General features: G+C 45.7%; 4 protein-coding genes across 4 annotated transcripts; all 4 read right to left on the bottom strand.

The window, feature by feature from the left end:
• Positions 1–9650: 9650 nt before the first annotated feature.
• Positions 9651–11028, bottom strand: LOC109760894 (uncharacterized). Its single transcript, XM_020319692.4, has one exon. It carries the CDS (start codon positions 10480–10482, stop codon positions 9952–9954), a length of 531 nt encoding a protein of 176 aa, XP_020175281.1. The 5' UTR covers positions 10483–11028; the 3' UTR covers positions 9651–9951.
• Positions 11029–33463: 22435 nt separating this feature from the next.
• On the bottom strand, positions 33464–34704 carry LOC109760890 (uncharacterized). The gene has a single exon (XM_020319687.4). The coding sequence runs from the start codon at positions 34357–34359 to the stop codon at positions 33820–33822; it is 540 nt and encodes a 179-aa protein (XP_020175276.1). The 5' UTR covers positions 34360–34704; the 3' UTR covers positions 33464–33819.
• A 15246-nt stretch (positions 34705–49950) lies between these two features.
• Positions 49951–51061, bottom strand: LOC109760887 (uncharacterized). The gene has a single exon (XM_020319684.4). The coding sequence runs from the start codon at positions 50874–50876 to the stop codon at positions 50337–50339; it is 540 nt and encodes a 179-aa protein (XP_020175273.1). The 5' UTR covers positions 50877–51061; the 3' UTR covers positions 49951–50336.
• A 10393-nt stretch (positions 51062–61454) lies between these two features.
• LOC109760901 (CASP-like protein 5C1) lies at positions 61455–62887 on the bottom strand. The gene is made up of 3 exons (XM_020319700.4): positions 62355–62887; positions 61958–62090; positions 61455–61847 (listed from the first exon to the last, which is right to left on the bottom strand). The coding sequence occupies exons 1-3, from the start codon at positions 62495–62497 to the stop codon at positions 61653–61655; spliced, it is 471 nt and encodes a 156-aa protein (XP_020175289.1). The 5' UTR covers positions 62498–62887; the 3' UTR covers positions 61455–61652.
• Between the last annotated feature and the right edge of the window lie 9202 nt (positions 62888–72089).

Genomic DNA, 72089 nt, shown 5'->3' with positions numbered 1-72089 from the left:
AGAGCAGCAGCGAGAAGAGTTCGCTAAGACCGATCGGCCGATCGGTGGCAGCGCGCGTGGAGATGGAGGTGACGAACCCGTTATAGTCGGGCTCATGCATGAGGCCCTCGAGGATGTGCGAGACGATATCATCCTCCTCGAGGGGCTTTCCTACAGCAGCAAGTTCATCCGCTAACCCCTTCATCTTCGTGAAGTAAGCAGAAGCGGAGAGGTCGCCCTTGCGGGCGTTGCCGATCGCCGAGCGAAGCTGAATTTGGTGTGCTCGGGACTGCGCGGAGAAGCTCTCTACCAGGGCTTGCTAGACGCCCGCGGCCGTGGTGTGATTGGACACCTGCATCAGAACTTCACGGGACAGAGATGCGAGCGAAAAAGTGAGGACCTGTTGATCTTGAGTAACCCAGATTCCAGATTGCATGCTCTGGATTGGGCATCTCAGTGGTCTCCTTTTTCCCGTTGGTCTCCTTCTCGGTGACGATGACAGCAGCGGGCTCCTTGATCGAGCCGTCAAGGTAGCCCATCATCGCCGCGGCCCTGACGTGCGGAAGGACTTGGACCTTCCACACCAGAAAGTTGTCACGGGTGAGCTTCTCCGTGATGGTGTGGCCGAGGGAGGCGAGCGAGGGCATGGCCATGGCGTGGGAGGAGGAGGAAGATGACATGATCTAGATGTGTGGAAGAACTAGGCTCTGTATACCATGTCAAAAGAGAGGCTGGAAGCGCATGCCGGGGCAGGGGCGCATTGCGTGTTTATAAAGGCCAGAGATGCGGCGCCAAGATTACAAGGAGGTTAGGGTTAGGTTAGGTGTGGATTGATCTCCAAGCTAACTATCAAGATCTAATCACAACAACCTAACCTAGCCTAACTACAACACACACGCCACATATCTAACCAGCACGGTTTATAACACACCGTGGCATACAATGATGTTTAACATACTCACATCCACCGGCCCTGCGGGTTTGAGCATGCAAATGACAAGGACGACGCTGCATGCTGATCTAGATCTTCAAAATAGGATGTGTTCGTAAAATACACCCGTTTCAGTATGTGGTCAGCCCATGAAGCTTCGGGCATTCGTCTCTGATTGGGATCATTTGCAAATCTGTGGTGCTGACGAAATAGCCAACTCGAAGTAGTATATAAAATGCACAGGCCAGGGACACCATACGGATGAGATGCCACGAGGAAGAAATGACATGTTCCTGATTCGGTACTATGCTAAGGGCCAGTTTTTTATAGCTTTTTTCAGCTTCTGGTCAAATTAAGCTAAAAGCCCAAAAGAACTCGAACTGAGGTGTTGGGCTTAGCTTATTTCCACGGCCTCCTTCTTCACAATGAAAATAAGCTGGGGGTAGACCAGCTCCGCGCAGAAGCCACTTACAAACGAAGCGGTATACGTCATTGCCCTTGAAGTTGGCGCAAATTACTGCCAGATTGCCACCGCGCGACCTGCCAGTCTGCCACAGACGAGGAGGAGAGCTCTCCCAATAGGGTTTCCGCCGCCGCCGCCGCCACTCGAGCCGCCTGCAGCGGTCATCCGCGCCGGAGGTTCTGCCGCCGCACGTCCTCCCCCAGTTCCTCCGTCGCCGCTGCCATCGATGGGGGTAGGCGTCCCGCCGCCTCATGTCCTCCTCCAGTCCTTCCGCCGCCGCTGCCATCGACGGGGATGGGCGTCCTGCCGCCTCAGGTCCTCCGGCGCCCCCGCCATTCGTGCACCCCCACCGTTCGTGCGCTGGCCGCCGAATGCCGAGGCCGCGTCGCAGCTGGCCGGGAGCCCGAGCCCAGGCAGGAGTATCCCGTTCGATCCACCGGCGCGCGGACGCCGGCGAGCTCCGAAGCGGCGGCGCAGGTGGCCTCTGGCATGTGAGACGACTGGCAGAACCGCGGAAGGACCTCCGGCGAGCACGCCTTTCCCCTGCGTCTCCGTTTTCTGTACATTGAGATGTGAAATTGTTTGATCCATTTTGCTGTACATTGAGATCTCAAATTTGATTGATCCATTTTCTGTACATTGAGATGTGAAATTGTTTGATCCATTTTCTGTACATTCAGATCTCAAATTTGATTGATCCATTTTCTGCACATTGAGATCTCAAATTTTAGTTCAAGGGTATTATAGACAATTCACGTGACATATGAGAAAATAAGCTCAATGACAGAAACTAAAAAGAACTGGATAGCTTATTTTCATGGGCTTATTTCCACAGCAGCTTATCCTGGACTTATTTCCACAGCAGCTTATTTCCAGAGAGCTGCTCAAAAGAACTGGCCCTAACACTGCGGAAGGCTCTAGTTTATGAAAACAAAGAATCGTCTTGTCAAGCCAATCATGATTGTATTTAAACCAATACTAAACTAACTTAACCAAGTGGCCGAGGTGATATCGTCACACATTTGCATCGTCGAGTTGATTGCATTGCTCCGCCAAATTAATACAGTTTCAACAACTGCAGTTCTATATCCTGTTTTTATAGCTGTTTCTTCTTCTTTCTTGGTTACTAGGTTGGTTGGCTCCTTGGCCCGTTGTAAAGATTTTAGTCACTGCTTCAGATAGTTTAATTAGCCAGCTAGGCAGTATTTTATTACTGAGATTCCTACTAATGAACTCTTGCTCTCATAAGCTACTACTTTTTTACCATGCTGTGAACTAAACACACACACGCCTGATGCTAACAGGAAGGTACTGCTGGCAGCAGTCACACGATTGGCATATACGCACCGACGATTTTTCCAAGAACGCGTATGAACGATTGTGATTTGTGCCTGCTGTGTTTTCAATATGTTTCAGACGGGCGTTTCAGATGCATCTAGATGTCGTTGACCTCAATGAAATGCTCCATCGATTAGTTTTTGAAGGTGTACCGTGTCCTTGGTTATAAACGTTTTGCACGCCGAAACTCTAGAAATGCATGATTGCATCCGTGAACAAGCACGTCCAGCACACATCCAAATTTGCAAGTGAACAACAACCTTCGGTTGTCCATCAGCTGTCGTGTCCAATAATGTGAACGAAGAGAACACTGTGCTGGTTAACAGCAAAATCTGTTTGTAATGGAAAAAATAGTTTGTAGTGGATCTTACTATCCTTAACGTGATCCCTTTTGTCATGCGTAGGTCTCAATCATTTTTATTTTGCTAATCAAAGGAAACAGCTTAGGTGAGATGCCGAAAGCCGAATATCGTCGAGGACGCACACCAGCGGAGACCCAAATGCACGATCGCACTCGGTAGTTACGCTTCCAGCGGAATGGATTTGTGAAGCAAATCAGTTTAGTTGACACCTATTTGGCTGCATCCAGTGTCCAAGAGGGAGACAGTCCGGGGCCATGGCCCAACGGGAGCACCACTATTGCTAGCAAGGAAAAAAAGTGCATGCCAAAGGTGCAGCGCATGTGACCTAGCAAAATTTGAAAGTACAGTGCAAGTGCACGAAACCAGCATCTTTTAGGCGTGCATGAACCCAAGATCAGGTATTCAATTCTCCTTGTTGTGGTTGCAAGCTTGGGAATGCAAGTGTTAGAGATATATTTGGGTTACATGTATTTGGTAGTTTAGAATTTGTAATCTGTCTCCTACCATATCTCGAGGGAGACTTCATGCCCTCCAAGTCTTGTACTCAATATATCGCCCTCGAGGCTCAGTAATACATCAACGCATTACATCAATCCTTCTCTATCTCTTCTAACATGGTATCGGCACACAGGCTGGAAAGCCGGCCAGCAAATGGAGTGGCCACCGTACACAAATAACCGCATGTCAAATATTATCTTCCATTTCCAATCTTTTTCAGACATTTTCTTATATATTTTAGTGTAACAAAATAAGTGTCTCCTATGTTTGCATTCTTGAGTTCTAATGGGCCGTTCGCGGTGATCATTGGCTTCTAACTTGGAAGATTACTCCTGCACGGCAAACCTAAAATGAGGGCATGAGCAATAGAGTTCCGAATTAGCTATATGTCAGTCAGCTGAAAATTCCTTTTTGGGTCAGTCGATTTTGTGGCCCTTCGATTTTGCTTTAAGATGTGTGTCGTTTTCTTTTTTTTTTCTGTGTCATTTTGGTGGTGAATTGGGCTGTGTGGAATCGATTGACCCCTATTTTGGCAGTCGAATTGCTTCATGGGCTTGTTTTTGCTTTTCTGGGATCCGTTTTCCTTTTTCCTTTTTTTCCTTTCTTGGTTATTTTTTGTTTTTGTGGGGTTTTGGCTGAGTGTAATTATATACATACAAATAATACTATACAATATGTGACAAAAATTCATGATTATGTGATTATTTTTTGCATCTTATGATAAAATGTAATTTTGGTGCAAAGTTGTGTGCAAGTTTTTTTTTAATTCTCTCTTCTTCTTAAAGAAATACCAACACCACTAATTCATTCTTTTCAGGAAAAATCATTATTTCGATAATGTTTTAGTCTTTACTTATTTTCATTCTACTTTAAGGTTAATACCTTGACCACTATTCATTTTTCTCAGATTTTGTTTTTGCAAAAGTTCCACTTTTATATGCATATTCTTCCATATTTTTTATAGCGCAGTTTTATGTATATTTCGTGTAAATTTTGTCAGTGTTTGTTTTAGATTCTTTTTCCCATTTTCTTTGTTCTTAAATGGTAATACCAATGCCACTAAATCATTCTTTCCTAGGAAATTTAATTCTTTCTTTTGTGGGTATTTTTGCTTTTTTTATTTCCGTTTTCTGTTTCTATGCATTTTTTTCTTTCTTTCTTTTATTGATTATATTTTTTGTTTTTGTGGGTTTTTGGCTGGGTGTAATTATATACAAACACATATAATATGTACCAAAATTTCATGATTATATGATTATTTTTGCATATTACGATAGTGCAATTTTGATGAAAAGTTGTGCGCAAGTTTTTTTTAATTTTCTTTCTTCTTCAAGAAAAATACATGATTTCAATTACACTATATGTAAATTATAGTATAATGCAGAAAATGCACTGTTATACGCTTATTCTTTCCATATTTCAAAAAGTGCAATTTCAGTGCAAATTGTGTGCATGTTTTGAAAGTTTTTTCTTTTTTATCTTCTTTCTTCTTAAATTGTCCCGTTCTTTCTCAGAAAACTTCATTATTTTGACTCTTTTTTATGAAAGGGCAATACACTTGGCACGAATTCATTCATCGTAGAAAACATCTTTTTTTTTTGTTTCAGTTTTTATAACATTTTTATTATTTTGTTTTATTTTTCTTTTGTAAGGGTAATACCGATGTCACTAATCCATTACTTTTGAGGAAACACTTTTTTTTGTGGAAATCTCACCATAATATGCTCATTTTTACTTTATTTTTTATTTCTGTTTTCTATTTCTATGGGGTTTTATTTTATATTTTTTCTTTCCTTTATTGGTTATTTTTTTTTTGTTTTTGTGCATTTTTAGCTCATTGTAATTATATACAGACAAATACTATAAAATATGTGCCAAAATTTCATGATTATATGATTATTTTTGCATATTACGAGAAAGTGCAATTTAGTGCAAAGTTATGCGCAAGTTCTTTTTAATTTTCTTTCCTCTTAAAGGAAATACATTATTTCTGTTACACTATGTGTAAATTATAGTAGAATGCGAAAAATGCACTATTATATGCCTATTCTTTCCATATTTCAAAAAGTGCAATTTCAGTGCAAATTGTATGCAAGTTTTGAAAGTTCTTCCCTTTCCATTTTCTTTCTTCTTAAAGGGTTTCATTCTTTCTTACAAAACTTTATTGTTTTGATTTTTGTTTTAGTTTATTCTGAAAGGGTTTCATTTATTTTTAGAAAACTTCATTATTTTGATTTTATCTTTTTCTTTCATCTGGAAGGGTAATACCAATGCCACGAATTCTTTCTTTCATAGAAAACTTCTTTTTTAATTTTTAGTTTTTATTTCTTTTTTACTTTGTTTTAGTTTTCATTTTCTTTTCTTTTGTAAGGATAACGTCGATGTCCCTAATCCATTACTTTTTAGGAAACACTTTTTTTGAGATATCGCTATTATATGCTCATTTTTGCATAGTAATAATACATATTATATATACGTATGTATATGTTTTTATATGTGTTGTATGCATGTATAAAATAAATATACATATTGTTTGCCAACATGTGAGATTTTTCATTTTTTGAGCAAAGCCAATATGTGTGAGAGTGCTATTCATCGATCATCTACAAAGGCTTGTCCAGCAATATACTACAGCAGCCATAATCATTGTACAAAAAAATAGACTTGCTTGGCAGTACTGGACTGCAGCTTGCACCTGTGCGTTGGGCTTCTGCTGCTGCAACTACCGTAACTGGACTGCCTAATTAATTAGGCTTGACTGAAACAGTTTGAGGTCAATCGACTGACCCAAGAAAAAATCAGTCGATTGACCAGTAGCCAGTCCCATGGAGTTCAGACCGGTAATCGAGCATACATATTCGGGATTGGCTACAGGACAGTCAACTGATACAGTATTTGAGTCAGTCGATTATGTACTAGCCAGATTTTCTTGGTTGGTGGTGGGTCACCGGTGCATACATGCAGACCCTTTCACCAACTAAATACAGTAGTAAAGCTGCGTTCAAGTACTACGCGTGCTAATGGTGGATCGCCAGCAGCTGAATTCTTTAATATCACACTGTTTCATAAGCAAGTTATGCTATGATGAGTTGTACTACGCGTGTATAAGATGAGAGATATGATTAGATCCAGCTGATTGCTGCATGGTATGAGATAAGACGTACGTATAGGAAGATTGCTACTCCCTCCGTTTCTAAATATAAGTCTTTTTAGAAATTCTAAAGCGGACTATATACGAAGCAAAATGAGTGAATCTATACTCTAAAATATGTCTATACATTCGTATGTAGTCTTTATTGAAATCTTTAAAAAGACTTACATTTAGGAACGGAGCGGGTAGTATATACTTCCAGTTGAGATTGCACCCAGTTGACCATAATCATTAAAAAAACTAAAACCAAAGCTAATACAAAACTAAAAACAGAAAAGATTTTTTTCTAAGAAAGAATGAATTAAGGACATTGCTATTACCTAAAAGAAGAAAGAAAATGTAAAAAAACACAGAAAACAAACAATGACCGAAAGATACACAAGATTGGCATAGAAAATGCATTGTTTCATTATATACAAAAATAAGCATACAATGGTGCAATTTTCAGGTAGCGGTATAAATCGCACACACACATTGCATAAAAATTGAGTAAATATATATCCATGTTATGGGGGCTATTATTTGATAGGCGCCAAATTTTTTGTGGGCGCTCAATCAAATCGACTACACCACTCTCGACCACCTGAGCAAGATCCAAAGGCCCAACTGCCTTCTTCTTCCCCCCATACTAATACTAAAAGAATAAAAAATAAAACCAGAAAAATGAACTTTTCTAGGGAATAATGAATTAGTGGCATTGGTATTACCTTTAATAAGAAATAAAATAAAAAATTAAAACAAACAATGACAAAATTTACACCGATTTTACACAAAAATTGCACTATTTTATAATACGCAAGAAGAAGCATATAATGGATGATTTTTTCAGAAAAAGAAGTTTCCTAAGAAGGAATGAATTGGTGGAATTGATATTACCCTTTAACAAGAAAGGAAATAAAATAAAATAAATAATCAAAATAATGAAGTTTCTAAGAAAGAATGAATTGGTGGCATTGATATTACGATTAAAAAGAAAGAAAATGAATTAAAAACTAAAAAAAATAAAGTTTTCTAAGTAAGAATGAATTGGCGGCATTGGTATTACCCTTTCAGAAGAAAGAAAATGAAAAATATATAAATAATAATGATTTCTAAGAAAGAATGAATTTGTGGCATTGAGATTACCATCTACGAAGAAAGAAATATAAAATTCTAACAATGTCAAAAATTGCACAATATACACAAAAATTACGCTTTTCTATAATGTGCAAGAATAAGCATACGATACTGGAATTTTCACAAAATAGAATTTCACAAGAATGAATGAATTAGTGGTATTAGTATTACTCTTAAAAAGAAATAAAATAATAGCTAAAACAAAATCGAAATATTGAAGTTTTATGAACAACAAGGAATTAGTGTCATTGGTATTACTCTTTAAGAATAAGGATAATGAAAAAAGTTTAAAAAACTTGCACACAACTTTCTACTAAAATTGCACTTGTGTAGTATATGCAACCAAACATATAATAGTGTAACTTTTGCGCGTATTGAATAGTATTTGTGTGTGTATTTACACTCACTCAACATCCCAAAAATACTTACAAAGGAAAAAATATATAACCAACTAATAAAGGAAAACAAAAACAAAAAGAGAACTCCATAAAAAAGAAAAAAAGAAAGGGACAGAGGGATTGGCTTATAACATGTAAGAAAATACATATAATAGTGAAAAATTTGACACTCTAGTACACATAGTACTTACGTGTATACATTTACACACACACACACACACACACACACACACACACACACACACACTAAATACACGTAAAGTAAAAAAGAAAACTCAGCCAAAACGCAGAAGCAAAAATGTGCATCAAAACAGAAGAAAAAACAAGGAGAAAAGCACGGACACACACCACACACACTCTAAAAATGGCATGCATTCGATCCATGCATGTGCGCTGCAAGAGTCGTCAACCCCGGAGACATGCATGCATGCATTGATGCATATGAAGGCTACGGCGTGCACTGAGCAATGAAACGGGAAATCGACTAAAGAAGGTATAGGGTCAGTCAACTCCGCTGTGAGCTCTCACACCGTATCACAAAGCACTTCAATCAACGTATGGTCACAGAATCGACTGACCAAAAATTAAAACTTCAGTCGGCTGATATATAGCCAAAGTGTACATATTCCACATTATTTCTACATTATTTAAATTTTGTGCAGGTGCAATATTTACATTACATTGATCTATACGTGCATTTCCTCGTGTTTCGGACGTTTAAATTAACATTTCCAAAGATGAGACTATTTCTACCACAGCCAGCAACCACCGCACCCAGCCCTCTAAGAAACCAAGCGCATGTGCAATGATCCCTTATAGTTTATACTCGAGGAGGATAAGTCTGAGTATCCTTTAGAGGAGTATATTGAGCCCGCTAAAATATTGTCGTTTCTAACCAATCCCTTGAACTTTACTTCATTTTTCTTTGCCAAAATTGTTTAGTTTTGGGCCTCCGAGTTAAACTTCACTACTCAGTTATTTTATTGAATGACATCTTGGTCAAATACTTCACCTGTTCTAATGAGTCTTCTGGTCTACGTCGAGTACTTCCCGGCCGCTACTTCTACAAGTTCTTGGGTTTAAACAAGTTTGCTCCGCCGAAGCAGAAGCCAGAGACGACATTGAGTTTTGCTCACGGCGCGCCACCGATGGATGCATGAGGAAGAATATTTTTGGCACACCTAAGAAATTGATTGTAATTTTCTTTCTCTGTACAGGTGTGTATGTAAATACTTGTGATACATATATATGGCTTTTGACTTTTGTCCTTTGATAAAAAGATGATGATCAAGTAAAAAAAATTTGTTTTCCAAGAGTTGGAACATTTTTTAAAGTTTCCCACGGGCCTCTGAATTTTACTGGTTCGGCGGAGCAAACTTAAAAATGAGGGCATGAACAGGGGACTTAATGCCAGTAACTAAACATACGTACTCCACATCATTTATGCAATTATACAGTATTCACATTTACATATCTTCATGTGCATTCCCTCTTGTTTCTCTGACGTCTAAATTAGCAACGCCCAAAACAGTGAAACACGACTGCTTCTACCACCCAACTTGACAAACTAATCTACATATCATTTGCCGCGTCTATCTCCACCGTCCGATCTAGCATCAGCGGCAGGAACCACACATCTCTCGCGGCTAGGCGCGGCAGGGCTATGTGCAAAAATGCGCCCTTTTTTTTCTGTCAGTCTCGTGTGCCCGGCACCTCTACTCGCTCTCCAAAATGGCGGTTAAGTCAGGCGAGAACCTCGGCGGCGACCTCCCGCCTCGGTAGGTCACCCTCCGCTTCTGCGGCACCGCCGGCTTCACTGCAAACGTCGCCAAGGTTTCGTCCGAGTAGTCCTCCTCGGACGGCGCGAACACGAGCGGCGCCACGGAGCCTCGCCGGCGCCGGCCGCCGGCAGACGAGGCGGTGGCGGCCTTGACGAGGGCGGCGCTGGCCTTGACGGCGAGCGAGGCCACCTCCTCGCCTGTGAGGCAGCGTCGCAGCATCTCTGTGGGGAGCACGAAGTAGATCTGACCCGGCTGGAGCTCCTCGCCGGCAGCCACCGCCGCGACGGAGCCCTCGAACCCCATCCTGTCGGCGTCGCAGAGGAACCACCCCTGCTGGCCCACCTCCTCCAGCGCCATCGCCGCCGTCGCGGGCGGCGAGTACTCCCGGAGCTCGCCGCTGGGGAGCACCACCCTCGCGGTCATCGGGCCGTCGGCCGCCGCGTCGTACGACACACACAGGCCCATTCCGTCTGTATGTCTCTTGGTCGCCGCGTGTGTGCTGCTGCTGGTGCTAGCTTCTTCTCCTGCGCTTCTCTTGTTCGCGCTGTTGTTGTCGTAATGCAATGCGTGGTGCGGTTGCTGCCGGAGACGGCGATGGTATATATAGCGGAGGGGCTGAGGAGGAGGCAGAGGGAGCGTTGTCGTGTAGCCGGGAGTGGGGGCAGCACAGGCTGGAGGTTTGTTGCGGCCAGCTAACGCCGTGGAGCCGTGGACTCGGCGGGCTTTTCGTTGCAACCGCACTCAATTGGCTACTCGGTGAAGAAGATATATATTCTGATCAAGCTCACCGTGAGCTCCGACCAACTAGCAAAACCCCACGCGGTTAAGTTGCACAACACACACATGGTGAGGTAAAGAACTAAAACCACATCAAGTATTTCCAAACAGAGGGAGTAAGTGCGTACAATCAAACACAGCAATGCATTCGTCATGAGAAAAAAAAATCAGCAAACAATCTAACAGCCATCTCGTTGTCGCCAGACTGGCATCCAACGGTTGTTAACAAATTATAGCGACTTACTAAAGGTACCGTGACAATATCACAAGGTTAATACAAGAACAAACTATTGTCTTGATGGATCAGAATATTTTGAAATAACTCTTTTTTAGATACACAGATGTGGCTGAATAGTAACTTCTATTGTTTCCGTTATAGTTTTTCATAGTGGAACCCAACCCAGGTTATGTGGTTCTAGGGAAAAAGTAACTCAAGTATTAGGATACTACATAAAAACATATGACTGAATTGGCACCATTGTCGAGGTGCCATCAAACATCTTGTTCACAATGTACAATTATGGATTTATACTCTGTATAGTTTTATGAAATTATATGAATATATTAAAGGTGTATTTAGGGAATGGTTTTAGATTAATTGTCACCATTACTCACATAGATTGTCAAATGTGAAAATCCAAAAGTAAAACCCATGACCTTCAATGGATTAAAGCGGAGCAATTCTCAAGCTTAAAACATTCTCTTGCCATTGCGTTACTAGTGCTAAAGAAGATCTATCCTTGTCTACTTACCGGTCTATGGCATTTGGCATGGTACTAGATTAAGTGTAAATAACACTATAGCAAGTCACATGCACATTATTTGCTTAGCACGTGACATGATTAATGACGGAGATTACCTATGTGGTATAGTAGTAGTCTATCAACTATGACCGTTTACTATTGTTCCTAAACTATAAAACATGATAAGCATCTTAATTTTAAATGTGGTTAGATTTAATTTTCTCCCAACCCAATGCAGTTAGACCAATGATATGGTTGTGAGATCTAGCACAAGCCAACACAAAAAAGTGAAAGAAAAGGAAGAAAAACAGAAAATAATAGGGAGATTCATTTAAAATAAACAATTTTCCTGAAGAGAAAAAACATCATAGTCCATTTAAAGGTAGAAAACAAATTAGAAAAAATCCACATATTTTACAAAGAAATGTGTGAATGCTAGAAAAAAATTAAAAATGGAAGGCCTAATAAAATATATGCTATTATGGAAATTCAACGAAAAACGAAGAGAAATTAAAATCATTCATAGAAAATCCCCACATTTCTTAATTTTCCATGGAGATTCATGAACTTATTGCCTCCTTTTTATTTTTAGGACTTTTCAATAATTTGTTAAATTCTCGAATTGACTCGAAGCTTCCATTTTCAAAATAAATTCCCAATTTATCAACAAGTGTTTTTTTTATCATTCTTCTGATTTTTGTTTTTTGATTTTTTTATTGGTTGGGGTACAAAGCGTGTGAAAATCCCATCACGTCCTAATCAAACCCCTTTAAGTCGGCGAGCATCAAAAAAATTTAGAGTTGAGAGGGTTTATCTAGTTCTAGAGTTTAGATGACAAAATCTGTTGCAGACAGCAAGCAAGGGACTTTTATAATAACATTTTGTAGTTTGAATTATTGCACGATTCATGATTTTGGTACTACCTCCATTCGAGTTAAAGAATCTCTAACCGACCCTCTAGACTTTAATTCCATATATACCTCGTTATAATTAACTCCTTGCAATTGAGGAGTTAAACAATGTCCGGACCTAACCAAACTCCTATATTTAACTCCCATTTTTTTAGCAATTCTTCTAGCCTTTGTCACATACATTTCAAATAATTGCACGTTATTTCACCAATCATTCGAATGATTCAAATTGGACATACACATCAAATCAGCCATAAACATGCATATAGTTCTTCTAATTGAGAAATTCAAATTAAGCCATGCATATAGTTCAGCCAAAAGGCACCACATCGGTAAAGTGTGATCCAAAACAACCACAACATAGTATGTATTATGTTGTGGATCAAACACTACCAAATTCATACTACACAAACTCAAGCACCATCGTGGTCATCACGACCAACATCACCTCCAAGGAAATCATTATGACCCCCCACGGCCACCGCCATCTCCCCCACACTAGTAGAAAACTGGGCTTTGGTCACAGGGCAATATTCACATTAGTCCCGGTTCAGTCACGAACCGGGACTAATGGGAGCATTGGTCCCGGTTCGTGCGGCCAGGGGCCTGCCGGGCCTCGTGGGGGCATCGGTCCCGGTTCGTCCGGCCCCTTTGGTCCCGGTTGGTGGGACAAATCGGGACCAATGGGCCTAGCTCCTGGCCCACCATCATTGGTCCCGGTTGGTGGCTTGAACCGGGACCAGAGGCTCACCCTTTGGTCCCGGTTCATACCACAAACCGGGACTAAAGGGCTGGTCCTAGTTGCGGTCAGTGTTTAGTCCCACCTCGCCAACCGAAGGGCGCTCACACCAGTTTATAAGCCCGTCCCTCTCTGCCTTGTTGAGCTCCTCTCAAAGTGAAAATAGATGCCCTTATACAGGGAATTTGACCTAAATTCAGAGTAAATTTCTTTGAATTTCGTAGAAATTTATTATGAATTTAGGTTGAATTTTCTCTATAGGCGCATCTATGTTCATTTTATAGTAAATAAAATAAATAAAAATAAATAAAACTTAATAAAATAAAATAAAATAAACTATAGTAACTAAAATAAATAAACCTTAATAAATTAAATAAAAATAGCAGCAGTAAAATAAATAAAAATAGCAGTAGTAAAATAAATAAAAATAAAATAATTAAAGTAAAATACGTAAGTAATTAGAAATAAAATAAATAAGTTTTTTGTTGTAAGTAGAAACAAATAAAGCAAAAGAGAAAACAAAAAACAGAGAAAAAAATTATGCCACCTACTAGGCCACCACGGCCTAAATATGACTTGAAACCCATCCATGGGCCAGGATTCAGGCCCGCAGAAGGCCCAGTAGGCCCCACAGGCAAAGAGAACGGTTAGGCCCGAAAGCCTGCAGTTGAGAGGAGCTCGAGAGGGTGGGCGCAGCAGCGCTTATAAACCACTCTCGAGGGACCAATGAGTTGCCTATATATACCCCATCGCCACAGCAGAGCACTCCACAGTGCTCTGTTTTTTCTAGCCGGCGAGGGGAGGGCATTTGGGTGCTCTAGCTCACCTCCTATGCACATGAGGTGTTCGATGAAATGTCTGAGCCACACTAGTTAATCTTTCTCCTCTCGAAACTCGACCTCCGAGCTCCATTTTCCCCGAGATTTGTCTAGGTTTAGCGGTCTGTCACGTCCCGTCCCCGTCTTCACCGCCGTCGATCGCCCGCGCCGATCTCGTCGCCAGCACCACCGTGGTGAGCCTCTTGTTCTTATCTTCTTTCAGAAAGAAAAAAATTCTTACTTTAGATAGATACTTGTCTAATTTTGTTACTTTTATTATTCCTTCTTATTACATAGTGCGATGGTTTTGGTATCCGCCCCTGTCGGCCCTCGTCCTGTCTATGATTCGGATGTGGTATATATTATCTTTTTATAACTATTTGGTTCATTTATTGTTTATGACAAATATACCGGCCAACGTGACATAGATTTTATTTATCTAGGAGGTGGTTGAACCGGAAATTCTAACCGACCCTATTGTCGAGAGGTTAAATTTAGTTGAAGAAGAAAACAATTACTTGAAGGAAAAAATAAAAAAAAATTGAGGAGGAGAAGATGATATTGGAGTTGCATGTTGCGGATGTCGTCGATGATCACAAGATCAAGATGGATGCAATGCGCTTGAAGATTAGAAAGATTAGAAAATATGCCATTCATACCGAGGCTTGGTATCATTATGCCGTTGGATCAATTGTTACCTTTGTTGCGATTAAGATCGCATTTGTTTTCGCATTGAAATGTTTTACATAGTTTCAATGTATGGTTTAATTAATTAGATGCTCTGGAGAGCTATATATATGTTGTTAGATGAGAACTATGTATGTACTTTGGTTTTAATGTGATGATGAACTTCTATTAATTTGGTCACTTAATTATCTTTTCATGATGTTCTGTAATGGTTTTGACACACTTAATTATATATAATGCACGCAGATGAACCGACAATGGATGTACGGTGACAGACACACCTCCGAGTACATTAAGGGCGTGCATGATTTTCTCGAAGTGGCTGAGGCAAACAAGCAGAATGGTTTTATGTGTTGTCCATGCCCTATATGTGGGAATACGAAGTCTTACTCTGACCGGAAAATCCTTCACACCCACCTGCTTTACAAGGGCTTCATGCCACACTATAATGTTTGGACGAGGCACGGAGAAATAGGGGTTATGATGGAAGACGGCAAAGAAGAAGAGGACAATGACAACTATGTGCCCCCTAAATACGGTGATGCTGCAACGGGGGAAGCTGCTGAAGATCAAGAGGAACCAGACGATGTGCCCAATGATGCTGCAAGGGGGGAAGCTGCTGAAGATCAAGAGGAACCAGTGCCCGATGATGATGATCTCCGCCGGGTCATTGTCGATGCAAGGACGCAATGCGAAAGTCAAAAGGAGAAGCTGAAGTTCGATCGCATGTTAGAGGATCACAAAAAAGGGTTGTACCCCAATTGCGAAGATGGCAACACAAAACTCGGTACCGTACTGGAATTGCTGCAGTGGAAGGCAAAGAATGCTGTGCCTGACAAAGAATTTGAGAAGCTATTGAAAATATTGAAGAAGAAGCTTCCAAAGGATAACGAATTGCCCGACAGTACATACGCAGCAAAGAAGGTCGTATGCCCTCTAGGATTGGAGGTGCAGAAGATACATGCATGCCCTAATGACTGCATCCTCTACCGCGGTGCGTACAAGGATCTGAACGCATGCCCGGTATGCGGTGCATTGCGGTATAAGATCAGATGAGATGACCCTGGTGATGTTGACGGTCAGCCCCCCAGGAAGAGGGTTCCTGCGAAGGTGATGAGGTATGCTCCTATAATACCACGGTTGAAACGCCTGTTCAGAAACGAAGAGCATGCCAAGTTGATGTGATGGCACAGTGAGGACCGTAAGAAAGACGGGAAGTTGAGAGCACCCGCTGACGGGTCGCAGTGGAGAAAAATCGAGAGAAAGTACTGGGCTGAGTTTGCAGCTGACCCAAGGAACGTATGGTTTGGTTCAAGCGCGGATGGCATTAATCCTTTCGGGGAGCAGAGCAGCAATCACAGCACCTGGCCCGTGACTCTATGTATGTATAACCTTCCTCCTTGGATGTGCATGAAGCGGAAGTTCATTATGACGCCCGTTCTCATCCAAGGCCCTAAGCAACCCGGCAACGACATTGATGTGTACTTAAGGCCATTAGTTGAAGAACTTTTACAGCTGTGGAATGGAAACGGTGTACGTACGTGGGATGAGCACAAACAGGAGGAATTTAACCTACACGCGTTGCTGTTTGTAACCATCAACGATTGGCCCGCTCTTAGTAACCTTTCAGGACAGACAAACAAGGGATACCACGCATGCACGCACTGTTTAGATGACACTGAAAGTATATATCTGGACAAATGCAGGAAGAATGTGTACCTGGGCCATCGTCGATTTCTTCTGACCAACCATCAATGTCGAAAGAAAGGCAAGCATTTCAAAGGCGAGGCAGATCACCGGAAGAAGCCCGCCATGCGTACCGGTGATCACGTACTTGCTATGGTCAATGATTTACACGTAATCTTTGGAAAGGGTCCCGGTGGACTAGCTGTTCCGAATGACGCTGAGGGACACGCACCCATGTGGAAGAAGAAATCTATATTTTGGGACCTACCCTACTGGAAAGAGCTAGAGGTCCGCTCTTCAATCGACGTGATGCACGTGACGAAGAACCTTTGCGTGAACCTGTTAGGCTTCTTGGGCGTGTATGGGAAGATAAAAGATACACCTGAGGCACAGGAGGACCTGCAACGTTTGCACGAAAAAGACGGCATGCCTCCGAAGCAGTATGAAGGTCCTGCCAGCTACGCTCTTACGAAAGAAGAGAAAGAAATCTTCTTTGAATGCCTGCTCAGTATGAAGGTCCCGACTGGCTTCTCGTCGAATATAAAGGGAATAATAAATATGCCAGAGAAAAAGTTCCAGAACCTAAAGTCTCATGACTGCCACATGATTATGACGCAACTGCTTCCGGTTGCATTGAGGGGGCTTCTACCGGAAAACGTCCGATTAGCCATTGTGAAGCTATGTGCATTCCTCAATGCAATCTCTCAGAAGGTGATCGATCCAGAAATCATACCAAGGCTAAGGAGTGATGTGGCGCAATGTCTTGTCAGTTTCGAGCTGGTGTTCCCACCATCCTTCTTCAATATCATGACGCACGTCCTAGTTCATCTAGTCGACGAGATTGTCATTCTGGGGCCCGTATTTCTACACAATATGTTCCCCTTTAAGAGGTTCATGGGAGTCCTAAAGAAATATGTCCGTAACCGCGCTAGGCCAGAAGGAAGCATCTCCATGGGCCATCAAACAGAGGATGTCATTGGGTTTTGTGTTGACTTCATTCCTGGCCTTAAGAAGATAGGTCTCCCTAAATCGCGGTATGAGGGGAGACTGACTGGAAAAGGCACGCTTGGAGGGGACTCAATAATATGCAGGGACGGATATTCTTCGTCTCAAGCACACTACACAGTTCTACAGAACTCTACCTTGGTGACCCCGTATGTCGATGAACACAAGAACAGTCTGCGCTCCAAACACCCGGAGCAGTGTGACGACTGGATTACATGTGAACACATCAGGACTTTCAGCAGTTGGTTGGAAACACGTCTCAGAGGTGACACCACTGTTTGTGATGAGTTGTACTCGTTGTCCAGGGGACCATCTTCGACTGTATTGACTTACAAAGGATACGAGATAAATGGGAATACATTTTACACGATCGCCCAAGATCAAAAGAGCACCAACCAAAACAGCGGTGTCCGCTTTGATGCAGCAACCGAGAGGGGAAAGGACACATATTATGGTTACGTAATGGACATATGGGAACTTGACTACGGACATGATTTTAAGGTCCCTTTGTTTAAGTGCAAATGGGTCAATCTGTCAGGAGGCGGGGTACAGGTAGACCCACAGTACGGAATGACAACAGTGGATCTGAACAATCTTGGGTACACTGACGAACCGTTCGTCCTAGCCAATGATGTGGCACAGGTTATCTATGTGAAGGACATGTCTACCAGACCGAGAAAAACTTAGATAAGGAAGCGAATACATCATACGATGAGCCAAAGCGCCACATAGTTCTTTCAGGAAAAAGGGACATTGTGGGAGTGGAGGGCAAGACAGACATGTTTGAAGATTATGAAAAGTTTCATGAAATCCCTCCCTTCAAAGTCAAGGCTGACCCAAGCATCCTGATAAACGATGAAGATTATCCATGGTTACGGCGCAATAAGCAAATGACACAAGCGAAGAAAAAGTGAAGACTTTCTCCCGCAACTATTATGATGATACCATGCCAACTTTGTAACGGACGAGTATGATACCATTGTCCGTTTTGTACACGAAGTGCATCTAGTTTTTGCCGTAACCCTCTCAACTTTCTTGCGCATGCTATGTGGATGAAATGATGATACCATGCCAACTTTCAACCTTTTCAGAGTTCATTTGAAATGCTTTTCAATTTTAGGGTCTTATAGCTCAAAATAATTAGTAAATGCATGAAAAATAACAAATGAAGTCAGAAAGGGTTGAAAATTGATGATGTGGCTTTGAATGGTGCATTTTGAACACACACAAAGTCAGGAGTTCAAATAAGTTTTAAAAAATGAAATCTCTTTGTAACAGACGAGTTTCCGTATGAAATCCTGATACTTCGAAAGAGATTGTCCGTTTTGTACACGAAGTGCATCCAGTTTTTGCCGCAACCCTCTCAACTTTCTTGCACATGCTATGTGGATGAAATGATGATACCATGCCAACTTTTAACCTTTTAAGAGTTCATTTGAAATGCTTTTCAATTTTAGGGTCTTATAGCTCAAAATAATCAGTAAATGCATGAAAAATAAAAAATAAAATAAATAAGTAATTAGAAACAAAATAATATAAACTTTAATAAAATATATAAGTAGAAACAAAATAAAATAAACTTTAATAACATAAAAAAATTATGCCACCTACTGGGCCACCACGGCCTGAATACGACTAGAAACCCATCCATGGGCCTGGATTCAGGCCCGCGGAAGGCCCAATAGGCCCACAGGCATGTACAGAGAGGTTAGGCTCGTAACCCTTCTTTAGAGAGGAGCTCGACAGCTTAGGCGCACCGCACCTTATAAATAGGTGCGGCTCTCTCTCAGCTAGCGAGGTGGGACTAAACTCCCACCACCACGCCGCTGTGCAAGGCCATTGGTCCCGGTTGGTGGCACGAACCGGGACCAATGCCACCGTTTGGTCCCGGTTCGTGGCACCAACCGGGACCAATGCCCCCCCTTAGTCCTGGTTGGTGCCACCAACCGGGACCAAAGGCCGCCGCTTCCCGCCCTTTGGGCTGCTGAAAAGAGGCCTTTGGTCCCGGTTGGTGGCACCAACCGGGACTAATGCCCACCTTTAGTCCCGGTTGGTGCCACGAACCGGGACTAAAGACTTTGCTATATAAGTTCACACTTAGGAAATTTTCACTCTCACCTTGCAGTTGCCGCCCCAACGACGCCGACGCTGCCAGGCTGCCCCGACGCCGCCCGCCGCCCCCGCCGTCGCCCGTGCCCGCCGTCGCCCGCGCCCTCGCCGTCGCCCGCCGTTGCCCGCGCCCTCGCCGTCAGCCGCGCCCCTGCCCCGACGCGCGCCGCCCCGGCCCGTCCCCGTCGTCGCCGTCGCCCTGCCCCGCCCTTCGCCGCCGTCGCCCCCTGCCCCGAGCGCGCGCCCACTGCCCCGTCGCCATCCTCGCCGCCGACCCCGCGGTCCTCCTCACCTTGGTCCGGCCGGCGCCCTTTTTACATATATATGCTTGTTTTTTTATATATATGCTTGTTTTTTATATATATGATGATATGTTCATGTATGAGTATATGTATGTATATATGTTCTCTGTGTATATATATGTTCATGTATATATGCAAAAGATAGATTTTTAGAAAAGTTAGGATTTTTTTTCTGTTCATAGATTTTTTTTGTGATATTAATTATTTTAGAATATGCAAATGTTTGTATATTCATATGAACAATGCATTAGGCAAAACCTTTACTTTTTTCGAAATTTTCTATTTGAACATTTTTTTATGAATGAGAGGAAAAAGGAAAATAAGAAGAGGAAGAAAGGAGAAGAAGAGGAGAAATAAATAAGAAGAGGAAAAAAGAAGAAAAAGAAGAGGAGAAGAAGAAAGGAATAGAAAAGAAGAAGAAAAAATATTTTTTCTTCTTCTCTCCTTTATTCCTTTCTTCTTCTCCTTTTTTTTTCTTTTTTTTTCTTCGATCTTCTCCTCTATTCCTTTTTTTCTTCTCCTCTTTTTATTTCTTCTTCGTTTTCTTATGTTTTATCGGGTCTGTCGTCGTCGATATACCCCTCTCCCGATAACTTCAACACGAGGGGGGGGTCGATATACCCCCTCCCCGATAATATTATTTTCCCATGTACGTATGTCGTCGTTGTCGATATAACCCCCTCCCGATAACTTCAACACGTGGGGGGGGGTCGATATACCCCCTCCCCGATAACATTATTTTCCCATGTATGTATGTCATCGTTGTCGATATATATAACTCCCTCCCAGATAACTTCGACATGATGGACGGTCGATATTTATACCCCCTCTCGACCGTGATAACTTATACCACCGGAGCACCCCCCGGCCCTCTCGCTCGACCAAAACTCTCGAGGACACCCAAACCCTAGAAAAAAAACGATGTCGGTCTCCTACCCCCTCCCGCCGCGCCCCTACCCTTGAAGCGTTGCCGTGGCCACCCCAAACCCGGAATAAGCTAGGTCTACGTTTGCACTAATATATCCACCTGCTGTCATGTTTGTGTAATAATTGCCATGTTGTAATATTTGCAGAAACAATGGAGCACGGACGAGATGAGCAAGCAGAAGAGGTGTTGGGGGACATAATCTTAGCCGGACGTGATATCTTGTCGTATCTTAACGACAATGATGGTCTGGAAGAACAGGGTGAAGAAGCAGGCTACGGTGATCGAAGAGTGGAGGAGGAAAGACATGATTATGATGGCTCCGGTGACCCAATGCTGGTGCAAGAAGGAGCCCGTGGTGACGGCTCCGGTGACCGAACAGAGTCCGGCCAAGTAAATATATTAGTTAAGCCTGTGCTGACTAGCTAATTGATGCATTCATTGTTTTGGTATGTACACATATTAATTAACACTCGTCTTTCTTCTTTTTTCTAGCCCTCCGAATCGAGCACAACTGCGGTAAAGAGACGAGGCCCGAAGAAAAAGTTGCGCTCGGATGAAAGGTCTGAGATCACAGCAATCGCGCGCGACGGCCAACCGATTGAACCCATCCGGACAAAGGATGCATTTGCTGCTCAGTGCGGGGTTCTAGTTAGGGACAAGATCCCGATCAGCATCCAGCAATGGTATAAGCCTAAGAAGGAAGACCCTGAGGTGTCTTATGTCAATGATATGCAGAAAGATGATCTTTGGACTAAGCCGAAGGCAAATTTCACCCTACCACCAGAGGAGGATCCCGAGAAGCCAGTTAAAGAGCAATTAATCAAGTCTCATGCTCTTAAGAAGATGGCAGACCTATTCAGGAGGTGGAAGAATGAGCTGAAAACGTTTGTCGACAAAGAAGAGACACCAGAATTCATCGGCCGGTATGAGAAGATCAGAGATCACTGGCCCGCATTTGTGGCCCACAAGACATCGGAAAAGAGTAAGAAGATGTCAGCGACAAACAAGAAGAATGCTGCGAAGAAGAAGCTTCACCATCGCACGGGGTCAGGTGGCTACCTCAAAGCCCGACCTAAGTGGGCCAAGGCTGAGAATGATCTGCTTGAAAAAGGGATCGAACCACAGACAATGAACTGGACAGACCGTTGCCGGACTTGGTTCTTCGGGGCTGGCGGAACCTTGGACCCTGTATCAGGGAGGGGCGTTTGGACGAACGAGCTTTTGAGAATACCAGTCAAGAAGATTCAGCAATATATCGATGCAACGCAGGAAGGGACGTTCGTTCCAGACAGAGAGAACGACGAGCTCACAATGGCCCTCGGGAATCCTGAGCACCCTAGACGGACACGAGGCACGCCAGGCTCCGTTCTGTAGAAGGCTGGTTTTCCGGACGCAGGCGGTTACAAAAGCCAGGAGAGGAGGAAAAAAATGGAGCAGACCCAAATTCAGAAGCTGCACGAAAGGGTTCAAGCGCTAGAGGAACGAGACGGCAATCGACATGCCGAAACTACCCCCGAAGCTACCCCGCCATCTCAGCGGAGAAGCAGCGTGGCTTCCACCGAGCTGCTTCAGCCGGAGCATGTCTTGACGGCTCCTGCTAGCTACCCCGTGGATGCTATCACGGAGTCTCAACATTGCCACCTTATGGCGCAATGGCAGAACTTCAAAGTCAAGGCGGCTGTTGGCTCTGTTTTACCTCCTGAACCCGGCGCAACCTACCACTGCTGGCCGATTCCAGAAGGATATGCTAGGGTGATGGTGGATAAAATAACGGAGGGATTTGAGGACCTCCAGCTTGACCACCCTACCGGTGAAGGGGAGACTCGGCTGGGTTTAGCTCTGAAGACTCCGTGCCTATGGCGGAAGGAGCTCATTAACCTTCCGAACTGGACGCCTCCGGCGAGTAAGGGCACTCCGCCGCCGCCTCCTCCTCCGGCGAGTGATCAGGGCACTCAGCCTCCTTCTCCGGCGCGTGGCGGCACTCCGCCTCCTCCTCCGCCTCCTCGTCCGGCGAGTGATCAGGGCACTCATCAGCCTCCTTCTCCGGCGCGTGGCGGCACTCCGCCTCCTTCTCCGCCCGCGCCGGCGTGCCAGAGCAGCCAGCCTCCTCCTTCTCCGCCTCGTCAGCAAGGGCGGAAGATACCCGCCGCCGCTCCGGCTGCTCCGGCGCGTCGTAGTCCTTCTCCTTCGCCTCGTAAGCAAGGAAAGAAGACAGCCGTAGCCGCTCCGTCTGCTCTGCCGGCGTCTAGTAGTACAGCTGCCAGAGGCGGGAGGCAATACAGATTCGGTCCTTCTCTGAAGACTCCAGAGAAGTTACCATACGAGAGGACCGAGGAGGAGAACGCGAAGATCGTGCGAGCCGAAGTGAAGAACTTCTTTGAAGGGGTCAAAGCAAAGAAACATCCACCTCCGGAGGAGAAGGTAGATCCGGTGAAAGCGAAGCGCACTCTGGATGCCCTGACAAAACCATCAAAGTCTCCGCCGAAAGGCAACTACGAGCGCATTATTGCAAAGACATTTGTCGAAGCGGAGCGGTCGGGAAGTATTGTCAGTGATCAAAGGTTAAAAGAACGACGAGCTGGGAAAAAAATTGCCCAGCTCGGCGAACAAGCGAACCAATCGTGCCCCCCGCTCAAGGTGTCTAAAGACATCGTCGCTAATGATCCGAGGATGGTGGTCGGTTATAGCAATCTCGGAGATTACCTGCCCGACGATGTACATTATGAAATCATGGAGGTGGACAAACACAAATACCATTACGGGAAGGCTCTCGTCAAAGATGAAAGATCTCTAACAACGATGATGCGAAGATTACATGATTGGTACATGAAAACCTGCAGAGAGTCTGATGGGATGAATACTTTGACGCTGAGAGTTAAACCGGAGCATGACCTCGTTGGAATTGAACTGCTGAATGTTCCATTTGAGGAGTTCTTCCAGTTTTTCAATCAAAAGGCCCTCGATAAATCAACGATCACTTGCTAATGTCTGTAAGTAGTACTACTTCTGTCATTAAGTCTCTCTATATAGGTCAGCTCTTTCATTGCATGTATTTATAATTATCCTCACTATATTATGCAGATTGAAGATCGCCGAATTGAAGAAAAGACAAATCGATGATATTGGGTTCATTAACACAAATCTCATAGATGCATATACGGTTGAAAAACATCCCAAAGAAGCCGAGGCCAACTTGCTACGATCGTTGGTATTAAATCAAAACAAAGATATAATACTCTTTCCTTACAACTTCAAGTGAGTGTTACTGTCTTGTGCATATTCGGTTTCCCTTATTAGTCCAGGTTATGGTAATGTAATTGATGACTTATGCATGCATGCGCAGCTTCCACTATATTCTCCTAGAGATTAAGCTTGAGCAGGGAGTAATAACCGTCTTAGATTCGAGACGAAAAGATCCCCAGGACTATGCGGACATGACTCAAATGCTCGAGAAGTAAGTTAAATCGATCATTATCCACCATATCAGCAACTTTGTTCATTTCCTGATATCAAGTAATTGTTTTCTTTGTCTGGCAGGGTTTGGAGAAAATTCACCACAAATGCTTCGGGACTGCCGAAGAAGCTGCAATTTAGACACCCGAAAGTAAGTACTATAGTAGCATGTTCCGCACATCTCCTAGTGATTCAAGCGCTAGTTTCATCAATACCATTTAGCATGCTTGCTTATCAGTTAGATTGACCTCTATTTCTTGTAAAGTGGTTGTGGCAGGAACAAGGGAATGATTTCTGTGGATACTACGTTTGCGAGTCTATCCGCCACACGACCTGTGAGCGGGGCTACTCTGACGAACAATATGAAGTGCGTAAGCAATAATATTCACAATTTTATTTTATTACCATCATTTGTGTCGAGTTTCATTTATTGATATATATATATATGTATTGACCCCCTTCTTCAAATTAGATGTTTCGGATGCGGGATGAACTCCTAGCAGAAGATCGTATGCGAGCAATTCAAGAGGAATTGGCGGCATTCTTCCTTGACCACGTGATCGCTGAAAACGGAGAATACTATGTGGACCCTGTGTTCTTACAGTTTAATTAGGAGATTATATTGTAAGAGATAATTATTGTATATATGTAGCCGGTAGTGTCAGATAGATATACGAGAACTTGTTGTTCGACCAATCTCTCGGAGAAGGAGAGGTGGTCGATATCACTTCTCTCTGCATGCATATGTTCATGACGATCTTCTGTTTCCTTCATTTTCTTACTAGCTAGCGTGTCTAGTTCTCTCCATACGTATATAGTACGTAGCGTCGACCAAGCACGGAGATAAGAGAGGACACTTCTCTCTATTAATTAGCTAGCTAACACAATATATGAAACACCTAAATTAACCCCCCAAAACCCCCCAACCCCCCCCCCCCTTTAAAAAAAATCCCAGCCCCTGAAATGCTGACGCGTGGATGCCTATTGGTCCCGGTTGGTGACACCAACCGGGACAAAAGGCCCTGCCTATTAGTCCCGGTTGTTGGCACCAACCGGGACCAAAGGCCCCCCTGCCTGGGCTGGCAGCAGCGGCCACGTGGAGGACCTTCTGTCCCGGTTCGTGTAAGAACCGGGACTAAAGGGTTAGGGCTTTAGTAACGACCCTTTAGTCCCGGTTCGAAAACCGGGACAAAAGGCCTTTACAAACCGGGGTAAAAGCCCCTTTTTCTACTAGTGCCACTAGAGACTTCCGATTGGGCTACTTCCTTGCCGTGCCATCCTTTGTGCATGGGTTCATGAACATGAAAGCCCGCTCTTCGACCTTCTTCTCTTTTGCAAGACTCTCCTCCTCGAGTGAAATCATATACACTCCTCCTTAACCTTCTACTCTTTGGCCGCCAACTTTGACCTCCACTTGTCGTCCTCCAACAACACTTGAGCTTGTTTCACCTTGTCACCTTCTCTTCTTTGTGTTCGGCCTCCAATGCTTTCTTGGTCTCAATCATAGCACAAAGCTCCTCCTACTAGACGTCGATGCCTCGATGGTTCTTCCTCATTTGCAAGCTCTGCCCCATCCGGCCTATTGTACAAATTTTCGTCCTCCTCGTCATCGACTTCAACAAATATGTTAATCTGCGATCTCTTCAATGTGGTCTCAAAGTTTCTCCGAATCCACTTACATTGCCAACTAGTACCTTGTAGCAATGATGCAATGTGAAGGTCATGCCGCCTTTGTTCTTTTGCATTGCTTGTACAGTTATTGGATGATAGGCCCATACTCCATGATTTGCACCCCACTCGGTGGTTCATTGTTGATTTGATCAATACAATTTGACTATTAGATGCATTGCTTTTGGATGGTACCCCATTGGTGTCCAAGAGAGCCTTGAGTATTCTTGGATGGGATGGTCACGGTGTTGCAAATAGTAGTCTTCAATCCTATTCCCAAAATCTCTCCTTCGTTTGATATGTGCAAACCGATGCATCAAGCAACATGTTCATCCAAGCAAGGTACAAATAAATGTTTTTGTCTTATGAATAGTTTTGTCTCCTTAATTTCCTGTTGCTTGCTTGAGTATCCATGGGATCATCGACCTATCGTTCTCCTCGGTATCTTCTTCTTGAGAATACCTCACACTATCATAATCAAGATCGTCGAGGCCTTTGATGTGCGATGCAATTGAGAACGTGAAGCTTGCAACACACCCTCCTTCACACTACAATCAAAACAACAAGCTCATAAACCCCACGGCCGCAAACCATCACCAATGTGTCGACTGAAAAAGAAAAGGATTTTTTACCTCTCGGCATATTATCGAGCACTTTGTTGCCATAGTCCTTGGTTATGGCTGCGGCGACCGAACGGAGAAGGAGGAGGTATAGGTGCTGGTGTGGCCTTCTTCTTATTATTATTATTATTCGTTGTTGCCTCGGCGAGCGCCTTTGTCTGCTTCCTTCTCCGCTTGCCACCAGCTGGAGCAAAGGGAGGGCGACCCGTCATCCTCGCAACCGTTGGGGCCTTGCCACCGGCCTTTGATGACAGTGCGGCGGTCCGGAGCAAGTTTTTCATCCCCAACCTCTTCCTTGGCGTGGGCGGCGGCATGCTTGTTGTTTCGGCGACATTGGCCGGCGGAGTAGTGGAGTCGCCTTCTGGTTCCATTCCGTCCGGATTCGAGGCATGCAGTCGCGACGTCGATAAGGTTGGGCCGTGGTGACGGGAAGGGGTGGCGCCTCGGGAGGGAGTAAGGCGCGGCTGATACTATCCGGAGAAGTGACACCGGTAAAGTAAAAATGAGAGACTTGGGTTGCTTTTTGGAGACACCACCTTAATTTTTTGCTCCTCTAAACGTTTAAGAGTTCAGCTACGTACAACTAACTCCTCATTTTATATACCCCTCTAAAGGTTTTCAAGGGATCAGCTAGAGATGCTCTTAGGCAAAAGAGGCACCTTTGTAAAACCAGACAATGAGTAATTGGTCGGAAATTCATCCATCTTTCACACATTGGTGACTTTTGAGCTTTTCTTATAGGCTTGCATACAACTCTGTATTGGAGCTCATTGTAATCAGTAATCACAACCTAATATTTTTGGAATTTCATTATTTCGTAAATGGCCTCTCAAACCTCGACGGAGAGAAAGTACCTATCTTGTTGAAACGATAAGAAGAGCATAGCTGCGTGCACGATACGGGCGTGAAGCCGAAATTTCTGGAATATCTCTTCTCATCGTTTGCGTCACTGGCCTTTTTTAGTTGCGTGTAGGCCAAAAGCTTTGCCAAAGTTTCATGTACTACGTAGGTATGTAGCCCCCTGTTGGGGAGCGAGACGCGCGAGGCGGGAGCGCCATCGCCGGAGCGGCGCCATGCCGCGTCTCGTCATGGGCGACGGTACGCGTGGCGCGCCCGGCGGCGCAAAGTTGACGGACTTCACGTGGCCGGCTGCATGGGCTGCCGTACGTAGCTTGCTAGATACGTGTAGGTTCAGTGAACGGCCGCGGTTTCTTTGTGTGTGCGCATGGTTCCGTCATCGTCGGTTGCTGAACGTAAAGCATCGTGGGAGTCTCGCTGCATCTGTTGGCTCACCCCCTAAAACCAGACATGAATCGTGCATGGACACGTCCGCCCAGTACTGCATGCGTGTACCTTCCGTTTGGTGCGAAAGTTTTAACGCGGGACGGTGATACAAAAGATCATGTGAGAATGCTCCTTATACGAGTGAACTGAAGTCATGTTTTAACCATGAGGGTTGAAGAGCTGCGCATGGATGCATGAAAAATCTACCAGAGTTTCAGTGTAAAGAACAACTTCCAACCAGAGAAGCATACCGGGCTTTGGAAGCATGCATGCCCATGCCCGGAACTTTTCTTGTCAAGCTTGTGTGCACATGGAAACCAGCTAACACAGAAGCCCCATCAAAGGTTGTCGTGTACTCCTTAGAAACGACAAGCCGTTTTACGACCCTATCCATTAATCCATTATGCCTAGAAACTTGCATTTTGTACTGTGGGTGGAATAGAGTACGGCGTTTCACTATTCTAACCATTCCAGCGGTCGTGCCCGTCTACTAACCACAGGATTGCACCACCACTCATCACACGATCGACGGCTCTCTCCTCTCCACGAGATCGATCCTAGTTTCGGAGGTCAGTCCAAACAAGAACCAGGTGCTTGCCGGGAGCAGAATCATGCATGCGGCGCCAAGGACGCCGAAGGAGACAAACGACACCATTTCCCAGGAGTCCAGGACCATGCATGAAACGCTCCCACCAATCGAGCGGAGAGGCGCCGTGCATGCGCGCGACCACGACGAACCGCGTCGGGTGGCGCCGCGCACATGCACGCCGCGGTGCACGGGCCGTGGGGCGCCACTCGCGCTGCACGACGGGCACTTGGTCTTGTCTGCCCGGCCGGGCCAATAATCCCCAGGGGTTTTCCCACGCACCAAACCGACAGATCCGATCCCGTCATCCCGATCCTCGTGGCCTGTCGCGAGGCCCGTTGCTCCGGCTAGCGCCTTCGCCACAGCAGCACTTCCTCGAATGTTCGTTGGAGGAAGGTGAGCTCGACTTCGACCGATAGACCGATGCACACGCCACGGTGGTTGCGGAGAAGCATGGTAGATCTTGTCGCCGGAGCGTCGGGCCGGAGGGCGGCAGGGGGAATCTTTGGACGGCAGTACGGCCGCGGATCTCAACGTGGCCATATGCGCTCAGGGTGTATAATAATCGCGTTTGGTACGGGGGGTGATTAGCCCACGCAAATCGACAGTTGCATTGTCAATTGTATTTGTAGTTATGGTATGGCAGTGGGTATCTAGGTCCTGGGTTGGTCATCCGCTGCTGGTTTTGCTTCAGCGAGGATTAAGAAATGCTCGAGCCCCGTTCATCTCGGAAAAATGGTGGTTGATCCACATGAGTTTGACAATTTACCAGAATGCTTATTTCAATGTCGTCTTCAAGATTTATTTTCTTACTTTTTTCTTGGTAATTTTATTTTGGGGCCAAATGTGAGCCAAAATTGTAGTTTAAAAAGAAAAGTCGTTTCCCCTAAAAAAAGTCGAAGTTTCAGTCAATTTGTTGAGCTGAACAAGTTAAAATTTTCCCAAAATATATAATACAAAATTTTCGATTTACTGCATTTTCTTCAGAAAATATTGTGGCACTTTAATATTGAGCTAAAGATTGGACATAGTTTAGTTGCACTTTAGACAGCATTCCGGACATTTTCCAATTTTTTTGGTAGAAATGTTCTTTCTGTCATTGAATAAAACATTTTGGTTTGTACCGATTCAAGGCATCAAAAAGGAAAACCCCGGAAGAAGCCAATCTTTGCAATGTTGTGGCTTGTTGGTGGTCCAGAGTGTTAGAAACAATATCAAAACTCAAGCGAATTAATATGAAATATTTGAGTTATGTGACAAATTCACCCACGGGTCATTGTTTTCTAATGAAAAATCTAGTAGTTGTGGTTTTGTGCCACCGTAGCCACAAGCAGTTATGGTTTATGATATTTTTTCTAACATCTATTTAAGATGCTAAGCTCCCTAGATTTCAAGCCTCTTGGTGCATCAGGAGATGTGGATCGCTGTTGGCCTTGCCTGTAAGGGCGTACGTCGCTGGTTGAGAGAAATGCACACCTATTTTCCATTTATAAGAAGCTATTGTTTGGTTTTTATTTTCATTGTTCCTATGTTTCAATATCAGTCTTTATAGTTTTTCTTTTGAATTTTCCTTGTTTTTACCTCTTTTCATGTTTTTTCATTTTTCTTCTCTATTTTATTTTTTATATTTTAATTCATGAAAAAATACGTGAACATTTAAAAAAATATGTGTTTTCTTTTTGAAATTCATGAAGATTTTTTAATTTTGTGAATATTTTTATAGTAAGTGCACATTTTTAAATTTGTGAACCTTTTTCTTAAAAGTCATGAACATTGTTTGAAATCCATGAATATTTTCAAAATTCATAGTTTTCTTATTCACAATATTCTTTGAAATCAACAAACATCTTTTCATTTATCTGAAAAATACAAATAAAAATTTCGATGGCTGATGTTTTCTAAGCTAGCAGGCAGTGACCAGCCCCTTGTCGATTTGAGCAGGCAATGACAAGGACGATGCAAGATACTCGTTAAAACACGTCCGTTTGTGTGTGTGGTCAACCGGGGAAGCTTCGAGCAATTGTGTCTAATTAAATAGCCAATGCGAAGTACTCTCTCCGTTCCTAAATATTTGTCTTTCTAGATATTTCAACAAATGACTACATACGGAGCAAAATGAGTAAATCTGCACTCTAAAATGTGTCTGCATACATCCGTATATGGCAGTCTGTTTGAAATGTCTAGAAAGACAAATATTTAGGAATGGAGGGAGTACTGTATAAAATGCATGGAGAGGAGACAACATATCGATGAGAAGCCACGAGGAAGAAATGACATGTTTCTAGTTTGCTACTCTGCTAACACTGCAAAGATTATAATTTATGGAAACAAATAATCTTTTTGTCGAGCCAATCTTGTCTGTATTTGAACTGAACTGAATACTACACTAACTGCTCCTAAAAAAGTACTCCCTCTGTCCCAAAATATAAGAACGTTTTTGACACTAGTATAGTGTTAAAAACGTTCTTATATTGTGGGACGGAGGGAGTACCACACTAACATAAGCAAGTAGGCGAGGTGATACCGTCACACATTTCCGCCAACAATGCAGTTTCAACAACTGCAGCTCTATATCATGTTTTTTTTAGCTGTTTCTTCTTCTTTCTTGGTTACTAGGTTGGTTGGCTCCCTGGCCTATAGTAAAGATCTTAGTCACCCCGTTTCCAAAACAATAAAAAATCTTAATCACTGCTTCAGATAGTTAAATGAGCAAGGCAGTATTTTATCACTGAGATTCCTAGAGTAACTCTTGCTCAGGTAACATAGCATAGTGTTATTTTTACCGTGCTGTGAACTAGAGCAGAGACACACCCCTGATGCTAACAGGGAAGTAATGCCGCCAGTGACACAATTGGCATATACGCAGCGACGATTTCTCCAAGAACGCGTGTTCACGATTGTGCTCGCTCTGTTTTCATTATGGTTCGGGCCCTCGTCTCAGTTGCATCTAGATGTGGTTGACCACAGGACCTTCCTCTGCGTCCATTAGGTTTGAAGGTGTATACTGTACGTGTCCCTGGCTATAAACGTTTTGCACACCAAAAGTCTAGAAGGCCGTAAACTGCATGGTTGCATCCGTGGACGAGCTCGTCCAGCACACGTCCAAATTTGCAAGTGAACAACCTTCGGGTGCCCTTCAGCTGTACTGTCCAATAATGCCAAGTTGCCAACGAACCAAAAACAGTGCTGGTTAACTATCTATAGAACGAGCTTGCAAATCTGTTGGTTAGAAAGAAAAAGAAATAGTTTGTAGTGGATCTTACTATCCTTGATTGTGCGATCCCTTTGTCATGGGTAGGTCTCAATCATTTCCTTCGTGCTAATCGAATAAATAGCTTAGGTGAGATACCAATTATCATCGAAGTAGTATTAACTAAATACTGTAGCAGATACGCACACCAGCATAGACTGAATGCACGATCGGCAGCAGTGATTACGTTCCAGCGGAACGGGGCTGTGATGCGAATCGATCCAAACACCCATTTGGTATTTGGATCCAAACATCCATCAGGACGGGGCCATGCGGAGCACCACTAGTACCAGCAAGGTGAAAAGCACATGCCAAGGTGCAGCGCAGGTGACCCAGCAAAATGAAAAAGCGCAGCGCAAGTGTTGCAACATGCATCAAAGCAGCATGGTTTTTTAGGTGTGCATGAATGATCAATCCAACATCATGCATCCAATCCAATCCAATTGTCCTTGCTGTGGTTGCAACCGGTGTGTGATAATTGCTTGGCGGAATGCAAGGACGGCACCCAGGCTGGAAAGAAGGCCAGCAAATGGGGTGGCCACCGTGGGAGAGGGGGCCGGGACAGGACAGGATGCAGCGCGAGAGATATGGCGTTTTCTTCAGTGGAAAGAAAACGCACGTGTTTATTTCACTCTCTCGTAGTACCATGGCCTGCATCATGCGTTCAAGTTGCAGGTAGATGACAAGCTTGTGTGGCTCTTTGATAGAGTTAGGGCATCTCCGACGCTAACCCGTCAATTTTCTATCGCATCCGTCCGCCGACAGGGGAGGCCAATCCGTGGACACGGATGCAGGAGTCGGCCATCCAACCGTGTCCGCATACAATTCTAAGCAGATTTAAACAAACCGAATGAAATTCATGCAGATAAGTATGATGCGGACGTAATTTAACAGCAAACGGTAGAACAGTCGGCAATTTCCAATATATAAGTATGGGCAGGTATGTTGCAAGGTGGTGGGGGGGGGGGGGGGGGGGGGAGGAAAAAAAGGTATGTCCAATACAAGCTCTTCGATATGAAGGAGCCATAATAAAATTAAAAGGATTATGTCATCCAATGCTAGAAATAAGCAGCATGCTTGTACCTAATGTTGTGGCTGGGAAGCTTCCAAGATACCAGTGAAGGTTGTAAACTTCTAAAGATCTTTTCATTTCTTCGGATCCAAATATTCCAACATCAAAGAATGAGGATATCCATGCCAAGGCGTTTAGGAGCTTTTCATGGGTGAGAACTGAGTAAGGAGTGACTGTAAACAAAAATGACCCTCCTTTTTTTGAGTTAATTGAGTTCCACCATTCCCAATCAAAATCACAATCCCATAGAAAATGGTGGAACGTCTCCTCGGTGGCTTGGTTATAGAGAGTACAAGTGTAGTCATTCATGAAAAATCCTGTCATTTTGAGCATAGCTCTAGTATTTATTCTGTCGTGAAGGATGGGCTAGAAGAAATTTCATCTTGTGCTTAAGTCTGCTAATTTTTTTCAAATATTATTAAAGAGTTCACGAGCCTGGTTATTTTCCATAAATAGCTGTTGCATGTGCATGGAAGAATATACAATAGATGTTGTAGCGCATTTCAAAACATCTTTGCCAAGGTTGGTGTACATATATGTCTTCACACAATTTCAAGCAAATTCATACATACACAAATAACGGCACATCAAACACTATCTTCCATTTTCAATATTTTTCGCACACTTATTTTCTTATTTATTTTAGTTAACAAAAATAGTTTCTCCTATGTTTGCATTCTTGTGTTCCACCGGGCCATCCTCCGTGATCATTGGCTTGCAACTTGGAAGATTACTGCTGAATAATACAAACCTAAAAATGAGGGCACGTGCAATGAAGTTCAGGCCAGTAACCGATTACTCCACAAAATACACAAAATTCAGACACTTATTTTGAGACGGAAGGAGTATATTTTTTCATAGGTGCAATATTTACATTACATTGACATATCTGTATGTGCAATATTTATACAGTGCTTCTGACGTACTAACCGATTACGCCGAAGACACGACTAGTTCTACTTCTACCACTCTGAGTCTCTGACTCTGAGAAACTAACTCCACATATCCACAAGGATGTGCCGCGGCTATCTCCGCATCTTCGCCGTCCGATCTAGCATCAGCGGCCGGGCCAACGCCTCAGTCGCAGTCGCGGCCAGGCAAGGCAGGGCTATGTGCAAAAATGCCCCCCTTTTTTTTTCTGGCAGTCTCGTGTGCCCTGCACCTCTACTCGCTCTCCAGAATGGCGGTTAAGTCGGGCGAGAACCGCGGCGGTGACCTGCCGCCTCGGTACGCCACCCTCCGTTTCTGCGCCACCGTCGGCTTCACCGCGAACGTCGCCAAAGTGAACCTATCCTCGGCCGAGTAGTCCTCCTCGGACGGCGCGAACACGAGCGGCGCCACGGAGCCTCGCCGGCGCCGGCCGCCGGCTGATGAGGCAGTGGCGGCCTTGACGAGGGCGGCGCTGGCCTTGACGGCGAGCGATGCCACCTCCTCGGGGGCGAGGCGGCGGCGCAGCATGTCGCTCGGGAGCACGAAGTAGATCTGCCCCCGCCGGAGCGCCTCGCCGCTGGCCACCGCCGCGACGGAGCCCTCAAACCCCATCGCGTCGGCGTCGCAGACGAACCACTCCTGGTGCCCCACCTCCTCAAGCGCCAGCGCTGCCGTTGCGGGCGGCGAGTACTCCCGGAGCTCGCCGCTGGGGAGCACCACCCTCGCGGTCGCCGGGCCGTCGGCAGCCGCGTCGTACGAGACACACAGGCCCATTTCGTCTTGGTCGCCGCGTGTGTGCTGCTGCTGCTGCTAGCTTCTTGTCCTGCGCTTCTCTTGTTCGCGCTGTTGTTGTGGTAATGCAATGTGTGGTGTGGTTGCTGCCGGAGACGGCGATGGTATATATAGCGGAGCGGCTGAGCGGGGAGGCAGAGGGAGCGTTGTCGTGTAGCCGGGAGTCGGGGCAGCACAGCCTGGCTGGAGGTTTGTTGCGGCCAGCGAATGCCGTGGAGCCGTCAATTGGCTACCCGGTGAAGAAGATATTTATTCCGATCAAGTTAACGGTGAGCTCTGGCCAGCTAGCAAAATCCTACCCTCGCGGTTAAGTTGCACAACACACAAATACGTGCGTACAATCAAAGACGGCAATGCGTTCATCATGAAAAAAAAACATTCAGAAAACAATCCAACGGACAGCTCGTTACCTCTAGACTTAGCATCCTTGTGAAGAATTTGTCTTTAAAAAACGACGGCGGAAGATTTGTCTCATCCTTTAATTAAGAAGAGAATAGAGTTTACATCAAAAAAAAGAGAATAGAGTTTTGTTTTTCACATAAGCTCAAGAGCCTGAATTACACACAAAAATCATTCTCCCAGTATTAATCAGCCCAATTTCTTGCACCCGGTTACCCAAAGCTTAGCCTCACATTTGATGGAAATGCAACATGGGATTGGTGATGAAGTGCTCTTGTGCCAGAAGACACGGGTGTTTCTTTAGTTCCAAATAGTGCAAGTAATAAGAATGGTGAGGTTAGGTAGGCCATAGGATGCTCTTTACCGGAAGGGTTGACCCACCATTCTTTAAGCGAGAGCTCCAAGGTAAAAATCGTTATAGCAACTTAGCAAGCTACTCTGACAAGATCACATGGTCAATACAAGAACAAACTACTATTTTGATGGACCGGATATGTTTTTTCAATAATTCCTTTTTAGATACTTTTCAAATAACTCTATGTCCTTGAGTAGTACTCCCTCCTTTCGGAATTACTCGTCCAAGAAATGAATGTATCTAGATGTATTTTAGTTGTAGATACATCCATTTTTGTGACAAGTAATTCCGAACGGAGGGAGTAACTTCTATTGTTTTTCACAGTTGGACCCCATGGAAGGTTATGTGGTTGTATGGGAAAAATAACTTAAGTGCTAGGATACTTCCAGAAAATGACTGAATTGGCACCATTGTATGGTTGCCATCAAACATCTTGCTTTTTTTTCCTGCGGGGCCATCAATATCTTGTTCACATTGTGCTATTACGAATTTAAACTCTTCATATTCTTATGAAATTAAGTGAATACAATGAGGTGTCTTTAGAAAATGTTTTTAGATTAATTGTCCCCGCGACACACATAGATTGTCAAATGTGAAAATCCGAAAGTAAAGGAAGCATTATAGTAGCTGATAAACACATGACCTTCGATAGATTAAAGTGGAACAATTATCAAGTTGTAAAACATTTTTTCTGAAATCGCGTCAGTAGTGCTAGAGATGATCTATCTCCATTAATTACATGTCTATGGCATTTCTCATAGTACTAGATTAAGAATAAATAGTATAACAATTCACATGTATATTATTGCTTAGTACCTGCCACAGGATTGGCGATGGAGATTAGCGATGTGATATAGTAGACTCTATCAACTATGACCAGGTTTATTTTTCTTCCTAAAGTATAAAACATGATAAGCATATCCTTAAATATAAATGTGGTTAGATTTAATTTTCTTCCAACTCAATGCACGTAGACCGAGGATATGGTGGTGAGATCTAGCATAAGCCAACACAAAAAAATTGAAAAAAGAAGAAAAATGAAAAGGGTACGGAGATTAATTGAAAATAAACTATTTTTGTAAATGGAAAAACACCATACTCCATTTAAAAGCAGAAAACATAATGAAAAAATCTACATATTTTGCAAAAATAATGCGAATGCTGGAAAAAATCTAATAAAATCTATACTGTTATGGAAAAATCAATGGAAAATTGCAGACGATTTAGAATGTTAATAGAAAATCCCCATATTTCCTGATTTCCCATGGATATTCATTAGTTTATTGCCTCCTTTTTTTTAACACTTTTCCATAATTTGTTGAATCCCTGGTTTGGCTCGAAAGTTTCATTTTAAAAATAAATTCCCAAATGGTAGACAAATTTTTGTTTTCATTCTCCTAAACTTCTTTTCTTTGATTTTTTTATTAGTTGGGCTATAAAGTGTGTCAAAATCCCAAAATGACCTAATCAAACCCCTTTAAGTCGGCGAGGACCAAGTTTTTTTTTAAGTTGAGTGGGTTTGTGTAATTTTAGAGTTAGATGAAAAAACTGTTGCAGGCAAGCAGCAAGGGACTTTTGTAATAACAATTTTAGTAGTTTGAATTGAACAATCCATGAATTTGGTACTACTACCTCCATTCGAGTTTGTTAGGCAAGAGAGCCATGTCAGTAAAATCAAGACAATGAGTAATTTGTCAGAACTTAATCCACCTCTTTCGCCGACACCCACACATTGGTGACTTTTGAGCTTTGCTGACGGACTTTGCATACAAGTCTATATTGGATCTTTATTGTGTACAAGGTAATCAGACCCTGGTATTTCAGGAATTTCATTAGTTGTATGAATGGCCTTGCAAACCTCAACGGAGAGAAAGTACCTTTCTCGTCGAAACGATAAGAGCTTAGCTGCGTGCACGATACGAGCGTGAAGCAGAAGCTTCTGGAAATATCCCCTCTCGTCGTTTGCGTCACTGACCTTTTTTCAGTTGCGTGTAGGCCAAAAGCCTTGCCAAAGTTTTCATGCACGTAGGCATGTAGCCCCCTGTTCGGGAGCGAGACGCGCGAGGTGGGAGCTCCGGAGCGGCGCCATGCCGCGTCTCGTCATGGGCCACGGTACGCGTGGCGCGCCGGCGGAGCAAAGTCGACGGACTTCACGTCGCCGCATGGGCCGTAGCTTGCTATACGAGTAGGTTCAGTGAACGGCCGCGGTTTGTTTGTGTGCATTCATGGTTCCGTCATCGTCCGTTGGTGAGCGTAATAAAGTGTGGTGGACTCTCGCTGCATCAGTTGGGTCAGCTCCTAAAACCAGACATGAATCGTGCGTGGTCACATGGTCATGGAAACGTCCAAACAGTACTACGGTAGTATAGTTTGCATGCATGCCCGATTTTAAACGTGACTAGGATACGTGATCATGTAGAAGAAGACATGATGTTTTATCTTTGAGATTTGATGAAGAATCACGCATGCATGTAAATCTACGGGAGTTTCAGTTTAAAGAAGAACGGCAAACCACGGAGGCGTGCCCGGAAGCATTATTGTCCATAGTATTCGAAAGAGTGAAGTCTATTTCAAACCTTGAAGTTGTAGAGCTTGTTGAAAACAAACCCTCACCTTCAAATCCCTGAAGTCTATACCCTGTACTTATTTATCCCGGTCAATCTTGACCCTGGTCCTGTTTGCCGCACCGGGAAAAGATCCATCCCGCCCGGGATTAAAGTCTACCTCTCACTTACATCTCTACCCCACATGTCAGAGCCATCCTCCATCCGCACCCCGTCCCATCTCCCTCCTGAAATCAGTGCAGGTGCCTGGACGCCAGCAACGCGGCGGAGCAGCGACGCGCGCCTCGGGGGTCTTCCACGGACAGGGGCGTGTAGTGCGCGCGCACGCCCTGGGCGCCGTGGCAGGCAGTCACCATCAGCACTGCCATGGGTGTCGCGGTGCGGCAGCCGAGTGAATGCCTCGCGAAGACGAGTTGTGTAGCCCGCGAAGACGAGCTGAGTACCCTGAGAAGACCAGCTTGCAGTCGCACACTTGCTGGCCCAGCAGGTCCCGCAGCGTCATCCTCGCTGTCCGCGGCCTCAACCTCTGCACATGAGCGGCCGTAGTCCATGGCCGCCACGCTCGCAGACGGGAAGCTGCAGATGCAGAGTGCCACGGACGCGGTCAGCCCATCCTGAGCGGCCACGCGCTGGTCTCTGGGATATATGTCTCCGTAGCCAGTGGCGGAGCTTGGGCTGAATTTGTGGAGGGGCAAATGAGCTGGAGGGGCAAGAAACATGACTTTAGACTGGGACATATGCTAGCTTTCTCATGGGTTGGGGTCCGTAGCACACGTCGCAGATGATGGTGACTTACAAGTCACCGGAGTGCCCCACTAAGAAACATCACATATTAATTCCTGCGTGCCTGAGGTCTGCGCATATTCGATCATATCAATCAATCAGGCCAAGATCGATTAAGTTGGTTACCACATATATGAGCGTTTGGTGCTAGATCGTTTAGCTACTACTTATCCAGGCACATCGGGCAAAACGGAATCAATCGGCCGGGGCAGTTGAGCCTCCGGCTGGCGCGCGCGCGTTCGCGCCGGAGCTTGTCCTCCGCATTACCTAATACGGCCAGCCGCGACAAGGTCCTATACGTGCTCCTCGCTAAGGGCCTCGTCTCAACCGCGGCGGCTCGACTGGCAGATGCGCGCGGCATGATTTGCAACTAGCCCGTCACGATACTCGAAGACACAGCTGCCGCAGTTTCTTGGAGAGAGATTAGGGATGAATATGACATGTGGGTCCATGCAGTCAGTGAGATTAAGAGTGCGATCCTGGCCGGGATAGCTGGTTTCCCAGCGCGCCAAACTGGTACAGAAAGGTTCGGGGTTGAGATTGACCGGTATCAATGACTACAGGATACATACTTCAGGAATTTAAAGGTCAGGGTTTATTTATGACCAGCTCTATGACCTTAAGGTTTAAAATAGACTTCACTGGTATTCGAAAGCATGCATGCAAGCGCGCGATCAACGGACCTCGCCGCTCCACGGACTCGATGGCAGATCAGTCCAAACAAGGAGCGCGCGATCATGCAGACGTCGCCAAGAACGCCAAAGAGACAAACGGCACCATTTCCCAGGACCATGCATGCATGCATGAACACTCCCACCAATCGAGCGGAGAGGGAGAGGCAGGGTAGTTAAACCGGCACGGCCAGCCAGCGAGGTACGTCGCGCGTGGCGCTGTGCATGCACGCGACGACGACGAGCCGCTCGCCGCCTTCGGCCACGTCGGGTGGCGCGGCGCACATGTATGCCGCGCTGCCCGGACAGTGGGGCGCCACCCTCGCTGCACGACGGGCCACTTGGTCTGGTCGCCCGGCCGAGCCAATAATTCCAGGGGGGTTCCCACGCACCAAACAGACACATCCGATCCCGAGCGTCGTGGCCTGGCGCGCCGCCCGTTGCTCCATCGCCTCTCCGCTCTCCGGCCCTGCGGAGCAGAGCTTCCTTGGACTTTCGCTGGAGGAAGGTGAGCTCGACTTCGCCCGATAGACCGATGAGCACGCCATGGTGGTTGCAGAGAGGGTGTGCTGTGTAGATCTTGTCGCCGGCTCGTCGGGCCGGAGGGCGGCATGGCGAATCTTCGGACGGCAGGCCGGCCGCGGATCTCAACGTGGCCATATGTGTCCGTGCACAGTAAGCGTCGAGTTGTACTGTCGATAGTATTAGGCCTTGTACAATGAAAGATGCTTAGGAAGGTGCTGAGAAAAATAAACTGAATTTTTCTGAAGCACCGATGCCTATTTTTATAGGAGGGACGCTTAGTTAAGCGTCTATTTTGTACAAATAAGTATTGATGCTTAAGAAAATTCTGGTTTATTTCTCTAAGCACCTCTTCTAAGCACCTTCCATTGCATGGTTCTAGGTGCTGGGTTTGCTGGTTTTGTTTCAGCTAGGTTTAAGTAATGTTGGAGCCCCGTTGATCTCGGCCAAATGGTGCTAGTACTGTGCAAGTTTAGTACGGCTGGAAACAGAATAGAAGCCAGTGGCACCAAATGGGTTGACTTGACTACTCAACGGTGCTCGATGCATTGTGTCAACCTGTCTGGTGGGTGCGTATTTGTTCTATTTTTTCTTGTCTGCTTCGAATATTTTATCAACTTAGTTAGATGTAATGTTTGTTACGATGACTGTGCTTAACATGGAGCAAATATCACGACACCGCAGCTATTATCGCTAGGGTTTCACGAAACCATAACTGTAGGAAATACTTATGTGTGGCTTGCAACATTTTATCTATACTACATAATTCCTGGAATATGTTTACCTCGATATGGAATTTATCGATGCACTTGAATATTGCTTGGAATACATGAATGGAATATAGTTCATGGAAGCCGGTACGTATATGCTGGAGACAGTATTTATTAATGCTGCAATATTTATTATACTAATGTATATTTTGCCCGGGCACAACATATTATGAAATGCCAGGTTGTTCATGGGATTGGCTCCATGAATTGGTAAAGCCTGTGAATTTGAATTGTAATTCAAATTCAGCGTGCGACTCACACGTACGTGCTTATGGGACAGTTTGCAGATGAAACTCCTTGATGGTTACTAATGATCGTGGTTGGTTAAGTTAACATGCAGTCTTCGTTTAAACAGATTTTATCTGAACATATATCTGCAGTTTATACAGTTTAAAATTAACTGGAATAGCACTATATAAAGGTCCCTAACCCCTAGCCTCAATTGATCATTGTGAGCGGAACCACGCAAAAGGATCGAGGAATAGGGGTTAGACCGTGTGCGTATATTTCTTACAATAACTTAAAAAATTATCGAGTTGTTTCACAGGATCCATTTTTTAATTAGAATATTTGACACTATTTCTAACTAGGGTTTCCTCGCATCCCGCCGGCTCCACCGCCGATCTACCTCCTTCTATGGCCTTAAGGCCAAGGAGGCGCGGTAGATTCTGGTCCTTGCCAGCGAGAGAACTCCTGCTTCTCTTTTAGATGTTTTTCGTAATCTGTTTAGGGTTTGTGTCCTCTTAGGAGGCGAGCCGGCGGTGGCTCCTTGAAGATGAAATAAGGTTCTCCCCGCCTTGCCCCCGCCCCGGTAGTGAGTCCAGTGTCGTCGAAGGGCGTGTGGAGGTGTGTCTCCGGCAGGTCTCGTGTGATTTGGTTGGTGTTTGCCTTTGGTAGATCTTCGTAGATTCGGTCTTTGTTGTCTGTGTTCATGTGTCTATGGGTTGGATCCTTACGATCTACACTTTTCTTCATCAAGGACGGTTTCTATTCTGGTGCATTGTTCTTTGCGGGCCTTAGGACAGTGACTTTCCAACTGTCTACTACAAGAAGATTTGCTCGACTCCGGTGAGGGAGGGGTGGTGATGGCGGCACGCCTTCTGCTCGTTCCAGTGCTTGTAGCCGTTGCTACGTGATCTATGGACATGGATGTAATTTTTGTTCTGATGTTCTTTATACTATCCGGAAAAAAATGTCGCCCCGCTTTATATATAAAGCAAACCACCAGAGTCATAAGGCCCAACAAATCAACAAGGTTCATGCCGCATACACACGCACAAACACACATGGTAGCACACACAAGTCCAGACGGGGTTGTGCTGAGGACACAGCTCAACAAGCACTAAATAAAAGACAAAAAACACAACAAGCGGCTCATGCGTCACTGACCTTTTTTCAGTTGCGTGTAGGCCAAAAGCCTCGCCAAAGTTTTCATGCACGTAGGCATGTAGCCCCCTGTTCGGGAGCGAGACGCCATCGCCGGAGCGGCGCCATGCCGTGTCTCGTCATGGGCCACGGTACGCGTGGCGCGCCGGCGGAGCAAAGTTGACGGACTTCAGGTGGCCGCATGGGCCGTAGCTTGCTGTACGTGTAGGTTCAGTGAACGGCCGAGGTTTGTTTGTGTGCATTCATATGGTTCCGTCATCGTCCGTTGGCGAACGTAATAAAGTGTGGTGGACTCTCGCTGCATCAGTTGGCTCACCCCTAAAAAACCAGACATGAATCGTGCGTGGACGCATGGACACGTCCAAAGAGTACTACGGTAGTTTGCATGCATGCGTGTACCTTTGGGTTGGTGCCCAATATTATACATGATCATGTAGAAGACATGATGTTTTAACTTTGAGATTAGAAGGATCATGCATGCGTGCAAATCTACGGGAGTTTCACAATTTAATGAACAACGTCAAACCACGGAGCCATGCCCGAAAGCATTATTGTCCATAGTATTCGAAAGCATGCATGCAAGCCCGGAACTTTTCTTGTCTATAGTGGTTCACAGTACTTGTGTGCATATGGAAACCAGCTGACATGCATTACTAGACTAGAAGCCCCATCATAGGTTGTCGTGTATCGTATCAGAAAACACTCGATTAGCGATATGCGTACTCCATATATGCATAGAAACGACAAGCTGTTTCATGACCAAAATCCATCTCTGCACCCAAGCTCATCTGCACTGCACCTGCGCTGACAAAAAAGATCAAAACATATACTAAAAAAGACAAATTCGGGTTCTGTAAAAAAATGTTTACTGTTCAGATACTGTTTTGGCCCATTTTGTCTTTTTTGCTGAGAGCTACTCAGAAGTCCAAATGACTTGAAATTTGAAGCAGGCCTTAGGGCATGTACAATGGTCAGACAGCAGTTGTCTGTAGTACTCTGCCATATCATCTCTAGACAGGGCTAATGACAACTGCTACAACGCGACGTCTGTTTAGGTGACTATACAATTAGCAGGGTGTGATTACGGAGGCAAGAAACACTATAGGGCAATTCTTGTCCCGCATGCATCCATTCTAATCCTCGAAAGAATTATTCCAATCTACCAAAACCATCAGGCATGTCATGGGTGCACTGTGGAGTCATCCAAACATAGAGATAGCTGGACTTTGCTTTAAAGAGCGGCAGCCAGAAGCTCTGCACTTCGGCCATGGTGAACACGAAGGAGATCTGGGCGCTAGTGGCATGTATGCCGGACGAGATGCGGGCCTGCGGCGGATTCGCGAACGTCCGCTAAGCTCTGGTGGCGGCCCCGGCGAATGGCCACAGCCTGCCGCCGGCCGGCTGCTCACATCATCTTCCCTCCTCATTCCTCAAGACTGAAGGACTGTCTCACCACCGGCGACAGTGACAGGAGCTCCACATCGATGATCATATCGCTCCTCAGCGGTATTGGAATTCAAATATTGGATCGTCCGTGAAGGTGAGAATACGAGAGTGCAGACTGCAGACAGCCTCGGTACAACGGGAAAAGGCCGTCGATAGCGGGCGAGATTTCAGCGCTATCGACCGTCTGTAATTCTACCGACGGACCAATTCTCTCTCCTATTTCTCTTTCCTCCACATAATCAAATATCCTAGTTGGCACCTGTTATAGACGGCTGATTGTACAGCGTTGTACATGCCCTCACGCATCAAATTGTCTAACGCATAATTTTTTTGTATTTTTTATATTGTTTTGAATTTTATACGAACTTTTTCTAACCGGGTGTAGGTGAAGGTGAGGTTGGGCAGCGAAACACCCTACTCGTTTCACGACCCTATCCATATGCATAGAAACTTGCACTTGTACGGTGCGTGGAATAGAATACTTCGTTCACTGTTCTAACCAGCCTCATGAACGTGCCCGTCTCTGAACCACAGGATGCTTAATCAACGGACCTCACCGCTCCACGGAATCGATCGCAGATCAGTCCAAACAAGGACCAGGTGTTTCTTCGGAGCGCGAGATCATGCAGGCGTCGCCAAGAACGCCAAAGGAGACAAACGACACCATTTTCAAGGACCATGCATGCATGAACAATCCCACCAATCGAGCAGAGAGGCAGGGTAGTTAAACCGGCCCGGCCAGCCAGCGAGGTACGTCGCGCGTGGCGCCGTGCATGCACGCGACGGCGACGAGCCGCTCGCCGGCTTCGGCCACGTTGGGTGGCGCCGCGCACATGCATGCCGCGCTGCCCGGACAGTCGGGCGCCACCCGCGCTGCATGACGAGCCACTTGGTCTGGTCGCCCAGCTGAGCAAATAATTCCCAGGGGGGTTCCCACGCACCAAACAGACATATCCGAACCCCAGCGTCGTGGCCTGTCGCGCCGCCCGTTGCTCCATCGCCTCTGCGGCCGTGCAGCAGAGCTTCCTTGGACTTTCGCTGGAGGAAGGTGAGCTCGACTTCGCCGGTTTGCCCGATAGACCGATGCGCACGCCACGGTGGTTGCAGAGAGGGTGTGCTGTATAGATCTTGTCGCCGGCGCGTCGGGCCGGAGGGCGGCATGCCGAATCTTTGGACGGCAGGCCGGCCGCGGATCTCAACGTGGCCATATGTGTCCGTGCACCGTAAGCGTCGAGTTGTACTGTCGATAGTATGAGTGGTATAGCATGGTTCTAGGTGCTGGGTTTGCTGGTTTTGCTTCAGCTAGGTTTAAGTAATGTTCGAGCCCCATTGATCTCGGGAAAATGGTGCTAGTACCGTGCAAGTTTAGTACGGCTGGAAACAGAATAGAGGCCAGTGGCACCAAATGGGTTGACTTTGACTACTCAACGGTGCTTGATGCATTGTGTCAACCTGTCTGGTGGGTACGTATTTGTTCTATTTTTTCTTGTCTCTTTCGAACATTTTATCAACTTAGTTAGATGTAATGTTTGTTACGATGAGTGTGCTTAACATGGAGCAAATATCACGACAATGCCACTATTATCAGTAGGGTTTCACAGAACAGTAATTTCAAAAAAATATCAAGTTGTTTCACAGGATCCAGTTTTCCTATTAGAATGTTCGACACTATTTCTAACTAGGGTTTCTTCGCGTCCTGCCTGCTCCACGACCGATCTAGCTCATCTTCTGTGGCCTTAGGGCCTATGGTGCCTCCCGGTCCTTGCCAGCGAGATGACTCCTGCATCTTTTATTAGGTGTTTTTGTCAGTTTGTTTAAGGTTTGTGTCCTTTTAGGAGGTGAGCCGGTGACGCCTCCTTGAAGTTGGAATAAGGTTTTCCCTTGTCTGCCCCCGCCCCAGTAATGAGTCTAGTGTTGTCGAAGGGCGTGTGGAAGTGTGTCTCCGGCGGATCTCGTGAGATTTGGTTGGTGTTTGTCTTTGGTAGATCTGCTTAGATTCGATCTCCGTTCGTTTGCTTTCGTGTGTATGAATTTGATCCTTACGATCTACGCTTCTCTTCATCGAGGACGGGAGCTGTTCTGGTGCACTGTTCTTTGGGTCTTAGCACAACGACTTTCCAACTGTTTACTATAAGAAGGTTTGGTCGACTCCGGTGAGTAGTGGCGTAGCCACATCAGAGACACGCCCCCGGCCAAGGTTGTTGCTACAGTGCTAAACAGTACCAAACCGTACTACTGTTGCTACAGGAAATGAAGCATGAAGTTGCTATGCCTCAGGCCACAGCCATGGTAGTCTAGGGCCTAGCTACGCCGCTGCCGGTGAGGGAGGGATGATGATAGCGGCGTGCCTTCTGCTTATTCCAGTTCTTATAGTCGTCGCTAGGTGGTCTACGAACATGGGTGCAATTTTTGTTCTGGTGTTCTTTATGTTGTCATGATGTTTGATGAATAGATCAAAGGTTTTTCCCCGCACAAAAATATGTAATATTTGGTACGATGAATGTCACGACACCACATATATTATGGTTGTTTCACAAAATCATAACTTTTTTATAAAATTATTGTAAAACCACAAATTTTAGGGCAAGTAATTTCACATAAACCAAATCTTTAGATTAAGATGTTTGACGCTATTTCTGACACTATAAACCCAATAGTTGGTCCGCTACATGGAAAAAGATTGATTTTGCCTTGGTCGGACCACCTTGAACCCGATTGGACACGTGCCAGAAATTCTTTGTATCAACAAAAACTCTACTATAATTTTTTTTGATTAAAAACTCTACTATAGTTGTGGTTTGCGACACCCTAGCCACAATAGTTATGGTTTTATGATTATTGCAACAAAAAAAGTTAATGTTTTATGATATTTGCTCTAACATATAAGGTAATTTCCCTAAATTTGTATTTACAGCTAGTAAAACCACCTAATTAATATTGCTTGACAATCTTATATTCTTTGTGTCAGATCACTGAGTGGCCTCGAACCACATCCACATGCCCCTTGCGCGTTTGAGTAGGCAATGACAAGGACGAAACAAGATGCCGATCTAGATCTTCCAAAAAGAATGTGTTCGATAAAATACGCCCGTTTCAGTGTGTGGTCACTGGTCACTTGGTCAGAAGGGAAGCTTCACAGCTTCAGGCGTTCGTCTCTGATTAGGATCATTTTCAAATCTGTTGTGCGGACTAAATGGCCAAATCGAAGTAGTATATACGGATTAGAAGGCAAGCGTAGGAGACAGCATACGGATGAGAGGCCATGAGGAAGAAATGGCATGTTCCTAGTTTGCTACTCTGCTAGGCGGTAGCACTGCAGAAAGTTCTAGTTTATGCAGATAAAGAATCGTTTTGTCGAACCAATCTTGTCTGTATTTGAACTGCTACTACTCCAAAATAATAATAGTAAACTTCTCTAGCATACCCCTTAAAATCGCAAACTGCAAAACTGAGATACGGGTTGAAAAAAAATGCATTTTAAGGGTTCATTTTAGTTGCGGCCGGACAGATATTGTAAAACAAACTGTAAAACTGGAATAAAGAACTCCTTCCTCCAGTCCGGCAGCTGCCGCCCCTTCCCCCAGCCGGCCGCACCGGCCACGCCGGTCGCATCCAACCCCCTTCGGCCGCGCCGCGTTGCCCGCCGCCCGTCGGCCGCACACCGCCCCTGTCGGTCGCGCCCCATCACCGCGCCGGCCGCGCCCAGCCTCGCCGGCCACGCCCCGTCGCCTCCGTCGTCCGCGCCCAGCCTTGCCGGCCACGCCCCGTCGCCTCCGTCATCCGCGCCCAGCCTTGCCGGCCACGCCCCGCCGTCCGCGCCTTACTCTATTGCCAGCCGAGTCGTGCCCCTTTGCCTGCCGCGCCGGGAGGATTCCGGCGGCCAGGCTGAGGTCATGGGAGGCCACGGCTATGTCGAGCTCGTCCAATTCGAACCGGCGGCGATCGATTGCGGCGCCTAGCGGCCTTTTCCGGTGTGCGGTGATGAATTCCGGCGAGTTTAGGGCGGATTCCGGCAAACTCCGCGGCGGCGTGTTTGCTCCGACGAGGTTTGACCGGTATACAGGGCCCCCTAGATTCGGCCTTCCAACCTCCAAAGATAAGGGTTTCGGGTGTACATTTGCGGTGGCCCTTAAAAATTTTACGGGTTAGACCACTTTTACGGTTTTTGCTCTGGACACTTTTTTCACCCAAAACAGTAAAACGCAAAAATTTTACGGGTTTGACCACTTATGCGGAGTCTGCTAGAGATGCTCTTAAGCAAGTAGCTGAGGTGATATCGTCACGCATTTCAATCGTCGACTATTCCATTGCTCCGCCAAATTAATACAGTTTCAACAACTACAGTTCTGTATGCTGTTTTGTAGCTGTTTTTTCTTGTTTCTTGATTACTGGGTTGGCTGGCTCCTTGGCCTGTTGTAAACATCTTTAGTCACTGCTTCAGATAGTTTAATTAGTCAGGCAGCATTTTATTACTGAGATTCCTAGTAATAAATTCTTGTTTTTACCGTCGTGTGAACTAGAGTGAAGAGAGACACATGATGCTAACACGGAAGTACTTGTACTGCTGGCAGTGACAACATTGAAATATACGCAACGGCGATTTTCTCAAAGAACGCGTATGAAAGGTGCTATGTTTTCATCATGTTACGGACCCGCGTTTCAGATGTGCATCTAGATGTGGTTGACCTGGTGGACATGCTCCATCCATTAGTTTTTGAAGGTGTACTACGTCCCTGGCTATAAACGTTTTGCACACCGAAAAATCTAGAATGTTGCGAAGAAATGCATGATTGCGTTCATGGACCAGCACGCCCAGCACACATCCAGATATGCAAATTGAACCACCATTGTGTGTCCTTTCAACAGTACATGCAAATATTAACGAGCTTGCAAATCGACATGTTCGTTAGAAAACAATAGTTTTACAGAGGATCTTACTATCCTTGATTGCGCGACCCCTTTGTCATGCGTAGGTCTCAATCATCTCCTTCGTGCTAATCGAAGAAAACAGTTTAGGTGAGATACCAAATATCGTCGAATTATTAAATACTAGGACGCACACCAGCAGTGCCCGAAATGCACGATCGCACTCAATAGTTACGTTCCAGCGGAGTAGAGCTGTGAAGCAAATCAATTCAAATCACACCCATTTGGATGTATCCAATGTCCAAGAGGGGGCAGTCTGGGGCCATGCATGGGGAAGCACTAGTACCAGGCTAGCTACCAGCAAGGCAAAAAGCGCATGCCAAGGTGCAGTGCAAGTGTTGCAACATGCATGAAACCAACAATTCTTTTAGGTGTGCATGAATCCAACATCATGCATCCAATTTGTCCTTGCTGTGGTTGCAACTTGCAACCGATCTGTGATAATCACTTGGCGGAATCAAAGGACACCGCCCAGGCTGGAAAGCCGGCCAACAAATGGGGAGGCCACCTTGTGTGTGTGTGTGTGTGTGTGAAAGAGAGAGAGGGCCGGGACAAAATGCAGCGCGACAGATCTGGCGTTTTCCCCAGGGGAAGAAAAACCACGTGTTTATTTGTGTCTCTCTCTCGTAGTACCATGGCCCGCATTATGCGTTCAAGTTGCAGGTAGACGATAAGCTTGTGTGGCCCTTGGTTATCCCTCGAACCGGCACCAACCAATAGTAAAACCACGTGTTTATTTCTCTCACTCGTAGTACCATGGCCTGCATTATGCGTTCAAGTTGCAGGTAGACGACAAGCTTGTGTGGCCCTTAGTTATTCCTAGAACCGGCGCGAGCCAATGGTGTGACTGTATATGTTTGTTTGATACCTACTTCTAAGTTTTATTTTTCGATAAAGACTTGTTTTGCAGTAATTCTGTAGACTGTACTACTATATGGCTACAGCTTAAAATACATGTGTAGTGTAATCTACTGAAGAAGAGAATATTGGGTCATCATGGTCGGCTTCAAACGGTAGTACCCCCTCCGTCCCAAAATAAACGACTCAACTTTATACTAACGTCCCAAAATAAATGCCCCAACTTTATACTAACTTTGTATTAAATCTAGTATAAAGTTGAGTCACTTATTTTGGGACGGAGGGAGTAATAAGGAGGGTGACTAGCTGCCCAATAGCAGCATGAAAAGAATTTGTAGAAATTGTGGAAGGTGTATGAGCAAAACTTCACACTTTGCGTTGCGGCTGGACAGATCTTCATTACCAACTGGAGAAGAGAGAGCACGGCGTAATATGACTCCATTGCCGGTCTGCTCGATTTGCAACGCAGTGCATGACTTGTGGAAACACCCTCTGCTTGAGTATAAACACCCTTATCGGAAAAGCGAGAAGAAGCCCACTGGGTATACCGACGAGCAAATGAAACCTCGGTCCACCTGTCGCTCCAAAGAAGCATGGCTGGATCAAGCAATGCAAGGAATCCGGGGCCGAAGCACGGAGTGGGGGAAAACATAGGCCTCGCCACCCATGAGAATAGAACTAACACAACAAGAAGAAGCCCACAAATAACAGCATATCAAACACTATCTTCCATTTCCCAAAAAAAATAGCACATACTCATTTTCTTATTTATTTTAGTGTAACAAAATTAGTTTTTTTTTAGGCAAGTGTAACCTAATCATTGGCTTGGAACTTGGAAAATTACTTCTGCACAAGGCAAACCTAAAAATGAGGCACTAACAGTGGAGTTAAAGTTCAGGCCAGTAACCGAGCATACGTACTCCACAACATTTATACAGTATCTACATTTTTTTTGCGGGCGCTGTATTTACATTACATTGACATGCATATCTGTATGTGCATTTCCTCGTGCTTCTGGCGTTTAAATTAACAACGCCGAAGACGCGACTATTTCTACCACGGCCACCCCACACTCCACACATCCACATCCTATCAAGCATTTGCCGCGCGCGTCCACTCAAAAAAAAAAAAAAGCATTTGCCGCGTCTATCTCCGCGTCCCCGCCGTCCGATCTAGCATCAGCGGACGGGCCCACGCGTTAGTCGGGGCCAGGCGAGGCAGGGCTATGTGCAACGATGCGCCCTTTTTTTTTTTTGGCAGTCTCGTGTGCCATGCACCTCTACTCGCTCTCGGAGATGGCGGTTAGGTCGGGCGAGAACCTCGGCGGCGACCTGCCGCCTCGGTACGCCACCCTCCGCTTCTGCGCCACCGTCGGCTTCGCAGCGAACGTCGCCAGGGTGAAGGCATCCTCGGCCGAGTAGTCCTCCTCGGACGGCGCGAACAAGAGCGGCGCCACGGAGCCTCGCCGGCGCCGGCCGCCGGCTGATGACACGGTGGCGGCCTTGACGAGGGCGGCGCTGGCCTTGACGGCAAGCGAGGCCACCTCCTCGGGGGCGAGGCGGCGGCGCAGCATCTCGCTCGGGAGGACGAAGTAGATCTGCCCCGGCTGGAGCTCCTCGCCGGCGGCCACCGCCGCGAGGGAGCCCTCGAACCCCATCCTGTCGGCGTCGCACAGGAACCACCCCTTCTCGCCGACCTCCTCCAGCGCGAGCGCTGCCGTTGCGGGCGGCGAGTACTCCCGTAGCTCGCCGCTGGGGAGAACCACCCTCGCCGTCGCCGGGCCGTCGGCCGCCGCGTCGTATGACACACACAGGCCCATTTCGACTGTATGTCTCTTGGTCGTCGCGTGTGTGCGGCTTCTAAATTCTCTGTCTGGCTACTTGTCCTGCGCTTCTCTTGTTTGCGCCGTTCTTGTGGTAATGCAATGCGTGGTGTGCTTGCTGCCGGAGACGGCGATGGTATATATAGCGGAGCGGCTGAGGGAGACGCAGCGTGGAGGCAGAGGGAGCATTGTCGTGTAGCCGGTAGTGGGGGCAGCACAGCCTGGCTGGAGGTTTGTTGTGCCAGCGATGCCGTGGAGCCGTGGACTCCGGCGGGCTATTCGTTGCGGTCACAGTCAATTGGCTACTCGGTGAAGAAGATATTTATTCTTATTCTGATCAAGCTCACGGTGAGCTCCGGCCTGTACGCGGTTAAGTTGGACAGCGTACATGGCGTACCCGCCCAGCCTGTACGCGGGAATGGACGGAGTACAAGTTACAACGAAACATGGTGAGGTACAGTCCAAATATATACGTACAATCAAACACGGCAATGCGATCTTCAGAAAGGAAAAAACACATTCAGAAAACAAACCGACAAGACAGCTCACTGCCACCGGATTAGCATCCAACGGTTGCGAAGAACGAATGATAGTGTGAACCCTAGATGAAATATTGGTTTGCTGCCAATATTTGGCTAGCCAAATGTTGACATTACCAAATATTAGCACTACCAATACTTGCCAACAATTGACAATTTTGTGTGAGATAGGCAAGACAACTCGGTAACCAACCAAGTAGTGGTCAATATTTGACGCAATGCCAAACATTGGCATGCCAATTTTTGGCACCAAACCAATTATGCTCTCAGTAGCTGTGAGTGAGGTTGTACAACGTTGTAGCTTGCAACTCGCAGTAGAGGTAATTATTGCAAGGTTACCGCAAACGTAACAACATCACAGTGTTAATGCCACATCAAACTGCTGTTTTGATGGATCAAAACATTGGTTCCAAACAATCATGTCACTAACCAGTGACTTCTATTTTCCTGTCAGTTTTGCTATTTATCAGTTGTCTGAAATGCAACTCGGATCAGTCAATTTAACCCAGCGTCTGAGGCCGAGACGGGCGCGCCATGGTGAGCCTACCGAGGTGTGGAGACGCTCGTAAGACCGAGCCAGGGACGACGTGACAACAACGTCGTCGGTGAAGAGGAGTTAGAGGTTGACTTGTTCTGATGCGAGAAGGCTGTGAAAAGGCATAGAGGGATGGAAACAAATGTACAAGCACTCATGCCAAGTGTACAACTTGAACTAATATAGTATGTGATACTATTCTTTTTTTGAAACACAATACTTGAAAGAATAAAGCCCTTAAATCCTGAAATAAAACTAGAAAAGTAGGAGCACCCATGTCAAATGTACGACTTGAACTGAGCTATGTTCAATTCGCTGTCTGCTACGAGATTAAGCTAAGTGATATAGTCTATCAACGGATGAACATTCGCTGTGTGCTATTCTGGATTTTGTTTTGAAAAACTCTAATGAACATTCCTGAAAATATCTCATATTTCCTGATTTTCCATGGCTATTCATGAACTTATTGCCTTATTGTCATTTATATATCTAAGTTTTCTAGGACTTCTCGACATTATCTTCAAATGCTGATTTTCTCTAATGTTTCATTTTTTTGAAAGGAGGAATATATTAATATCGCAAAGATACCAATTACACCCGGCCTCTGCACCAACAAGCTACCGCAAAGACATCGAGGATGCACATAGCCCGAAAACAAAACAAAAAAGAAAGAAAAAAATATCTCGCCACAGTGATCAACTTCTCTTAGTAGCAACACATAAACCACCATCAAATATAACACCCGAAAAACGTAAATGGTCTCCAAAAGCAACGCCTTCAAAAAGAAAACAGTGCACAAGCGCCCTTGTCGCCCGATCCAAAATCATAGGTTTTCACCCTGGAGAAAGACCAAGCTCTCAAAACAATACCTTCATCAAGGCAATTGCCAGGCACAACCAATGAAGGTCAGACCTTAGATTTTCACCCTGAAAGTCACGACTGACACCCGAGGAGCACCACCAAAAATAAAATTCTCCAGTGCTGCCAACCCCACTTGTCACTGCTACTTCTGAAAGTTATCAAACACGTGGTGGACTCCATCGCCTCCAAGGCCCCCTCTGCCTTACTGATCCTCCGATCTCAACCACTATGACTTTCTCCGCCTCTAAGGTTTCATTTATTAACTAAATTTACAATTTCATAATCCACTATTTTTAGAACTTCCTTTGTTGTTTGAGTTTGCAAGTGTGTGAAAATCATATCACATCCTGCTCAAACCCCTTCAAGCTGGTGTGGGCCAAGTTTGTATTTTTCTTTTTAAAATAAGTTCATCTAGTTTTACCCGCAAAAAAAAAAGTTCATCTAGTTTTAGGGCTTGGATTACAAAACGTTTCCAGGGACAAGAGTGTGAACGTTTGAACCGCAGAGCTCATGAATTAAGTACTGATTCTTATGTTTTAGCATCGTATTCCTCTGCCATTCCTGTATCCTCTGCCATTCCTGTGGTTTCTTCAACTCCAAACCGAACGGGGCCTCAGATTTTTTAGGCCAGAGAGCCAAGTTGGCGAAAAGACCTATACGAGCGTGTTGCAGAAGTTTCTGGAATATCCCCTCGCATCGTTTGCGTCAGTGAGCTTTTTCGGTTGCAGGTAGGCCAAAAGCCTCGCCAAAGCTTGCGCTAGAGCTAGAGCTAAGCTCGCATGTACGTAGGCATGTAGGCACATGTAGAGTCTAGCGTGTCGCGGCGCGTAGTCTCCTATCCGCGTCTCGTCATGGGCCACGGTACGCGTGGCGCGCCCGGCGGACCAAAGTTGACGGACTTCACAAGTTCACATGCCCGGCCGCATGGACCACTGGTCTGATTCGATTTAGCTTGCTAGCTATACGTACGCGTAGGTTGTGTCAACGGCCGCGGTTTGTCTGTGTGCGTGCATGGTTCCGTCATCGTCAACAAAGCGCGGTGGACTCTCGCAGTCTCGCTGCATCTGTTGGCTCACCCCCCTAAAACCAGACATGAATCGTGCGTGGACACGTCCACCCAGTACTGCGTGCGTGTAAGTGTAACCTTCCTTTGGTGCCAGTTTTAAACGGGACGAGAATACGTAGAAGCCGTGTCTTAAGGTTGAGATTTGAAGAGGAGTAGAGTAATGTTAAACATAGAGTTACACGTAATTACACGCTGACTAGGCTTCTTTCTTTCTAACTAACCACTCCCCACTTCCCTTTCTCATGAAAGTGGGCCCCTCCCCCTTTAATATCCAATCACAACCCACCTGTTTGTAAAACCCATGTAAATCTATGTATGTGTAGCTCTTAATCTCCCGTAGAGTCACACATGCATACAAATCTACGGGAGTTTCACTTCAAAGAACAAGGTCAAGCCACAGAGGCATTCCGGGAAGCTTTCTTGTCCATAGTGTCGAAAGCAAGCATGCATGCCCATAACCTTTCTTGGCCATAGTTTCTACAGTACTTGTGCGCATATGGAAACCAGCTGACATGCATTACCCATTATAGGTTGTCGTGTATCATATCAGATAACACTCGATGTAGAAGCGACAAGCCGTTTCACGACCCTATCCATATGCCTAGAAACTTGCACTTATACTGTGTTCACTATTCTAAGCAGCCCATGATCGTGCCCGTCTCCGCTCCACGAGATCGATCGTAGATTCGAAGGTCAGTCCAAACAAGAACCAGGTGCTTGCTGGGAGCCCGCGAGGCCATGGAACAATCGTCGCCAAGAACGCCAAAGGAGACAAACGACACCAATTTCCACCACCAACCGAGCGGGGAGGCAGCGTAGTTGAACCGCAGGGCCGGGGCGTCGGCTACCGGCCCGGCCAGCCAGCGAGGTACGTCCCGCGTGGCGCCGTGCATGCGCGCGACGACGACGAGGCGCTCGCCACGTCGGGTGGCGCCGCGCACATGCATGCTCCGCTGCCCGGACAGTGGGGCGCCACCCGCGCTGCACGACGGGCCATTTGGTCTGGTCTCCCCGGCCGGGCCAATAATCCCCGGGGGTTTCCCACGCACCAAACCGACACATCCGTTCGCGAGACCCGTGGCCTGTCCGTTGCTCCGGCTCGCGCCTTCTCCTCTGCAGAGCAGAGCTTCCTTGAAGTTTCGCTGCAGGAAGGTGAGCTCGACCGATGCACACGCCACGGTGGTTGCGGAGGGGGTGCGTGGTATAGATCTTGTCGCCGGCGCGTCGGGCTGGAGGGCGGCATGGCGAATCTTTGGACGGCAGGCCGGCCGCGGATCTCAATGTGGCCATACGCGTTCACGGGGTATATTACTCGCGTCTGCTACGGGGGGTGATTGGCCAGCGCGTCCGTGCACCCTAAGCATCGTATTAGTGGTATGGCAATGTTTTCTAGGTGCTGGGTTGGTCATCCGTTGCTGGTTTTGTTTCAGCGAGGTTTAAGTAATGTTCGAGCCCCGTTCATCTCGGGAAAATGGTGGTAGTAGCACCGTGCAAGCTTAGTACGGCTGGAAATGGAATAGAGGCCAGTGGCACCAAATGGGTTGACTTGACTACTCAACGGTGCTCGATGCATTGTGTCAGCCTGTCACCCTGCCAGTTGGGTATTTGTTATAATTTTTCTTATCTCTTTAGAATATTTTATTTATCAACTTAGTTAAATGTGTTGTTTGTTATGACTATGTGCTTAACATTTTCCTTTGAGGAATATTATGTGCTTAACATGTGACAAAATATCACAAAACCACAACTGTAATGGCAAGACTTCCACAAAATCAGGACTTTTATAAACATTTGTCAGAAAATCACAAATTTCAGGGTAAATTTCTTCACGGAACCCAAATCTTTTGGATTAAGATGGCTGTATGCATCGCTAGAGCAGAGGTCGGGGGTTATCCTCCTTTTCGAAAAACAAACTTTCGGACTAAGATGTTTGACATTATTTCTGGCATCACATATCCACTAGTTGGTCCGCCACATGGCGAAAAAATAATTTCTTCTGGAGCGGACCGCCTTAAACCTAACCAAAATTGTGGAAAAAAAATCTTGATGCTTTGAGTTTTTGGGCCAATTCTAAGCCGAATTTGTAATCAGCTGAGATTTTGAATGTTCTGGCCAATGTTGTTCATATTCTAGAATTTTTCGGGCAATTTTAGTTTTAGGCCAAATTTGAACCAAACTTGTAGCTGAAAAACAAAGACTAAAGTTTCTCTCAATTTGTTGAGCGGGTTAAGAATTCTCAGATGTTCAGTTCAAGGTTGTTCATTTACTAGAACCTTTTTTTCAAAATAATCATGGCACTTGAAATTTTGAGCTAAAAATGTAGACAACATTTTGTTTTGTTTTTCAAAAACAATGGTAATATGCATTTTAGGTCGGGAAGTGCTCAAGGCGGTCCCAGAAAAAAAAACAAGTGAAGTTACTCTTTTTCCACATGCGGCTTACTGGTGGGTCCAGAATGTCATGAACAACGTCAAAACTCAAGCGTCCTAATATGAAAGATTTGATTTCTGTGAAACAAGTTACCATACAAGTTATGATTTTCTGATGGAAAGTCTACTATTTGTGGTTTTGTTGCTCTAGCCACAAAGTGGTTATGGTTTTATGATATTTGCTCTAACATGTAAGATAATTGCCCCAAATTCATATTTACAGCTAGTAAAACCAACAAATATTGCATGTACAGGCCTAAGAATCTTATATGGTCTGTGTCAAAGGTGCAGGGTGGCCTTGACCCACATCCACCGATCCCTCGCGGGTTTGAGGAGGCTGATCTAGATCTTCAAAACAGAATGTGTTCGTTAAAATACACCTGTTTTGTTGTGTGGTCAGCCGGGGAAGCTTCGGACATTTGTCTCTAATTAGGATCATTGCCAAATCTGCGGTGCTGACTAAATAGCCAATGCTAAGTTTATAAAATGCATGGAAAGGAGACAACATACAGAGGAGAAGCCACGAGGAAGAAATGACATGTTCCCAGTTTGCTACTCTGCTAATAACCCTACAAAAGGTTCTCGACTTCTGTTTACCTAAGTTAAGGTTGCTTGATCAGCGTTGTAAAATAGGTTTCCTGTAAACTTTGGTGGAGCGTTTTCTTCACCTTTTCTTCTATGAACATGTAGTATGCACGCTCGTGCATATTCTAGAAAAAAGGTTCTCGACTTCTATGTTTATGAGAACAAAGAATCGTCTTGTCGAGCCAATCTCGTTTGTATTTAAACTAGATCCTACACTAACCCCGAGGCGATAGATATTATGACACATTCCCATCGTCGCGTTGATTACATTGGAGTGAAGTGCATCATAGGTCCTCAAACTATTTCAGAGGTGTCACGTAGGTCCTTGAACTATGAAAATCGTCATCCAAGTCCTCAAAGTGCAATGTGTGTGTTATCCTGGTCCTCGAACTATTTCAAAAGTGTCACGTAGGTCCTTGAACTATTTTAGAGATGTCACATATGTACACACTTATTACACTTTAAGGATTTTCGAGGACCTAAATGACACTTTTCATATTTTGAGGACCTAAGTGACACCATCAAAATAGTCCGCCAAATACAGTTTCAACAATTGTACTTCTGTATACTGTTTTTTAGCGGTTTCTTTGTCTTTCTTGGTTACTAGCTGGTTGGCTCCTTGGCCTGTAGAGATCTTAGTCACCGCTTCAGATGGTTTAATTAGTCAGGCAGTATTTTATTACCGAGATTCCTAGTACTAAAGAACTCTTGCTCTAATAACTTTATTTACCGTCCTAATAGGAACGTACTTGTACATTGTACTGTTGCCAGCAACAGATCTGGCATATACGCAACGACGATTATTCCAAGAACGCGTTTCGTATTAACGCAGGTGCATCTAGATGTGGTTGACCCCAAGGACAATGCTCCATCCATTAGTTTTTGAGAAGGTGTGTAGGTGTACTGTGGCCTTGGTTATAAACGTTTTGCACACCGAAAATCTAGAAATGCATGCATGATTGCATCCGTGAACGAGCACGTCCAGCACACATCCAAATTTGCAAGTGAACCACCTTCGGGTGTCCTTCAGCTGTCCAGTCCAATAATGGGAAGGATGCGAAAACAATGCTGGTTAACTATGTATAATGAGCTTGCAAATTTGTTCGTTAGGAAAAACATATCCTTTCTCCGATCCAAAATAAGTGTCATGGTTTTGAACTAAGGCTGGTTCAATCTTAATTCAAAGATGTGACGCTTATTACGAATCAGAGGGAGTAGTTTGTAGCGGATCTTACTATCCTTGAACGTGATCCCTTTGTCATGCGTAGGTCTCAATCCTTTTTATTTTCTCGAGAAAAGGCGTCAATCATCTCCTTCGTGCTAATCGAAGAACAATGTTTAGGCGTTTAGGTGAGATACCGAATATCGCCCAAATATTAGTAATTAGGAAGCACACCGGCGGCGACTGAATGCACGATCGGAAGCGGTGGTTACGTTCCAGCGGCGACTGAATACCGAATATCAATCCAGTTTGCACCCATCATTTAGATGAATCCAATGCCCAAGATTGAGACGGTCTGGGGCCGTGGGGAACACCGCTACCACCACTACCAGCAAGGCAAAAAAGCGCATGCCAAGGTGCAGCGCAGGTGACCCCAGCAAAACGAAAAAGCGCAGCGCAAGTGTTGCAACATGCATCAAAGCAGCATTGTTTTTTAGGTGTGCATGAATGATGATGAATCCAACATCATGCGTCCAATCCAATCCAATTGTCCTTGCTGTGGTTGCAACCGGTCTGTGATAATTGCTTGGTGGAATGCAAGGACGGCGCCCAGGCTGGAAAGCCGGCCAGCAAATGGGTAGGCCACCGTGAGAGAGGGACAGAATGCTGAGCGACCGCTCGGCCTTTTGCTCAAGAGAAGAAAGAGCACGTGCGTATTTCTTTCTGCCGTACTAGTAGCTTGCATGATCCGCATCATGCGTTCAAGTTGCACAGGTAGACGACAAGCTTGGGCGGCCCTTAGCTAGTGTGGCTGTATGTGTTTGTTTTGTACCTGTCCAGTTCTGTAGAATAATATGCCTACAGCACAAAATACGTGTATACTGTAATCAGTGTTGGGCCGTCATGGTGTATTCAGCCTTACAATTTTGGGCCGTCATGGGAACCGGCCTTTCGTTTCCATGTTTAGTTTACTAGTAAGTCATTGCACTTGAGAGCCCAGATACTCAAATTTACAACATAAGATCGGCATACTATTACTGTATTACAAGTTTACAGCTATAGGCAAATGAAAATTTGAGGCAACAAATGCATGAAGTATAAGATGCAGAACTCAAGTAAAATATTGAGCATGTTTTGTCCAGGAGGTGTCTCATATTACAAATTTTAATAGAAAATAACAAGAATAGCTAGTGATGTATTTGCAAAGATATACGTGGTTTATGAAGGTACATCATAGCCTTGAAGACAAGAAGAGTCACCGAGTAAAAATGGAAATTATTTCGTTCGAAAAAGAAGTTAGAGGAGTCTAAATATGGAAGAGTATAGAACAAAATAGAAGTCTGTTTTGAGTTTTGTGCAAAATATCCATAGGGCTTAAGCCCAACCATAAAATCCTCTAGGTTTTACATGTGGCAAAAACTATGTAGCATAGAGGAGATCGAATGGCCGACATCACTCAGATTTGCCGCCTCTCTATCATTTGATCGGTTTCATAAAAAGGTTGTTATGTGGAACTATTCATACACCATATAGCGACTCTAAAAAATGGCGGAGTGCATCAAAATAGTGGAAGTTCCTGTTGGTTAGTAATGCAACGAATAGTCTGTAAAGCACACACAGTGAGTGTCTACTTGCTGACCCAACTCCGGGAGGATGTGCGCACGAGCGACAACTGAATTTCTACCGCCTTTTCTTTTTTTGGGGGGTGGGGGGGGGGGGGGTGTTTTCTTTTTTATTCAATTTTCTCAGATTTTCCCCTGGTTTTTTCTTTTCCCTTCTCCTTTTTATTTAATTTTGAATTTTCCCTAACATTATCATGGTTTTTTAAATCTTATGAACTTTTTAAAAACTCTTGAGTTTTTAATTCAGGAACATTTACAAAATTCTTAAATTCTTTAATCTATGAATATTTTTTGCAAACATATATTTTTCAAATCAGGACAAGCAGGAACGCCCGTAATCTAAAAGAGCGAACATTAACAACACAACATTTTTTCTTTTAGAAACCAACTGCCATGGGACAATGGGAGCAGTATTGGACTTGGCCCACGTTGAATTTTGATGCTTAAGGCTATGAGTAGAAACACCCGCAAATAATCACTCGTGCTATATCTCGCACACTACGTGGTGGAGTTCGGCCTCGCCTCTGGCAAGCGCTCTACTGGGCCGGCCTTTACTGCAATGGCCCTCTACTTGGCCATCTCACAAATAATATCTGCAGCTTGGCCGCCATACTTGGTTAGGCCATCCCGGTGAATTTTTTTTCATCCTTGTAATGGCGGTGACACCTTACTAAAGCTTGCGAGTTTTCCTTATAAAACACATAACATCTGCATTTTGTGCTCACCCCCAACCCGTGTGGCGCAAGCAGCCTTAAAGACCCCAAACGTGTGAAAATCCTATTTCGCGCGTACCAACTATGTGGCTTTGGGCCGGCCTGTGCACTGGTGTGTCGCATTTTATCTTCATTATTTTCTTTTTCAATATTTTTAGAGGATCCTTTTTTTTATCTTTTTCTTCCTCATTTATTTTCATTTTTGTTTCATTTTTTATAAATTTATTTAAAGTCTAATTTTTTATAATACAGGATGAACATTTTGATAGAATCTGGTATATATTTCACAAATACATTATGAATATTTCTCAAATATGCGAACAAACATTTATACTCATGAACTTGTTTTTTTTCTTTTCCATAATATATTTTTCATTTTTCTGAAGTACCTTTTTTCAAATATGCAAAATAAATGATTTATATATTCATGCAACACATTCTTAAAAAATTGTTAATCAAATACATTTTTATTAAAAATAAAATTGCGGAACTAATTATCAACTTGACGCAAAGTTATCCATGGGTAGGTGGTGGAAGATGAGCTCGGTGAGGTGAGGATTGAGGTTATAAGACAATCTTATCTTAATCGTGCCATTGTAATGTAGAAATGACAAAGAAAATGATGTACAATGGGTGGTCTCTTAATCTTATCTCTAGTTCATAAAAATGTGGTGAGACATTTGTTGTTAAGAGATCATCTCTTAATTAAGCGAAGGCAAAGCCTTTTCTTTTGTTTCTCTTTCCTACACCTCTACATTTGTCCGACGTGACACCGCTACGATAGCACCATTGCACACGCCGGAATGTCTACTTTGCACCGATAAATCCTCACCAACAGATGATCACCATTCCCTCAGAAAATGAAAAATATTGTGCTACAAAAAAAATAACATCCATCAGCCTACTACCTACATATGGTTGTTCCATCTTCAGCAGCCTCTTGTATTTCTGCAGAAACTCTCGAGATACTGATCTCTATAAATGTTGTACTGACCAGAAACCAAAACAAATACTATAATAGTACCCTGTTATGCAAAGAGCTGATCGTGTGGAAAGTGGAGTGTCAACTTGAAACAATCTTTACCAGTTGGGCATCCATCATGCCCAGAATGGCTAATTAGTCAGAGGGCAGGTTTATGAAATCTGAGTACAAAACCTTCCAGCTATACACATACAAAACCTTCCTTCCAGCTATACAGACCACGGAATTTAGAGATGCTGCAGCGAGTCAGAGTCTGGCGTCCTCGGCGACCACCTCACCTCACCTGGAGGCGATGTACCAGAGGTTGAAGAGGGAGGACGCGGCCGTGAGGAGCCAGGACAGGAACGCCATCATGGCGGAGAGCTGGTACCTCTCGCACAGCCTCGGGGCGCAGTGGGACCCGTGGAACTCGAGGAGGACGTCGATGACGGCGGCGCTCGAGCTCGCGGCGGCCAGCGACAGTATCGACAGCACCTGCAAATTTATTCTATATATGTTCAGCATGCTTCTCATAGCACTAGTAAGGTTGAAGTGCCGAGTATTGACACGAGGGGGAGATGCTAGCTACGTGGTGTGGTACATACCCAGTCTCCGACGACGACGATGGCCATGACACCGGGCACGTGGAGCGGGCACCCGACGAGGATGGAGTACATGTCGATCATGGCGAGCGTGCAGCTCCAGGGGACCAGCAGGCCCATGATCGTAACCAGGAAGCTGCCATGTTTTGCGCCGAGTTCAGAACAAACGACAGACTTTAGCATAGTTTCATGTTTTTTGTAACATATTTTTCATGTTTTTAGGATCTAAGAAGATCAACGAGAGGTCTATATTTCCATGTCTTAGGAGAAAGAAAGATAGTACTATGCATGTAATTCATTTTCAAATGTTTCGTTTTACACTTCCCCAAACTTGCTGATCACTGCACCCCTGAAGGCTGAATCATAAACCGAAGATCAGAGAGGGGCATGGAGTACATACCAGAAGGCGGTGTAGCTGAAGAACTCGACGCCAACGGACATGAACATGAGGGCCGCCGACGAGCAGGCGGCCTGGCCGATCCGGAGGCCGAGGCTGCCAGAGCTACCGACGGCGCCGGGCCCCGCGCTCCTCCCGCGATCCATCCACTGGAGGCGACGCGCTCACACCGCCGTCTCATCCCATGCGCGCCCAACACACGCAGCCGCCGCCTTCCTCGTCCCGCACACCTGTCGGCCTCGGACGCGCGCGCTCTGCTGTCTCCGGCTCGATCGTGCGACGACGCAGTGGAGATATATGGAGGGAATGATGATGCGAGTGCGAGTGCGAGTGCGCGAGGGGGGGAACAAAAGGCAGGGGGACAGGATGAAAAGCTCAGGGCTTTGGGTGGACGGACGGGGGGCACTGGCGTGGGAGGGGAGCAGACTGATTCCTCTTCCTCTAGATTCTCCGCCTTTCTCGAGAGCCTTTTGATCGCCATGGCTGCCGCTTCCCGGTCTCGATCTCTCTCCTGTCGCCGTCTCCACCTGGATCACACACGTTTACACAACACTGCGTAGACTATTGGTGAAAACAGCGTCGGTAAACCACACGTCTGTGCACGCTCTGGCCGCCGATCACGACGTCCGGGGAGACGTGGCGGCCCCGGGCGCGCACGTAGACGCGGAAGGTGCGAGATCGGGGTCGGCGATATGAGTATGACTGGTCGTAACAAGGGGCGATGACGGGTGCGCGGTGGCTCTCGTGTCTTCCGGTGGATGCCGCATGGCACAGTGCCAGTGGTCTGGACGATCGGTCACTGTTCGATCAAGTTGTGTTGAGAGGAGAATAATCTCTGGCAATGGAATCCGACAATATCTGCAAGAAAAAGGACAGAGGATAGGATGACAGCCTTGAGGGGAAGAATGATGTGCTTTGCGCGCATTGTATGGCTGCGGTTGCATCGCGACGGACGAGGAAAATAAGACAGGAACTCCCTACGTTTTTTATTTGCTCTCATGTTTAGTTAGAGCAACTCCAATATGCCGACTCATTTCGTTCACGCGCGTCTGTTTGGGTCGCGGCCAACAAAAAAGTCGGCCCAACGCATCGATCTAAACGGACGCGCGCCCGCTTTTCGTCCGCCTGTCGATCCATTTCCGGCCCATTTTTTAGCCTCATTTGCGTCGGAGCGGACACGAGACGGACGCGCGCGACGCGCGCCAACTACTCCCCTTGGCCCGCCAGTCGGTGGCAGCCTCCACCATTTCTCCCCACTTTCCCCAAAACCCTCCCCCCGTGCGCTCCCGCCGCTCACCATGGACGGCGACCTCGATGCCGCCGCCGGCCTCGCCTCCCCCGCCTCGTCTGGCATCACGACCGCCCCCTTCGGCAAAGGCAAGCCCCGCGGCCCCCGCAAGACCGCCACCGTGACCAAGCCGAAGAAGAAGCTGACGTCTGAGGAGCGGGCCAGGGAGTAGGCGAAGAGGAAGGGTCGGAGGCACGCGGCGGACACGAGGGGCGAAGCAGCGGCCGCGACCGCCATCGCCGCCGCCGCACAGTAGGAGACCACCAACGCCCACGTCGCGGCGGCAACGAGGAAGGCGCTAATGTACCTAGGGTTAAACCTTGGCCAGCATGGCCTCGTTGACGCCGCCGTGGCCGCGGCCAGCACCGGTTCATTTGCGTTTCCTCGGATGGTGATGCCCGAGTCGTCCCGCACGTCGGCTACGCAGACGATACCCGGCTTCCACGTCTACCCGCAAGCCTCCCGACTCTTCGGGGAATGCTCGCCCAAGGTGAGCGTGGTGGCGCCTTCCACGCCTGCGCCCACGCCCATCGACCTCAACGCCACACCGGTGGCCAGTGGCTCGTCATCTGGGGGGCGAGGAAACGCGCGCGACAGATGCCAGCTGACGTGCTGCCGGGCGCACGCAACCTGTTCGACGGAATGCCGGCCTCCGGTGACAACGACTTCATGCAGAAGATCATCTTCGAGGGTGGTGCGGCGGCCGCTGGCGGTGCCGCCGGGGCTGACTACGATCCCGATGAGACACAAAGCCAGGACGGCCGAGGGCGTTCACGCCGTCGACCTTTCATCAAGATCAGGTCGCCTTCATGCATGATTAGGTCGGTCTGGACCTGGACGGCTTCCCGCTCGACCACGAGTTTCCGGAGGACTACGGGCTCGAGGAAGAGGATGAGTTGGACATCGACGAGGAGCCTTTGTTCGAGGACGAGCTCGTCAACCAAGTCGCTGGGGCGAAGCCGAAGCGCAAGAGCAGGCGAACGAAGGCATACACGGCGGCCGAGGACAAGCTCCTTTGTGAGTGTTGGAGGGACATTGAGCAAGACCCCAAGACCAGCGTCGAACAAAAGGCATCCACCTTTTGGACTCGTGTCCATCGTGAGTTCCATGAGCACAAGAAGTTTCTGCCGTACCAAATGCAAAGCACGCACGGGTGGGTGTCCATTTCGAAGCGATGGAAGGTGATCCAACAAGAGTGCAACAAGTTTTGTGCCACTCTTGGGAGCATCAATGCACGCCCCGTGAGCGGCATCGGCATGCAAGACATGGTATGCTTGCAAGCGCCCCTCTTTGTGTCATTCCGTTTATGTTTGCATGTCTATTTCCATATCCACTTGCCAATATGCTTGCATGCAATTCATTTGTAGGCATTCCAAGCTTTGAAGGCATTCAACGTCCAGCACGATGGCAAGTCCTTCAACCTCTTCCATTGTTGGAGGGTCATCAAAGACGAGGAGAAGTTCAAGGCGCAATATGCCGCCCTCATGTCGCGTGGGGGGAAAAAGGCCGTGGAGGAGGTTGGGGACGGCGAGAAGCCACGGCCGCGGGGGAAGACCAACCCCAAGAAGGAGGACAAGCGGGATGCGGCGTCGAACGCTTTGATCGCAACCGTGGAGGACATGATGACCTAGAAGGACCCAAGTGAGGAGAAGCGCCGACAAGACAAGGAAGAACAAATGAACGCCTTCATGGAGATCCAAAGGAGGAGACTTGAGATGGAGACGAGAAGCAAACCAGGATGCTTGATATGGAGGCGGAGAAGCAAGCCAAGATGCTAGAGATCAAGGCCGCCAATGCCAAGACTAAGGCGAAAGAAGCGGCTCTCGCTAGCATGATGACGGGGGTGGAGATCATGAAGGTGGATCTCAACACCGTGTCGCCAAGGAAGAGGTCGTGGTTCGAGAAGATGCAGGCCGACATGCTCAAATTCGACGACGAGTGACCTATGACGGCGAGCGCCATCCTTTTTTGTATGCCGGCATGACCACGGCCGTGATGGCGTGGTCGAACTCCCATCCCTTTTTGTGTGCTGGCATGTGTGTCGGTCGCTGGCAAGTGCGCCAGCTGAACTGCGTGGTGTTTTTCTGAAGCTGATACGGCACCGGCATGAACTTCGGGCAACGACATGGCCGTTGGAATTATCTATGGCCGCGGCCCTTTTTCAAAATTTCCGTGCGGACATGAAATGGGTCGCGGCCGTTGGACGCACTGCCGACCCAAATTTTAAAGAGGGCGGACGCCGAGCGGGTGATCGACCCAAATGGACAAAAGTCCCGTCCATTTAGGTTGGCGCGTTGAAGTTGCTCTTATGACTGAAATCAAACTATATAAAGTCAGACCAAGCTTGTAGAAAATAAAATGAACATTTAAAATGCCGCCGTAACTATCAAATACTACTACTACGTCCTTCCCATTAATTATATGCATGTATGAATTAGAATACCTCCCTCTTCTCCTTCTCGTGCAATACTTTCTCTAATTACATGCATGCATACATTAGAGCATCTACAACCGGACCTCCTATACCTATCCCATACGCTTGAACGGGCTATCCGGTCAGTGTCCAGACAAAAAAACACCATCCAATCAACTCCTCATAGCCAGCCCAAACTCCCTAACTCACAGGCACTCCTCATATCTAGCCCAAATCTAGGACAAATATGAGATGCCCGGACACGCCCACCACGCCGGATCCGGACCACGCCCACCACGTCGGATCCGGACAAATATGGATGCAGTTGCATCGCGATAGACAAGGAAAAAAAGACAGTAAAAGAAAGGCACTCCCTACATTTCATGGAAAAAAGACAGACAAACGTCAATCTAGAAATGGTTATGCCGGCCCATTCTCAAGTCGGGTCAGCGCTTGCAATTTTCTTTCCTCTCTTGGAATTACGGCCCAAATTTTTTTGCTTTCCTTTCGAAACCAGAGTATCTCTTTTCTTAAGTACTAAGTCTCGTCGAGGAGAGACTGCAAAAAAGACTTAGCAGTTGGAAAGGTAAATTGTTGTCTCTGGGTGGAAAATTGGTCCTCATAAATTCAGTACTTAGTAATATGGTATTATATATGATTTCCTTCTTCCAGTTACCGAAAGGAGTTTTTAGATTGGATTACTTCCGATCAAGATTCTTTTGGCAAGGAGATAGCGAGAGAAAGAAATATCGACTGGCTAAATGGAGTGTGGTTTGCCGTCCCAAAGACCAAGGCGGGTTGGGAATTCATGACGTTGAGGTTAAGAATAGGGCCCTCCTCGGCAAATGGTTGTTTAAATTACTAACGGAAGATGGTGTATGGCAAACCCTTCTAAGGAGGAAATATGCGGGTTCCAAGGCGGTATCCCAAGTATATTGGAAGCCTGGGGATTCCTACTTTTGGGCAGGTCTAATGGCTACGAAGATATATTTCTTCTGCTATGGATCCTTCTCGATTAAGGACGGCTCGGAAATTAGATTCTGGGAGGACAAGTGGCTAGGAAATGCCACACTCCGGGAACAATATCCGGCTCTGTACAACATTATGCGCTACAAAGGTGATACTATCACCACGGTAATGGAATCATTTCCGCCAAATGTGACGTTCAGAAGAGACTTAATTGGACCCTGACTCCAATCGTGGAATATCCTGCTCCAACGGTTGTCCATGGTGCAATTGTCACATGGGTCTGATGTATTCCGATGGAACCTCCATGGGAATGGACAATTCTCAGTGGATTCTATGTATAGAGTATTAATCCAGTCCGATGTGCCAGTTGTTAATAACAAGAAGATCTGGAAGATGAAGATACCTCTTAAGAATAAAATCTTTGCATGGTATCTTCGTCGCGGAGTCATTCTTACTAAAGATAACCTTATTAACAGGAATTGGCATGGAAGCCCGCAATGTGTATTTTGTCACCATGAGGAGACAATAAAACATTTATTCTTTCAATGCAAATTGGCTCGTTCTATATGGTCAGTCATCCAAATAGCTTCTGGCTTGTATCCTCCATGTAGTGTTGCTAATGTATTTCGCAACTGGTTACATGGATTGATCACATGTTTAGAACTCTTCTCAAGGTGGGAGCTCTTGCCGTTATTTGGTCGCTTTGGCTATGTAGAAATGATAAGGTTTTTAACGATAAAAGTACTTCTCTGTTGCAGGTTATCTACAGATGTACCGGGACTCTTCGTTTATGGTCCTCTCTACAACGCGTGGAGAATCGAGGCCTGTTTACGGAGGTGTGTACACGATTGGAGGCTACGGCGAGGGATACTTTTACCCAACATGGGTGGCAGCATGATCTAAGGATTGGCCCCCCTCCACATTAGGCGTTATACGGACTCTAAATGTTTCGTTGTAATTCGCCTTTTTATTTTTATTTTGTGTGAGAGGATCTTATTTGGCTGTGTGCATCTTAGTTATGCAGAGGCCGGGTGTAATGCTTAAATATTTTAAGTAATAAAACGCCCCTTTTCGAAAAGGAATGAAGCGTCTTTCTGCATCAAAGGTAGTTTTTCCATTCATGGCCCCACATGTCAGGGAGTGGATCCATAGTGGGTAGTTGTTGAGCCTATTGTAGAAGAGCGTAACGCTCCTACGCCATTCGAGAGACAAATCTTTAAATTCATTAATATTTTATTTTAAATTTATGAACTTCTTAAAATGTATGAACATTTTTGAAATTTGGGGAACTTGTTTTGAAATTCAAGAATTATTTTTTAATTCATGAATATTTTCTTTTGAGGGGAACATTTTGTGAAATTCGTAAACGTTTTCTAAATTTGCGAATATTTTCTAAATTCGTGAACATTTTAAAATTCATGAAACATATTTTTGAAATTGTAAACATCTTATAAATTCATGAGATTTTAATTTTATACCATGTTTTTTACATTTCTGAACAGTTTATATTTTTTGGAACATTGTAAAGATCCTCTCTAGTTGTTTCAACTTTCCTTCCTCTTTGGTTTTTTGTTCGCCTCTCAAGATGGTCGAGGACCAGCAGGGGGACAAGTCAGCCAACAGAAGCGCGTCCCAGGGCATGCGTGTTTGGTTTTAGCCAACCAACTCAAAAATACCTCTCATATTTATCCTAATTTTTCATCACCGCCACTTCCTGATCCGAGGAGAACATGGATTTAGCCCTTTTGCGGCACCCTGTCATAGGGGGAAATTGATCTTCATCAACGTCATCATCCCTTGCTACTCCTATGACGGTCCGGGAGTAGCTATGAGATCTCTCTCTCTCTCTCTCTCCCTCTCTCTCTGTTGATCATGTAAGTTTTTGATCTTGATTGTGATCATGGGCTTTGTTAGTGGAGTTGAGTTTTGTGATGTACTCCCTCCGTTCCTAAATATATGTCTTTTTAGAGATTTCAATAGGGACTACATATAGACGTATATAGACATATTTTAGAGTGTAGATTCACTCATTTTGCTCCGTATGTAGTCTTTTTTGGAATCTCTAGAAGACTTATATTTAGGAACGGAGGGAGTATCTCCCTCATATTATCTTTGTGTTGGATTGAATATTTTGGAAGCAATGAGATTACATGATGCATGTTTAGTATAATTTCTGGAGATGCCTGCAGTGACGTTGGGGGTGACTCTATGGATAATATATTAGAATGATAGAGATCATAAGGTGATTGTTTAGTATAGTTGTCGGGGTTGTCTGAAGTGATATTGGGGCAGCCCTGTGGATCATGATTAGAAAGACAAGTTTAGAGGTGACATTCCTACGCTATCACATCTTACTTTGATTCAATAAAAAAAGAAACTTAGGAGTGGTTCTTTACTGCACATTTTGAGGCCATATCATGTGTTTTAAGTATGTTAATGACGGTGAGAGTTGTCATTGGTAAAAGTATGAATCCTATGCTTTGTTTTCAAGCATTGAGACACAATTTTACTCACTTTCACTATTGTTTACCTTGTTGTCCTATTTTATTTCTCAAATACAAAATATTATTATCATCCAACCTATCAATCTATCAGCCAAATTATCACCCTCTTCATGGAATTAGTGCACCTACACAATTAAAAATTGTATTAGGTATGTTGGGTACACAAGATACTACTTGTATTTGACTGTAGGGTTGTTTGAGAGATATCAATTTCAAACTACGCCTCCCACGAATAGGTCATCCACTTGAGGGAAATTTGTTGCTGCCCTCCAATCCTCTACGCTTGGAGGTCCAATAGAGTCTAGAAGAATAGAAGTGCGTATTAGGCATCACAAGTCAACGCGAGCACCTGTCGGAGAGTCGTTGTGAGTAGGCCTTGTAGCAGTAAATCTAATCTTAAGGTTAGGAGGAGAATGAGTTGAGAGGTTGAATTCCTTTTTAGGGACGAAAACCGGTGCAAAGAAAGTGAATCTGAGAGCACGAGTGAATTGGGTTATGTGCGGGCGTGCATCATACATGGGCATGGGCCATGCCTACACATGCCAGCAAAGTAGGGAGGTTAATGAGAAGGGAGGTCCATTTTGATGTATATAGTCTGATAGTCAAATTCGATTTATGTAGGATGAAAATCAATGATACATCCGAACACAAAACAACTATCTATGGAAACACCAAATTGAACACCATAAACCAAATAAACAAGGTATATCGGTCAACTCAGTTTAGTTTGGTTCTTTGATTTTTGCTGTAAAAGTGCTCACCTCTAACCGTAATAACCAGGAAAGAAAAACTTAAATCGACGAACGAGGAACGACAAAGTAAAGCGCGCGTCACTATCTAGTAGTATTTATAGAGCATACACAAGTGATGTGAGAACATCGACTTGTGTGTCACTTTGTTATAGTGATTAAACCACATAACATGTCATTAGCACGTTGTGGGATCACCAAAGAGGGGAGAGGCTACATCAAGACAATCGGGGATTCAGACAAAAGAGTCCATCCAACGGTCGGTCTCACCGTCGTGGCAAGCAAGCATGTGAGGCATCCATAGAACAACATCATCGCGATAGTTTTTTTAGAAGGGGTAGCGCCGACGGATATCACGGAAGACCACTCTATTATAGTGTTTCCAAAGTTGCTAGCAACACCAGTGCAATAAACGTCACCTGAGCACTACGGCATAGATATCTAAGAGATGGAGCTACCAGACGTCGACCTAGAGATCCCGCCAAACATCGAGCACGCCCCAAAAGTGGTGGCGAAGGGGAAGGATAAAAATAGATGGTTGGCCATTTCAATGGTGTCATAACACAGGGGATAGCCCGCATTGATAGCGTCAATATCTTCTTGCAGAGGAGAACATCCTCATGTGGACCCAGGCCTGGATCAGGATCCACCCGGAGAAGAACCCCGAAGATAGGGCGTGACTGAGCCGCACAAAGTTGGTGAACGGGTTGACCTCACTATCGAAGCGGAGAACACAAAGAGAGCGGACACGACTGGCACAACCTTTCACCCCAAGTAGTGCGTGAGGCGCCTTGCATCGGGGCAGTGAGTGTGCCGTACGGAGGCGATCTTCATGAGCATGACATCATGCTCACACTCCCTAGCGTGGTTTAGGTGAGGAACCAGGAAGGCATCCAACCCTCTCATGACAACCATTGCTATGATGGCCTCGGGTTCCACGACAACATGGGACTAGAGGGCGGAGTACCTACGCAATAAAATACTATAGGGGAGCCACTGATTATGCCAGAACGCTACATGCCGACGATTCCCGAGGCTAACCGTAGTGATGGAGCGATACTAGGGGAGAGGGGCCATCAGGGAGTCTAGTGTTCACCGATCTGGGGGAGTACCTGACGTCCCCAAGTGGCATGTAGTCGAGCGATGACACACCCATCACACCCAAAGAGATCTCCAGCTAGGTGTTAAGGCGATGGAGGATCTTCGCGGGGAGGCTTTGGTTCTGGACTGCAAGCGCCCGAACGCCAAGCCAACCTTCCTCTTCAGATTGCACCGTATTCCCATGCGACTGGGCATTGCGCTCCCGAGGCCTGCCTGTTTTCAAGTGCCTTAATCAAAATGGGGGGAGGGGGTAATACCATGGCCCCCATGCCATACGTGGGGATGGTGTTGATCACTCATGTATTTTTTTCACCTCATGTTCTGAGACAATCTAATTTTTACCCTGTTCCGGTACTCTGCCCGAGGAGGGTGTAACTGTCGTGTTCATCATCTCCATCGACCTTTGTTGCTCCCATGATTATGTGAGACTAGTACAACCTCTGAACTATGTGTTTGTTGTTGGGCACGCAGAGTATTACGGTAGCAAACAAAAAAATATGTCACCATTCTAAGCGAGTGCATCAGAAGCGATCAACTTTTTCATTGGTTCTAGGGAAAGACCTGTTGGGGAACGTAGTAATTTCAGAAAATTTCCTACGCACACGCAAGATCATGGTGATGCATAGCAACGAGATGGGAGAGTGTTGTCCACGTACCCTCGTAGACCGAAATCGGAAGCGTTATGACAACACGGTTGATGTAGTCATACGTCTT

This window comes from Aegilops tauschii, chromosome 5 (genome assembly GCF_002575655.3).
Source record: "Aegilops tauschii subsp. strangulata cultivar AL8/78 chromosome 5, Aet v6.0, whole genome shotgun sequence".
Taxonomy (NCBI): domain Eukaryota; kingdom Viridiplantae; phylum Streptophyta; class Magnoliopsida; order Poales; family Poaceae; genus Aegilops; species Aegilops tauschii.
Note: the sequence above shows the minus strand (reverse complement) of the source record. Positions and strands in the feature narration are given on the sequence as shown.

Coding starts and splice junctions, on each gene's coding strand:
- LOC109760894 (XM_020319692.4), bottom strand. CDS start 10,482: ATGGGCCTGTGTGTGTCGTACGACGCGGCGGCCGACGGCCCGATGACC.
- LOC109760890 (XM_020319687.4), bottom strand. CDS start 34,359: ATGGGCCTGTGTGTCTCGTACGACGCGGCTGCCGACGGCCCGGCGACC.
- LOC109760887 (XM_020319684.4), bottom strand. CDS start 50,876: ATGGGCCTGTGTGTGTCATACGACGCGGCGGCCGACGGCCCGGCGACG.
- LOC109760901 (XM_020319700.4), bottom strand. CDS start 62,497: ATGGATCGCGGGAGGAGCGCGGGGCCCGGCGCCGTCGGTAGCTCTGGC. Junction 62,091..62,354: donor TTCAGCTACACCGCCTTCTG/GTATGTACTCCA, acceptor AAAACATGGCAG/CTTCCTGGTTACGATCATGG. Junction 61,848..61,957: donor TCGTCGTCGTCGGAGACTGG/GTATGTACCACA, acceptor ATAAATTTGCAG/GTGCTGTCGATACTGTCGCT.